Source organism: Aegilops tauschii, chromosome 4 (assembly GCF_002575655.3).
Source record: "Aegilops tauschii subsp. strangulata cultivar AL8/78 chromosome 4, Aet v6.0, whole genome shotgun sequence".
Taxonomy (NCBI): Eukaryota; Viridiplantae; Streptophyta; class Magnoliopsida; order Poales; family Poaceae; genus Aegilops; species Aegilops tauschii.
The window spans coordinates 501,381,073-501,453,161 of NC_053038.3; the positions used below are offsets into that span (position 1 = coordinate 501,381,073).

The 72,089-nt window shown below is 44.6% G+C and overlaps 3 protein-coding genes across 4 annotated transcripts; 1 reads left to right on the top strand and 2 right to left on the bottom strand.

Moving 5' to 3' along the window:
- Nucleotides 1–26,714: 26,714 nt before the first annotated feature.
- On the bottom strand, nt 26,715–32,390 carry LOC109754261 (uncharacterized). Of its 2 annotated transcripts, none has more exons than XM_045228031.1 (12): nt 32,117–32,390; nt 30,938–31,035; nt 30,698–30,820; nt 30,492–30,616; nt 30,020–30,298; nt 29,742–29,863; nt 29,083–29,159; nt 28,536–28,655; nt 28,337–28,458; nt 27,981–28,256; nt 27,681–27,811; nt 26,715–26,970 (listed from the first exon to the last, which is right to left on the bottom strand). In XM_045228031.1, exons 1-12 carry the CDS (start codon nt 32,365–32,367, stop codon nt 26,829–26,831), a joined length of 1,866 nt encoding a protein of 621 aa, XP_045083966.1. In that variant the 5' UTR covers nt 32,368–32,390; the 3' UTR covers nt 26,715–26,828. The 2 variants fall into 2 exon arrangements, with proteins under 2 accessions (XP_045083966.1, XP_020168759.1); XM_020313170.3 differs by having other exon boundaries at nt 30,698–30,835.
- Nucleotides 32,391–36,164: 3,774 nt separating this feature from the next.
- On the top strand, nt 36,165–40,378 carry LOC109754267 (uncharacterized). Its single transcript, XM_020313174.4, has 5 exons — nt 36,165–36,408; nt 36,797–37,240; nt 37,348–37,531; nt 37,627–37,695; nt 40,093–40,378. Coding segments are annotated over exons 1-5 (720 nt in total). The 5' UTR covers nt 36,165–36,406; the 3' UTR covers nt 40,114–40,378.
- An 891-nt stretch (nt 40,379–41,269) lies between these two features.
- On the bottom strand, nt 41,270–43,720 carry LOC120963142 (putative protease Do-like 13). The gene is made up of 4 exons (XM_045227267.2): nt 42,842–43,720; nt 42,535–42,745; nt 42,367–42,426; nt 41,270–41,484 (listed from the first exon to the last, which is right to left on the bottom strand). The coding sequence occupies exons 1-3, from the start codon at nt 43,213–43,215 to the stop codon at nt 42,379–42,381; spliced, it is 633 nt and encodes a 210-aa protein (XP_045083202.1). The 5' UTR covers nt 43,216–43,720; the 3' UTR covers nt 41,270–41,484; nt 42,367–42,378.
- Nucleotides 43,721–72,089: the final 28,369 nt, after the last annotated feature.

Sequence of the window (72,089 nt, forward strand, 5' to 3'; positions counted from 1 at the left end):
TTTGAACCTAGTTAAATTCATCTGGTGCTGGGGGTTGGTCATCCCCATTTCAAGTTTCAACAATTTAAACATGATGCATAGATGCTTATGCAGAGTCAGGCAAGGACCAAGGTAGGGCTGTGACAGAGAGAAGATGAAAGGACTTCTTCAAAAATAGCAAAAAAATTGGAAATTGAATTTTGAAATATTTTATTTGATTTTATTTGCAAGTTTATTTATTTTATTGCGGAGTACTTAGTACTAATTTTTTTTAGTTTAGGCATTTAGGCCCAGAAAAATATTCAGTAGGTCATTAATAAGGCCATATTATTATGTTAATTTTTCTATTATTTTTAGATATATATTTATATTAGATTTTCGTGTTTTTCTCTCTCTGAAAAAATTGTTTTTTTAAGTTCCCCGCCGAACCGGGCCGGCCCAGCACCCCGCCAGGCCGCCGCCCAGCCAGCCACCCGCCTCACGCCGCCGCCGGCGTGTCCGCCTCGAACTACTGCTCCGCCTGCCCCGTCCACCAAGCCGCCTTGCCCCAGGCCCTTTATAAGGCGAGCCCCCGACCCCCTCTCTCCTCCACATCTCCACAGCCGCCGCAACCGCCGCCGCCGGAGCCCCGCAGCAGCGGCCGTTTCGAGCAGCCGCCACCCACTTGTCGCCGATGCCGTCGTCGCCGCAAGCCGCCGACGCGACGCACCTCGCCACCGCACTCCGCCGTCGCCGCCAACCCTGAGGCCGACGCCCCCGCCCGAGCCGAAGTCGCCGCCGTCTGCACCGCCGCTGTAAGCGCCGTCGTCCCTCGTCCGTACGATCTGGATTCGACGATCCAGATCGCGGTTCGTTTTGTTCAATCGTTTTTGTTTATTTAGCAACGTTCGTCCATTAGTCTTCGGTAGCGAACGGTTTTCATTCTTTAAGCTTCTCTAGCGAACGTTCGTTCGTTAGATTTTTCTTTTTCTTTTATTTTTCTGCCAGGGACCTATTTGCTAGTTTTTATTTACAATTTAGCCCCTATGTTTCAAACTAGCACAACTTTTTGCTCGTTTGCCCAAATTCGATGAAACCAACGCCTAAATCTTCACCGTGATCTCTTCTATCCAGTAAACCAACACAAACATATTTTTGAAAGATTTAAAATTTGATTTCAAACATATTTGTATTTGAACTTCTTTTATCGTAACTTGAGTTTCGTAGCTCCGTTTTAGTTGATTCTTTTTGCAAATCGAAGCTCATCACATGTACCTTCTGTTAAGACCTAATGCACATAATTATGGTACTGTTAAAAACTGTTTTCTGTTTAGAGTAGTTATTTGCTTGTTTTTGAGTTTTCCAAATCTTTTCTTTGATTTTTGTTTGCATCTTTTGCTTGAGTGCTTATGTATGATATTCTTTGTTTACGATAGATTTTCTGGAGTGCGAAGCTTGTTACTACGAATCTCTAGAGTTTACTGATCGTCAGCAAGGCATGTTACATTTTGATCATACTCTTTTATACCCAGTTTTTTCTATGCATTAGTTTCACCCTCAAAGATTGCATGAGTAGGATTGGGAACATGTGGTTTTTCTACGTAGTTCATGAGGTAGGGACCTATTACCCTGGATCACCCCGGGAATATACTTCACTACTGGAATTAGCTAATTTGCCGTCCGCTTACAGAAAGGACGGCAAAGAGCAGGCTGATGGCAAAGAACGGTCTTTGCCATCAGCCTGCTCTTTGCCGTCAGCTAGCGGACGGCAAAGAATCTTTGCCGTCAGCTAGCAGACGGCAAAGAGGGTGGTGGTCCCCACTAACGAGCCGATTAAAAAAACTTAACGGCTCCCCTCTTTGCCGTCAGCTAGCGGACGGCAAAGAGAAAGAAAAGCTGACGGCAAAGGTTTGGCGGACGACAAAGAAATAACCTACTAACGGCGAGACCCACCCCGCCCTAGATCCATCTCTCTCTGTTTCTCTCCTCTCTCCTCCCCGAGCCACCACGCCACCGCCCCCGCCGCCCCCACCACCTGTCGTCGCCCCCGCCACCCACCGCCGCCCCCACCCCGTGCCGCCGCCCCCGCCACCCGCCGCCACCCCACCAGTCGTCCACGCCACCCGCCGCCACCCCACCTCCCACCGCCCCCCGCCACACCACCCCGCCGCCCCGGCGCCCCACCACCCCGGCGTCGCCGCCGCCCACGCCACCCGCCACCGCGGCCCCATCGCCCCCGCCTCCCTTCCGGCTCGGGGCCGCCGCTCACCGCCCCTCCCCCTGATGAGCTCCACCGCCCCGGCCGGAGCCCTGCGGCCCCCGTCGCCACCGCCACCCTTCCGTTACGAAGTCCCGGCCCCCGACGGGTCTGATGAGTTATTTTTCTTTTTTTTCTTTTTTTGCTGCTTAATTGTTAGTGTTAGGTTTAGTGCTAGATATATATGTGTTAGTGTTAGATTTAGTGCATGGGTTTTAGATAATTAGTCATATAATTAAAAGAAGTAGAAAAAAGATGAAAAAAGAAGAAGAAAAAAAGAAGAATATGTAGAAGGGGAAGAAGAAGAAGAAGAAGAAGAAGAAGAAGAAGAAGAAGAAGAAGAAGAAAGTGTAGGAGAAGAAGAGGAGGGGAGAAGAAGAAGAAGAAGAAAGTGTAGGAGAAGAAGAGGAGGGCGGAAGAAGAAGAAGAAGAAAGTGTAGGAGAAGAAGAGGAGGGGAGAAGAACAAGAAGAAGAAAGTGTAGGAGAAGAAGAGGAGGGGAGAAGAAGAAGAAGAAGAAGAAGAAGAAGAAGAAGAAGAAGAAGAAGAAGAAGAAGAAGAAGAAGAAAAGAAGAAAAGAAGAATATGTAGAAGGTGCTCTTTGGCCTTCCAGAGGCCAGCGAGGTCATATATTTGTGAATTACGAGTTAGGTCGTATATTTTTCGATTCTGTTATGCAAAACATCATACATATTTGTGTTTATCGGGTAGATTCAAATGTGCAGTTGTTTCGTCGCTGCGAGGGTGTGGTGTTTGACGACATCCCCGTGCGTTCGACGAGCTCCGTCCCTGCGTTCGTTGGTGAGCTCAAATGACATCTCCTCCTCCCCCTTCATTTGCTCTGTGCCGGTCTTTGTGCCGATGAAACTTGCTAGCTATAGGTGTCAATCATCAGTATGCGTAACCAATATGTGTCTCCCGTTCGAAAGTGTTATAGTTATAAATATGCATGCATTTGCGTATTTATAACCGTGATTCTTTCGAATTGTCCAATGCAATCCATGGACAGCCCGAATATGTGTAGATTGGGTTCGTTTTCCCATATGCTTTGCTCCGGATCCGACGCATAAATTTTGTCAATGCCTCCCCTGTTGTTCTCCGGGTACACATCCTCTCTGTTTATTGCAGAGACGTGTATCAGGAGAACAGCGGGGAGGTGCTGCCGAAATGTTGCGTCGGATCCGGAGCATAGCATGGGAAAATGAACCCAATCTATACATACTCGGGTGGGATTAGGACCTATCATTACCTATTAGAGTGTAGGTTGCATGGACGTAATAAAATTGACAAAGTAGATCAACTGATGAATATATACATGGTGAATTATATATATATATATATATATATATATATATATATATATATATATATATTTGTTGTGTGTCCAGTAGATCTGAAATTCAAGATGAGTGATCGTGCATGGATGTACACCGGTCACACTGGTCAGAACAAATGGAGCATTGAATGGTTCACAAAAACCAAGGGGTTTGTGCAAGCCGCATTTGCAAATGGCCAGAGGAAAACCTGGTGCCCCTGTTTCCGGTGCGGCAATTGGGAAAAGAGGACAGAGGCTGAAATGGGCAAACACCTGCAGAAGAGTGGTTTTACGCCCGATTATACGGTGTGGACATATCATGGTGAGTCTGCCCAATGTGACCGAGCTAAGGTGGATCATCGTTGCACCGACGAGCATGGTACCGGGATGGAAAGCATGGTGCAAGACTTCGATGATGCTCGGGATTCGGACGAGGAGATGGAGGAATCTGCAAAGGCCTTCAATGAAATGTTGGACTCTTTGTCATGGCAGGTGTTGAAAGATGGTGGGCGCTGGTCGCGAGCGCTCCAAGGCCCCTCCATGATCATGGTAAGTTTCTCTAGTGTTTTGCTTAACAAATGCATAAAGACCTAGACTTAGCCTTATTTCTTCCAATATGCTTACCACAATGACCTAGAGTTAGCTTCTTTTCCTCCAAAATGACTTAATAAGCTTACTGACCTCCAAAACCATCCATTTTACCTAAGTTAGCTCTAAAACGATCTATACATAGCTTTGTTTCCTCCAAAATGACCTAAGTTAGCTCTAATATGCTTAGTTAACTAGGTTTGCTCAATAATGACATGTACTTAGCTTACTTATGTCAAAAATGGCATAATTAGCTTAGTTAGCTCATAAACAATCCATTTTACGTAAGTTAGCTCTAAAATGACCCATTTTACCTTAGTTAGCTCATAAATGATCCATTTTACCCAAGTTAGCTCTAAAATGACCCATTTTACCTAGACTAGCTCCAAAATGATCCATTTTACCTATGTTAGCTCTAAAATGACCCATTTTACCTAGGTTAGCTCCAAAATGACCCATCTTACCTAGGTTAGCTCCAAAATGATGCATTTTACCCAAGTTAGCTCTAAAATGACCCATTTTACCTAGATTAGCTCATAAACAATCCATTTCACATAGGTTAGCTCACAAACGATCAATTTCACCTAAATTAGCTCATAAATGTCATATATTCTTCTTCTTCTTCTAATCTTCTTCTTCTAACTTTCTTATTTCCCATTTTGCAGAATTCATTCGCTTCACGGAAGCTTGCACAGATGGAGTGCTTGTTTGGATGAACTATGTTTCTTTTGTATCGATGAACTATGCATGTATGGTAGGATGACACTATTGTAATATGTATGGTTGGATGCATGTATGTGGAACTTGCTATGTATGGTTGATGGAACTATGCATGTATGATGAAATTATATGTGTTGGATATCTCATATGTTTGCTGTGAACTTGCCATGTGAAAAATATATATGTATCATCTATTTGCTGTGAAAATGGTTGGGTATAAGAAAAAATAGGGAAAAAAAGAGGCAATGCAGGCTCTTTGCCGTCTGCCACCGACGGCAACGGGCTCTTTGCCATCCGCCGCGTACGGCAAAGAAGCCACGTGGCAACCACCTGTGCTTCCTGGCAGCTGACCCATTTGGTCAGTTTGCCTACAGTGGCAGACGACAAAGGCTTGATGCTCTTTGCCGTCAGCCACGGACGACAAAGACTGCCGTTAGCCACCTAACGGACTAACAGCGATGTTATTGCCGTCGGCTTTCTTTGCCGTCTGCCGCTGATGGCAAAGGCCCCTTTGACGTCCGCTTCCAAAAGCAGACGACAAAGAAGCTCTCTGCCGATGCCTACTTTGTCGGAGCCTTTTGCCGTCCGCGGCAGACAGCAAAGGCCTTTGCCGTCCGCCATCCTTGCCTTTGCCGTCTACCGTGGCAGACGGCAGAGTAGCTGATTCCTGTAGTGCGTTATGCTCATAAATTGCTCAGCCATGCTCGTAGACGGGGATTGGTATGTGAGATTCATGAAAGTTGCGAGAGTGATAATAACTAAGGGAAAGTTAAGGTGGCGACTTTAATACACATCTGGGTGGATTGTTTGGGGCACCTGGAGAAACCAGTGCTTGCCCAAGGGAATCCCGGAGTACCCGTGTGATTACCCTAGGTCCGCCACCAAGGCTCAAATGGATCATATGATATTTCATCCCTAGAAAGTTCTGTGTGCATTTATAAGCCATTATGGGCTCTGGCATAGTTGAGTAAGTTGTGTGACCTCTTTCCGTGGTAGACTAGCATATGCAGTGGGAAAGTAGGTGTACCGGTCTACCCAGGGTTTAGAGAGAATGCTTCAGAAAGGCTATGTCTCGATCTTCCGATCATGGATGCGGTCGATGAAGGAAATATGCCCTAGAGGCAATAATAAAGTTATTATTTATTTCCTTATATCATGATAAATGTTTATTATTCATGCTAGAATTGTATTAACCGGAAACGTAATACTTGTGTGAATACATAGACAAACAGAGTGTCACTAGTATGCCTCTACTTGACTAGCTCGTTAATCAAAGATGGTTATGTTTCCTAGCCATTGACATGGGTTGTCATTTGATTAATGGGGTCACATCATTAGGAGAATGATGTGATTGACTTGACCCATTCTGTTAGCTTAGCACTCAATCGTTTAGTATGTTGCTATTGCTTTATTCATGACTTATACATGTTCCTATGACTATGAGATTATGCAACTCCCATTTACCGGAGGAACACTTTGTGTGCTACCAAACGTCACAACGTAACTGGGTGATTATAAAGGTGCTCTACAGGTGTCTCCGAAGGTACTTGTTGGGTTGGCGTATTTCGAGGTTAGGATTTGTCACTCCGATTGTCGGAGAGGTATCTCTGGGCCCACTCGGTAATGCACATCACTTAAGCCTTGCAAGCATTGCAACTAATGAGTTAGTTGCATGATGATGTATTACGGAACGAGTAAAGAGACTTGCCGGTAACGAGATTGAACTAGGTATTGAGATACCGACGATCGAATCTTGGGCAAGTAACATACCGATGACAAAGGGAACAACGTATGTTGTTATGCGGTCTGACCGATAAAGATCTTCGTAGAATATGTGGGAGCCAATATGAGCATCCAGGTTCCGCTATTGGTTATTGACCGGAGACATGTCTCGGTCATGTCTACATAGTTCTCGAACCCGTAGGGTCCGCACGCTTAACGTTTCGATGACAGTTATATTATGAGTTTATATGTCTTGATGCACTGAAGGTTGTTCGGAGTCCCGGATGTGATCACGGACATGACGAGGAGTCTCGAAATGGTCGAGACATGAAGATTGATATATTGGAAGCCTATATTTGGATATCGGAAGTGTTCCAGGTGAAATCGGGATTTTATCGGAGTACCGGAGGGATTACCGGAACCCCCCGGGGGTTAATGGGCCATAGTGGGCCTTAGTGGAGAAGAGGATAGGAGGCCAGGACAAGGGCCGCGCGCCCCTCCCCCCTAGTCCGAATAGGACAAGGAGAGGGGGGCGGCGCCCCCCTTTCCTTCTTCTCCTCCACCTCTTTCCTCCTCTTCTCCTAATCCAACAAGGAATAGGGAGGGAGTCCTACTCCCGGTGGGAGTAGGACTCCTCCTGGCGCGCCCCCTCCTGGCCGGCCGCACCTCCCCCCTTGCTCCTTTATATACGGGGGTAGGGGGCACCCTAGAGACAGCAATTGATCGTTTGATCTTTTAGCCGTGTGCGGTGCCCCCCTCCACCATAGTACACCTCAATAATACTGTAGCGGTGCCTAGGCGAAGCCCTGCGTCAGTAGAATATCATCATCGTCATCACGCCGTCGTGCTGACGAAACTCTCCCTCAACACTCGGCTGGATAGGAGTTCGAGGGACGTCATCGGGCTGAATGTGTGCTGAACTCGGAGGTGTCGTGTGTTTGGTACTTGATCGGTCGGATCGTGAAGACGTACGACTACATCAACCGCGTTGTGCTAACGCTTCCGCTTTCGGTCTACGAGGGTACGTGGACAACACTCTCCCCTCTCGTTGCTATGCATCACCATGATCCTGCGTGTGCGTAGGAATTTTTTTAAATTACTGCGTTCCCCAACAGTGGCATCTGAGCCTGGTTTTATTCGTTGATGTTATATGCACGAGTAGAACACAAGTGAGTTGTGGGCGATATAAGTCATACTGCTTACCAGCATGTCATACTTTGGTTCGGCGGTATTGTTGGATGAAGCGGCCCGGACCGACATTACGCGTACGCTTACGCGAGACTAGTTCTACCGACGTGCTTTGCACAAAGGTGGCTGGCGGGTGTCAGTTTCTCCAAATTTAGTTGAACCGAGTGTGGCTACGCCCGGTCCTTGCGAAGGTTAAAACAGCACCAACTTGACAAACTATCGTTGTGGTTTTGATGCGTAGGTAAGAACGGTTCTTGCTAAGCCCGTAGCAGCCACGTAAAATTTGCAACAACAAAGTAGAGGACGTCTAACTTGTTTTTGCAGGGCAAGTTGTGATGTGATATGGTCAAGACATGATGCTAAATTTTATTGTATGAGATGATCATGTTTTGTAACCGAGTTATCGGCAACTGGCAGGAGCCATATGGTTGTCGCTTTATTGTATGCAATGCAATCGCCCTGTAATGCTTTACTTTATCACTAAGTGGTAGCGATAGTCGTAGAAGCATAAGATTGGCGAGACGACAACGATGCTACGATGAAGATCAAGGTGTCGCGCCGGTGACGATGGTGATCATGACGGTGCTTCGGAGATGGAGATCACAAGCACAAGATGATGATGGCCATATCATATCACTTATATTGATTGTGATGTTTATCTTTTATGCATCTTATCTTGCTTCTATTGACGGTAGCATTATAAGATGATCCCTCACTAAATTATCAAAGTATAAGTGCTCTCCCTGAGTATGCACCGTTGCGAAAGTTCTTCGTGCTGAGACACCACGTAATGATCGGGTGTGATAGGCTCTACGTTCAAATACAACGGGTGCAAAACAGTTGCACACGCGGAATACTCAGGTTAAGCTTGACAAGCCTAGCATATAACAGATATGGCCTCGGAACACGGAGACCGAAAGGTTGAGCGTGAATCATATAGTAGATACGATCAACATAGTGATGTTCATCGTTGAAACTACTCCATCTCACGTGATGATCGGACATGGTTTAGTTGATATGGATCACATGATCACTTAGAGGATTAGAGGGATGTCTATCTAAGTGGGAGTTCTTAAGTAATATGATTAATTGAACTTAAATTTATCATGAACTTAGTACCTGATAGTATCTTGCTTGTCAATGTTGATTGTAGATAGATGGCCCGTGTTGTTGTTCCGTTGAATTTTAATGCGTTCCTTGAGAAAGCAAAGTTGAAAGATGATGGTAGCAATTACACGGGCTAGGTCCGTAACTTGAGGATTATCCTCATTACTGCACAGAAGAATTACGTCCTGGAAGCACCGCTGGGTGCCAGGCCTGCTGCAGATGCAACTGACAACGTTAAGAACGTCTGGCAAAGCAAAGCTGATGACTACTCGATAGTTCAGTGTGCCATGCTTTACGGCTTAGAACCGGGACTTCAACGACGTTTTGAACGTCATGGAGCATATGAGATGTTCCAGGAGTTGAAGTTAATATTTCAAGCAAATGCCCGGATTGAGAGATATGAAGTCTCCAATAAGTTCTACAGCTGCAAGATGGAGGAGAATAGTTCTGTTAGTGAGCATATACTCAGAATGTCTGGGTATAACAATCACTTGATTGAACTGGGAGTTAATCTTCCGGATGATAGTGTCATTAACAGAATTCTCCAATCACTGCCACCAAGCTACAAGAGAAGAAACCCAAGTCTGGACCTAAGCCTGAGACTGAGTGCTTCTACTGCAAGCAGACTGGTCACTGGAAGCGGAACTGCCCCAAGTATTTGGCGGATAAGAAGGATGGCAAGGTGAACAAAGGTATATGTGATATACATGTTATTGATGTGTACCTTACTAATGCTCGCAGTAGCACCTGGGTATTTGATACTGGTTCTGTTGCTAATATTTGCAACTCGAAATAGGGGCTATGGATTAAGCGAAGATTGGCTAAGGACGAGGTGACGATGTGCGTGGGAAATGGTTCCAAAGTCGATGTGATCGCGGTCGGCACGCTACCTCTATATCTACCTTCGGGATTAGTTTTAGACCTAAATAATTGTTATTTGGTGCCAGCGTTAAGCATGAACATTATATCTGGATCTTGTTTGATGCGAGACGGTTATTCATTTAAATCAGAGAATAATGGTTGTTCTATTTATATGAGTAATGTCTTTTATGGTCATGCACCCTTGAAGAGTGGTCTATTTTTGTTGAATCTCGATAGTAGTGATACACATATTCATAATATTGAAGCCAAAAGATGCAGAGTTGATAATGATAGTGCAACTTATTTGTGGCACTGCCGTTTAGGTCATATCGGTGTAAAACGCATGAAGAAACTCCATACTGATGGACTTTTGGAACCACTTGATTATGAATCACTTGGTACTTGCGAACCGTGCCTCATGGGCAAGATGACTAAAACGCCGTGCTCCGGAACTATGGAGAGAGCAACAAATTTGTTGGAAATCATACATACAGATGTATGTGGTCCGATGAATATTGAGGCTCGTGGCGGATATCATTATTTTCTGACCTTCACAGATGATTTGAGCAGATATGGGTATATCTACTTAATGAAACATAAGTCTGAAACATTTGAAAAGTTCAAAGAATTTCAGGGTGAAGTTTAAAATCATCGTAACAAGAAAATAAAGTTTCTACAATCTGATCGTGGAGGAGAATATTTGAGTTATGAGTTTGGTCTTCATTTGAAACAATGCAGAATAGTTTCGCAACTCACGCCACCTGGAACACCACAGCGTAATGGAGTGTCCGAACGCGTAATCATACTCTACTAGCTATGGTGCGATCTATGATGTCTCTTACTGATTTACCGCTATCGTTTTGGGGTTATGCTTTAGAGGCGGCCGCATTCACGTTAAATAGGGAACCATCAAAATCCGTTGAGACGACGCCTTATGAACTGTGGTTTGGCAAGAAACCAAAGTTGTTGTTTCTTAAAGTTTGGGGCTGCGATGCTTACGTGAAAAAGCTTCTACCTGATAAGCTCGAACCCAAATCGGAGAAATGTGTCTTCATAGGATACCCAAAGGAGACTGTTCGGTACACCTTCTATCACAGATCCAAAGGCAAGACTTTTGTTGCTAAATTCGGAATCTTTCTAGAGAAGTTGTTTCTCTCAAAATAAGTGAGTGGGAGGAAAGTAGAACTTGATGAGGTAACTGTACCTGCTCCCTTATTGGAAAGTAGTTCATCGCAGAAACTGGTTTCTGCGACACCTACACCAATTAGTGAGGAAGTTAATGATGATGATCATGAAACTTCAGATCAAATTATTACTGAACCTCGTAGGTCAACCAGAGTAAGATCCGCACCAGAGTGGTACGACCATGGGCCCCCTACGGGCCGTAGAAACAATGGGCCTTCTAAGGGTCGTAGAAACAATGGGCCTCCTATGGGTCGTAGAAACAATGGGCCTTCTAAGGGCCATAGAAACAATGGGCCTTCTACGGGCCGTAGCATCAATGGGCCTTCTACGTGTCGTATGATCGATAGGCCAAACATGGGCCAATAACAGACCGCATTATGGGCCATAAACAGGCTAGATTTGGAATCACCCATTCATGGGCCGACAATAACGGGCCATCGTTAATCGGCCGTATTGGACGACGCTATGAAAACGGCCCAACGGATTAATGGGCTGCAAACGGGTCGATTGTAACCGCGGGCTGAATTTGGCCCACAAGCAGGAAAGGCCAATAATGGGCCGTAAGTAATCGAATGCTGGAAATGAGCCCAAGAATAAATGGGCCCTGAGAAGGCCGAAAGATAACACGGGTTGGAAATGGCCCAATGGAATAATGGGCCATTAATGGGTATAAAGGGGTACACTGTTCATTGCGGGCCAGATTCACCACAGGCCGTTAATGGGCCAAGAGTTACAAATGGCCTCGTATGGGCCGAGAGACATCATGGGCCATACATGGGCTGGAAGTTACAACGGGCTGGAATCATATTGGACGGCCCAGATGAAGCTACTGGGCTTAATTCCGATAGGCCGTAACGGGCCGTAAATGGGCTATATAGGAACAGGCTTTCCGTGGGCCGGCTCATTACCTTTTGACCAAGTCAAACGGGCCGGCCTTTTCACCGAAATGGGCCTCTGTTGGGCCGTGCCATGTGTCGACGTATCATAGGCGCCTCCTGTCCAATGAATGGATGACATCTGTCCCAACGGTGAGCCAACACGTGTTTCCTCCGGCCAATGAGAATTTTACATGTGGAAAATCCTCATTGGTCCGGGCTGTAAGCGGGTTATCGGATCCAAAACCGGACCCGATAGCTTAACGACGACCCGTTATGATGGATGCCACATGTCGGTCACCCTTGACGAAAGCACTTCCATGATGCGCGATTTATCGTCATGGAAGTGGACACTTCCATGATGATAATTTTGGTAATGTCATGGAACACTTCTACGACAGCACAGGTATGACTATCTTGATTCTGTCATAAAATTGTCATGGATGTACATGCATGACAGAAAACGTGACCTACTGTGACAAACACGTATCATCACGGAAGTGTCTTTTTTTTGTAGTGGTTACCGGAACCCCCCGGGAAGTTAATGGGCCTTATTGGGCTTTAGTGGAGAGAGGGAAGAAGGGCCACGAGGTGGCACGCGCCTCCCCCTGCCCAAACCGAATTGGACAAGGGGTGGGGGTGTGACCCCCTTTCCTTCTCCCTCTCCCCCCTTTGCCCTTTCCCCTCTCCGTTGGAAGGAAAGGGGGGCGAATCCTACTTGGACCGGGAGTCCAAGTAGGACTCCCCCCCTTGGCGCGCCCCTCTTGGGCCGGCCTCCTCCTCCCCCCTCCTTTATATACGTGGCCAGGGGGCACCCCAAAGCACAACAGACAATCTCTTAGCCGTGTGCGGTGCCCCCCTCCACAGTTTAACACCTTGGTCATATCGTCGTAGTGCTTAGGTGAAGCCCTGCGCCGGTAACTTCATCATCACCGTCGCCACGCTGTCGTGCTAGCGGAACTCTCCCTCTTCCTCAACTAGATCAGGAGCTCGAGGGACGTCATCGTGCTGAACGTGTGCTGAACACGGAGGTGCCGTACGTTCGGTACTTGGATCGGTTGGATCGTGAAGACGTTCGACTACATCAACCGCATTACTAAACGCTTCCGCTTTTGGTCTACGAGGGTACGTGGACACACTCTCCCCGCTCATTGCTATGCTTCTCCTAGATAGATCTTGCGTGATCATAGGAATTTTTTTTGAAATACTACGTTCCCCAACAACACCCACCGCCGCCCAGCCAGTTTCATACGGTACGAGTCCTAACACCAGGACCATTGGGATACCGTGTCTAGTGTCGGCTCTCCACAATGAGCGGATGCCTAAAGATTTCAAAGGCCCTCGTAAGGTTCTCAACTACACAGCAGACCTCGAGCCGGCAACATGGATTAAAAGCTATGAGATAGCCATGGACATGCTAGATGTCAGCGATGCAGTTTGCGCCAAAATACCTAACTATAATGTTGGAGGGACCGGCTCGCACATGGTTGAAAAACCTTCATCCAAACTCAATTAACACTTGGGCAGAGTTGAAAGATCGCTTCGTCAAAAACTTCCAAGGAACCTGCAAGCACCCAATGACGATGGTTGATCTGCAACATTGCACCCAGCGTGAGCATGAATCCACCCATCATTGGTCATACCGGGTCGCAGAGATCATTCACTCTTCTGATAGCATAATGATATGTCTCCAAGTATCTATAATTTTTAATTTTTCCATGCTATTATATTATCTGTTTTGGATGTTTTATATCCATTAATATGTTATTTTATAATTAGGCACCAGAAAAAAGTCTTGATAACCCACAAGTATAGGGGATCAATTGTAGCCTTTCTCGATAACTAAGAGTGTCGAACCCAACGAGGAGCTAAAGGTAGAACAAATATTCCCTCAAGTTCTATCGACCAATGATACAACTCTATGCATGCTTAACATTCACTTTACCTAGAACAAGTATGAAACTAGAAGTACTTTGTAGGTGTAAAGGCATAGGTATGCAAGATAACAAAGAGCATGTAAATAAAAGATAGGGGCTGATTAGATAAAGAAACAACTAAGTTAGTTTTAGTAGAGAGCTTTTTGTCACGCAAGAAAGTTATTTGTCCCTAGGCAATCGATAACTAGACCAGTAATCATTATTGCAATTTTATATGAGGGAGAGGCATAAGATAACATATTTTCTCTTCTTGGATCATATGCACTTATGATTGGAACTCTAGCAAACATCCGTAACTACTAAAGATCATTAAGGTAAAACCCAACCATAGCATTAAAGTATCAAGTCCTCTTTACTCCCATACGCAAACAACCTACTTACTCGGGTTTGTGCTTCTGTCACTCACGCCACCCACCATAAGAAAATTATGAACATATTGCAAACCCTACAGCGGGGATCCCTCACACTTGCGCGACATGGAGAGCACCATAGGACAACACCAATAATAAAACATGCAACTCAAACCAATCACGATCATCAATCAACCCATAGGACGAAACAGATCTACTCAAACATCATAGGATATCCATACATCATTGGGAAATAATATATAGCGTTGAGCACCATGTTTAAGTAGAGATTACAGCGGGTAAAAGAGAGGTTACACCGCTGCATAGATGGGGGAGAGAGTTGGTGATGATGGCGGCGAAGTTGTTGGTGTAGATCGCCGTCACGATGATGGCCCCGGCGGTGTTCCGGCGCCATCGGGAGAGAGGGGGAGAGAGCCCCCTCCTTCTTATTCTTCCTTGACCTTCCCCTGGATGGGAGAAGGGTTTCCCCTCTGGTCCTTGGCCTCCATGGCGCAGCGGAGGGTCGGGAGCCCTTCCGAGATTGGATCTCTCTCTCTCTCTCTCTGTTTTCTTCTATTTTTGCGCTCCCAGATTCTAGCCTTTCACCGATTCTTAAATTCCCAGAGATCCGTAACTCCGATTGGGCTGAAATTTTAACACGATTTTTATCTAGATATTAGCTTTCTTGCAGCGAAATAAGGGCACCAACCGCCTTACCGGGTGGCCATAAGGGTCCAAGGCGCGCCCCCTGCCTTGTGGCCCCCTCGGGCATCGTCTGGCGTTGATTCTTTTTCCCAAAAATCACATATATTCCAAAAAAATCTCTGTAAGTTTTTATCCCGTATGGACTTTGTTTGATATGGATTTTTTGCGAAACAAAAAACATGCAACAAACAGGAACGGGCACTGGGCACTGGATCAATATGTTAGTCCAAGAAAATCATATAAATTGTTGCCAAAAGTATATAAAAGTTGTAAAACATTGGCATGAAACAATCCAAAATTATAGATACGACGGAGATGTATCAGCATCCCCAAGCTTAATTCCTGCTCGTCCTCGAGTAGGTAAATGATAAAAAGGATAATTTTTTATGTGGAATGCTACCTAGCATAATCTTGATCGTATAATCTAATCATGGCATGAATATTAAGACATGATTGATTCAAAGCAATAGTTTATCATTTGACATAAAGACAATAATACTTCAAGCACACTGCAATCATGTCTTTTCGAAATAACATGGCCATAGAAAGTTATCCCTACAAAATCATATAGTCTGGCTATGCTCCATGTTCACCACACAAAGTATTTCATCATGCACAACCCCGATGACAAGCCAAGCAATTATTTCATACTTTGAATGTTCTCAAGGTTTTTCAACTTTCACGCAATACATAAGCGTGAGCCATGGATATAGCACTGTAGGTGGACTAGAAGGTGGTTACGAGGAGACAAAAAAGGAGAAAGTCTGCTGAGAATACCTTGCTGAAAACCGCTTGTCATTTCCTTCTGCTTCTCGTTGGGTTCGACACTCTTACTTATCTAAAGGACTACCATAGATCCCCAATACTTGTGGGTCATCAAAGTCTTGTGTGGGAAAATAAAATATCCTACTGATTTTCTAGTTCTTGGTTCCCCACAAGATGACTTTAGTCCCATTATCTTTGGTATACCTTTCTTGAACACTATCAATGCTACTATAGATTGTCATAGACAAACTGTCAGTGTTAGCTTTAGTGGTGAGTCTCATGAATTTAATTTCTCTAAGTTTAATAGACAACCTCAAGATAAAGAACCACCTAGTAAGGATGAAATAATTGGTCTTGCTTATATTGCTATGCCTCCTATTGAACCTCTATAACAATATTTGCTCGACCATGAAAATGATATGCATTTACGAGAAAGAAATGAAATAGATAAAATATTCTTTGAACAGCAACCTCTACTTAAATACAATTTGCATATTGAAACTCTAGGAGGTCCTCCTCCACCTAAAGGTGATCCTGTGTTTGAATTAAAACAATTGCCTGACAGTTTGAAATATGCTTATCTTGATGAGAAAAAGATATATCATGTTAATATTAGTGCTAACCTTTCAGAACATGAAGAAGAAAGATTATTGAAAATTCCGAAGAAGCACCGAGCTGCTATTGGGTATACTCTTGATGATCTTAAGGGCATTAGTCCCACTCTATGTCAGCACAAGATTAATATGGAACCTGATGCTAAACCCGTTGTTGATCACCAACGACATTCGAATCCTAAGATGAAAGAAGTGGTTAGAACTGAAATATTAAAGCTTCTGGAAGCAGGTATAATCTATCCCATAGATGTTAGTAGATGGGTAAGTCCCGCTTATTGTGTCCCTAAGAAGGGAGGTATTACTGTTGTTCCTATGAAAATGCCCGCAAAGAATTGTTACTGCTATAGAATGGTAATGATTTCATAAAATTAAATAAAGAAACTAGGAAAGATCATTACCCCCTGCCTTTTATTAATCAAATGCAAGAAAGACTATCTAAGCACACACACTTTTGTTTTCTTGATGGATATTCTGGTTTTTCTCAAATACCTGTATCACAACCTGATCAAGATAAAACCACCTTTACTTGTCCTTTTGGAATTTATGCTTATAGACGTATGCCTTTTGGTTTATCTAATGCACCTCCTACCTTTTAAAGATGTATGACTGCTATATTCTCTGATTTTTCTGAAAAGATTGTTGAGGTTTTCATGGATGATTTTTCCGTTTACGGAACTTCTTTTGATGATTTCTTAAGCAACCTTGATCGAGTTTTGCAGAGATGTGAGCAAACTAATCTTGTCTTGAATTGGGAGAAGTGCCACTTTATGGTTAATGAAGGTATTGTCTTGGGACATAAAATTTCTGAATGAGGTATTGAGGTGGCTAAAGCTAAAGTTGATGCAATTGAGAAAATGCCCCTAAAGATGTTAAAGGTATTCGTAGTTTCCTCGGTCATGTTGGTTTCTATAGGAGGTTTATTAAAGACTTCTCTAAAATGTCTAGGCCTCTTAAAAATCTTTTACAAAAGGATGTTCCATTTGTTTTTTATGATGATTGTGTATAAGCCTTTGAAACACTTCAGAAAGCCTTAACATCTGCACCTATTGTTCAACCACCTGATTGAACTTGCCTTTTGAAATTATGTGTGATGCTAGTGATTATGATGTTGGTACCGTTCTAGGACAAATAGTTGATAAAAAATTAAATGTTATCCATTATGCTAGCAAAACTCTAGACGATGCCCAAAGAAATTATGCTACTACTGAAAAATAATTTTTAGCAGTTGTGTTTGCTTGTGATAAATTCAAATCTTATATTTTTGATTCCAAAGTAATTGTTCACACTGATCATGTTGTTATAAAATATCTTATGGATAAGAAAGATGCTAAACCTAGACTCATTAGGTGGGTTCTTTTTCTACAAGAATTTGATTTACATATCACTGATAGGAAAGGAGCTGAGAACCCCGTAGCTGATAACTTGTCTAGGTTAGAAAATATTCTTGATGACCCACTATACCTATTGATTATAGTTTTCCTGATGAACAATTAGCTGCAATAAATGTTTCTCATAACACTCCTTGGTGTGCTGACTATGCTAATTACATTGTTGCTAAATACATACCACCTAGTTTCACATACCAACAAAAGAAAAAATTCTTCTATCATTTAAGACATTACTTTTGGGATGACCCACATCTTTATAAAGAAGGAGTAGATGGTATTATTAGATGTTGTGTGCCTGAGCATGAACATGAACAAATCCTACTGAAATGTCGCTCTGAAGCCTATGGAGGACATCATGCGGGAGATAGAACTGCTCACAAGGTATTGCAATCTGGTTTTTATTGGCATACTCTCTTCAAGGATGCCCGTAAGTTTGTTTTATCTTGTGATGAATGTCAAAGAATTGGTAATATCGGTAAGCATCAAGAAATGCCTATGAATTATTCACTTGCTGTTGAACCATTTAATGTTTGGGTTTTTGATTATATGGGACCTTTTCCTTCCTCTAATGGGTATACTCATATTTTGGTTGTTGTTGATTATGTTACTAAGTGGGTAGAAGCTATTCCAACTAGTAGTGCAGATCATAACACTTCCATTAAAATGCTTAAAGAAGTTATTTTCCCAAGGTTTGGAGTCCCTAGATATTTAATGACTAGTGGTGGTTCACACTTTATTCATGGTGTTTTCCGTTAAATGCTTGCTAAATATGATGTTAACCATAGAATTGCATCACCCTATCATCCTCAATCTAGTGGTTAAGTGTTGAACTTAGCAATAGAGAAATAAAATTAATATTACAAAAAAAATTCAATAGGTCCCGAAAGAATTGGTCTAAGAAATTGGATGATGCACTTTGGGCCTACAGAACAGCTTATAAAAACCCTATGGGTATGTCTCCTTACAAAATGGTTTATGGAAAAGCTTGTCATTTGCCTCTTGAGTTAGAACATAAAGCTTATTGGGCAATTAAAGAACTCAACTATGATTTCAAACTTGCTGGTGAAAATAGGTTGTTTGATATTAGCTTGCTAGATGAATGGAGAACCCAAGCTTATGAAAACTCCAAATTATTTAAAGAAATAGTTAAAAGATGGCATGATAAAAGAATCCAAAAGCGAGAATTCAAAGTGGGTGAATATGTTCTTTTGTACAACTCTCATTTTAGATTCTTTGCAGGAAAACTTCTCTTCAAATGGGAAGGACCATATATTATCGAAGAGGTTTATCATTCTGGAGCTATCAAAATTAATAATGCCGAAGGTACTAACCCGAAGGTGGTCAATGGGCAAACAATTAAACACTATATCTCAGGTGCGCCTATTAATGTTGAAAGCAATATTATTCAAACCATGACACCGGAGGAACACATAAAAGAAACCTTCTGGAACACTCTAGAATCGTGAAAAAGAGGAGGTACGTGATACGGTAAGTAAACAGACTCCGAAAAATCTGCAAAAATATTTTCTGCCAGTTTTGGAATATTACAAAAATTAGGAAAATAAGAAATAATCGGGAAGGCAACCGAGGAGGGCACAAGACACCAGGGCGCGCCTGCCTTGCCTAGCGCGCCCAGGTGGGTTGTGCCCACCTCGGGCACATTCCCGACTCATTTTCCCCTTGTTTTGCTTGTTTTCCAAGATAAAAAAATCTTTATATACCCCCCAAAAGTACTGACCTTCATATCGCAGAGAAATCTTCTGTTCTTCTTTCTTACTGTTTTCTGACAGATCTAGATCGCCATGGCCGCTCCGAGCTCCTCCAAGGACACTTGTCGAAGGTGATGAAGCACCCTCAAACCATCGAGATGCGTGAGGGGTGCTCCACATCCGGGATGTTCAAGGGCCCAAGGGGAAGGGAACCGTGGAGGCTAGGCTCGAAGCCATGGAGTAGGATGTCTTCAAGTGCAAGGGGATGGTGGAGCGTGGACTCAACGCCAATCACATCATGATTACGGATTTCACCCGTGATCACAAGGTGGATGGCCGGTCCATGAAGGACATCGTCTTCACCCTCAACGAGTAAATCAACTTTCTGCAAAGCCAAATCTATGATCTCCAAAACCAAGTCTTTGAATATGTTTATGAGGCAAGGTTTAAAGGTATGAGTTTGGCTGCCAGTTGCAGGACTCGCGAGACTCGTGCTTCCTCTTATGATGGTGAGCCACTGCCATGGAAACCGGAGGATAAGCTCGTTACTACCTCATCACCACCATCATCATCATCTTCACCACCAAAGGAGACTTGAGTACATGGTATGGGCACTCCCCTTGGCTTGTGCTAAGCTTGGGGGAGGTGCACAGGTATCGTATCACCACCACCTTCTTTGCCTTTATTTATCCTAGTTCGATCTTTAGTTATCTTTTGAAGTAGTTGAATAAAAGTTAGTTCGATCTATCTTCGAGTGTTTGCTTAGTGATATATCTATCTATGTAATCGTGTGCGAGATATATAATAAAGAGTAGTTCGAGTTTTGCTTTCTCTACATTTATGTTTCAACCAAAATAAAAATAAATAATGAAAAAGATTATATGCTAATCTTATGTTAAGTAATGACATCACATAAATAAAAGTACAAGTGGTAAAATTTATTAGAGATTGACAAACATTGCATTGGTCAATGATGCAATTCATGAAAGAATTAATAAGGGAAGATAAGATTCACATGCAAATACACTATCTTTGACATATTTTATGATTGTGAGCCCCCATTAAAATATTATGCCAAAATTGTTGACGTTGGACAAGGAAGACAACGTAATGATTTATGTTTGTTCATATTCACATAGAAGTTATATTGTCATAGATACTTTAACATGTGGTGCTTGCTCAGTATCTTTGCTAGCCAAAAACTCCGCACTAAGTAGAGATACTACTTGTGCATCCAAAAACCCTTAAACCCAAAATCTTATTTTGAGAGTCCACCATATCTACCTATGGATTGAGTAGGATACTTCAAGTAAGTTGTCATCGGTGCAATAAGGCAATAAAATTTGCTTCTAAATATGTTGGATCATTTAGTGTAAGAGAAAATTGAGCGTTGTACGAACTTGTGATGGCAAAGTAATAAAGGCGACAGACAGCATAATAAAGGTTGCTATCATAAGGGGCAATATAACGTGACGTTCTTTTGCACTAAGAGATTGAGCATACAAACCAAAAAGCGCATGACAACCTGTGCTTCCCTCTGGGAAGGGCCTATCTTTTACTTTTATGTATTTACTTTTATCCAAGAGTCAAAGTATTCTTCCATGTTCCTTTTTATTTTCTCCTTTTGCAAGCATCATGTGGTGAGGAAAGATCTAGGCATATATATCTAGTTGGATATGGGTGAGCATGAGTTATTATTGTTGACATCACTCTTGAGGTGAATACGTTGGGAGGCGAAACTATAAGCCCCTATCTTTCTATGTCTCCGGTTGAAATTTTTTGCCCATGTGTATGAGGTGAGTGTTAGCAATCATAGGAGTTATATGATGGTTGAGTATGTGGACTTGCCTAAAGTCTCCGATACAAGACCCTTCCTGAAAAGATGATGAATTGTAGTTGCAAAGTTGACTGAGAACATAGTTTCTTGGTTTTCAATAGAGTTTATGCTTTTATTTCAATATTGTGATAAATTGTTACTTGTTCATGACAAGTTATATGATAAAGTTATGTGATAAAGTTCTATGATAAAGTTTGTTGCTGCTATAATAATATGCATGATGCTTCTATGTCCGTATTTTGTTTTTATCGACACCTCTCTCTCTAAGCATGTGGACATGTTTTACGATTTCGGTTTTCGCTTGAGGACAAGCGAGGTCTAAGCTTGGGGGAGTTGATACGTCCATTTTGCATCATGTTTTTCTACTGCTATTTATAATGTTTTAATGCATAATAATGCTTTATGGAGTAATTCTAATGCTTTTTCTCTCATAATATGCAGAGTTTACACAAAGAGGGAAAATGACGGCAGCTGGAATTCAGGACCTGAAATAGCTATGTCGGAGTTACCTATTTTGCACATCTCCAAATGAGGTGAAAATTTACGGAGAATTATTTTAGAATATATAAAAATACTGGAGCAAATAACTACCGGAGGGGGCCCACCTGGTGAGCACAAGACGCCAGGGCGCGCCAGGGCCCCCAGGCGCGCCCTGGTGGATTGTGCTCAGCACGGCTCACCTCTGATCCCCATCTTCTGGTATATAAGTCATTTTGACCTAGAAAAAAATTAGGAGAGGACTTTCGGGACGGAGCGCAGCCGTCTCGAGGCGGAACTTGGGCAGGAGCACTTTTGCCCTCCAGCGGAGCGATTCCACCGGGGGGACTTCCCTCCCCGAGGGGGAAATCGAAGCCATCGTCATCACCAACAACCCTATCATCTTTGGGAGGCCAGTCTCCATCAACATCTTCAACAACACCATCTCCTCTCAAACCCTAGTTCATCTCTTGTGTTCAGTCTTTGTACTGAAACCTCAAATTGGTACCTATGGGTGACTAGTAGTGTTGATTACATCTTGTAGTTGATTACATCTTGTAGTTGATTAATATATGGTTTATTTGGTGGAAGATTATATGTACAAATCCATGATGGGTTGCTAGAGCGACAGAAGCTTAAACCCTAGTTTATGCGCTACTTCATAAGGGGCCGATTTGGATCCAAAAATTCAATGCTATGGTTAGATTTTATCTTAATACATTTCTCGTAGTTGCGGATGCTTGAGAGGGGGTTAATCATAAGTAGGAGGTTTGTTCTAGTAAGAACAACACCTAAGCACTGGTCCACCCACATATCAAATTATCAAAGTAGCGAACACGAATCAAAACCAACATGATGAAAGTGACTAGATGAAATTCCCGTGTACCCTCAAGAACGCTTTGCTTATTATAAAAGACCGTTTTGGCATGTCCTTTTCCACAAAAGGATTGGGCTACCTTGCTGCACTTTATTCACCGTTACTGTTACTTGCTTGTTACAAATTACCTTGCTATCAAACTACTCGTTACCGACAATTTCAGTGCTTGCAGAGATTACCTTGCTGAAAACCACTTGTCATTTCCTTCTGCTCCTTGTTGGGTCCGACACTCTTACTTGTCAAAAGGACTACGATTGACCCCCTATACTTGTGGGTCATCACAGGGTGTTGGCAATAATGGAGGTGGACATCAGCGTTCTGGACAAGGCTCTCAGCAGCAGGGTAACCAGTCAGGTTTTTAGAGCAACCCCAAATAGTTGAATAGTGGGCAGTACCACGTGTTCACGACCAATACTTGCAAACGTGATCGCAAGCTCCACAAACGTGTTGTCAACATGGTTAAGCCGGCTATCCCTGAGTACATAAACTGGTCAGAGCAACCGGTCACCTGGAGCGGAGAGGATCATCCTCCCCGGGTTGAAACAGAAACTATCAGCAATTCCATTGGTTTATGACTATTATGATGCTAAATTCTAACAGTATTTGGATTTTGTGTGCACTACATGTCACATAGGGAAGCTAATTTTAAGGCTTGCACACCTTAAAGTCTACACTGAACCACTCAGACTCCTTGAATACATCAAGTCAAGGTAAGTGGCTCTTCCCAACCATTGACTAGACTATTCAGTCAACCATGGTTTTTGAAAGACTCATCTACACGATGGTCTCAAGTGTGCTTTATACACACGAAACCATTAGCTCATTGTCCTGAACATCGATTTCAATCAAAATCAAAATGGACAACATTGCAAAATTCTCCTTGCGTGCCTTCACTATGGCCCTAGGACTGAAATTTAGCACTTTGTCCAATATGTCTACACTCAAAATGGTTTGGTAGAATCCTTTATCCAAAGAGTTAAGCTCGTTGCATTATCTTTACTCTGGAATTGCAACTTACCAACTTTACGTTGGAGTCATGTAGTTTTACACGCTCATGACCAAACTGCATAATATTATTCCCCTCTATCTTTGATACGTGGAAATCTACCAAGTATTTCCCATCTGCTGTAATTCAGTTACATACCGACATCACCACCCGGCATACATCATTGGCCCCTCAACATATAGTTGGAATCTATGTGAGGAATAACTATATTACCATCAATACCTCAAGCCCCTCACATGGAGATTTATTCAAGGTCAGTATGTTAATTCAATGAGGAACATTTGCAGGCATTAGGGGGAGATTTCAAGTACCATAAAGAATGCCAGGAAATTAGTGGAATGTTCAACACATTTCTGCCTCAAATCCACGTACTCAAAGATCTGAACCATGTGTTCAGAAGGTTTGCACCACATTGCAAATAACCTGCCAGATTCATTTACTGACTATAAAGATGTCACACAATCCTGCAAAAAAATGTCTGAAAGAGTGAAGGTACCAATAAAATCCACTCCACTCCCCGTTCGAAGCAACAGGGGGAGATGTATGGCAAAAGTACATCAGGATTTAGCTTCTCGCAAGCAAGGACATCAGGCCTATGAATCAGTAAATGCAAGTCAATTTCACGTTGACAGACACCTAATGGGTAGTATACACCAAGTGGATGGGAAACCTCCACCAACCCAGGTCATAGTGCACACAATGAGTGGGACATCAGAATACCCGACTCAATCGCATTGGGAAATCGCGAGCAGTCACCATGGGTAACAATATTTCCATCAACTATATATATACATATATAGATTCTGGAGAATCATATAACCAGAAGTCTACAATTGTCGACATATATTTCTTAACTAGATTGCAAAATCCTTTCAAATGAATTCAGATCCAAAGACCATGGCCATGGCAAAGTGTGAACAACACTCGGACTAGACTCGAGCAAAGGTTATAATCTAGGTACAAATAAATTTGCTCAATAAAGGGAAGGTATTCACAAAAGCAATACCTACACCAGTTTTCTTCTGGAAACAGAATTGAGAAAAACGAGGTGGTGAACCATAGAGCAAGTATTGTAGCACAATGGTTCATGCAGATACCCAACTATTCTCCAGAGGCGGAATCACATTCCGATAACTTATATCATTGGCAGTACAAAATCATCTATCTCTGCAGTTGATAGATGTAGTGATTACATATCCATGTGGATCACTAGATTCAGATATATATGGTTCTCGATGGAATCTTAGTTCTAAATCGAAATGCAAACCACAACATACATTGTGTAAAACCAATAAGTCACTATAAGGCTTATTTGTTTTCAGTATATGTTGGTACAACCGACGTAGTGAGTTCCTCACACACAAGGATTACTCCTACACTAATGATTACCCATACATGTTAAGCGTGTGATCATCTAAATGACGGAATTTGAGATGAAGGATTTGGGTAAAACCTCGAGCACCTTCACTCATACATTATGGTACGCATGTTGTCTATATCTTGATTATATTGGAGAAATTGACTGTGGACAAATCTTATGCATCCATAACTCGCATGACTTCGTTCTCTAGACGTAGAGAAAGATCCATTAATACCATGAGTTGATGGGAATGCGATATTGGGATACAGAGTTCCATATCCTAGTGCCATTGGACCCACCACACATAATTGGTTGGGGCTCAAGAATATCTTTCGATATCTCCACGACATCAAACATTTTGTCCTAATCTTTTCAGTTTCAGAGAAATCTGGACACCGATATCATTGGATACATCGATCAGATCCCTACTATGTCAGATCGTAGACGAAGTTTGTGTTCCTACTAGGTGTGATAGCCATCATATGGAAGTCTTCAAAACAGACCTTAGTGGCTACATCCACCAACCATTATCTCAATGATGGTGTTGCTTGTGTTGCCCGGATGTAAACATGTTACATAGTAAGCAATATCACTATATTGCTCATCTTGCAAGTCAAATCATGCGACTAATTTGTTCACCAAGTCTCTACCAACTTCTACATTCCAGAAATATGCTCATGGAATTGGTATGTGACGGCTTCGGAATTTGCAAGAATCAGGAGGGTACCTTTCTGAATTGTTCATGTTCAAAGCACCATATTATACTCCTTTTCCCTTCATGAGTTTACTTTACAGGTTCTCATAAATGTTTTCAGTGAGGTAATATCAACATGAGATCATGTCTTACTTTCTGTTTTCCCCACCGGGGTTTTTATGAAAGTATATACGGCATATCTATTGTCCTTTGAACTCTATGGGTTTTCTCGTATTGAGTTAAAAGAGGTAATAACCATTACATGTTGCATCATTTTCTCCTTATTTTCCCACTAAGTTTGAAGGAGTTTTAGCAACATACCAAACAATATACTCCTCATTTTCCCCACAGGGTTTTGGAGGAGTCTCTAATGAAGATGATGATATTACACTAACAAGCATAGATTAGGGGAGTGTTAGGATTTAATTAATCCTATTAATCCGTGCTTAAGGAATAGATGGTGGTTGCCATATGGAAACCAACGTTGGTTCCTTGTGCCTTCTCGAATAGACCCCTTTTCACTTGGTGTCCTTTGTACCTCTATATATATATAGATGTACTCATCATCAATAAAAATCAACCATTTCACTTTTACATATGTGTAGACTCTATTGTCAAAAAGTGATCTTTGAAAAGAGTATTTCTCAATTAATGATTTCGGACGGGCCCAAGATCTGCACCTAAGAGCCAAAACGCGGGCCTTATTTGTTCCCAAAATCAGTCAGGCGAAAATAATCATTTTCCTGAAACTCAATTTATGCGACCAAGCTAGCTAGCAATTGACTCCCGGTTGAGTATTATGATCTGCGCTACGTATGTATACTTTCAACCTGATGCATGTGCGAGCTATCAGGACATAAATCGACCGACATAATGAATGAGAGAGTTTCTCAACATGAATGATGAACATACGTACAAAAGAGTCCTCAAAATGATGAATTACACAAGAAGCGACATTCTACAACAAGTGTTAGACATAGAATTAAAATAAAACAGTCAATTAGCGGTTGTGATTGCCAAACAAATAACTTAAGAATCCAAGCTTATTGGACAAAGCCATTTTAGAGATTTCAATACAGACAACATACGGAGCAAAATGAGTGAATCTATATTTTATAATAAGTCTATACATCCGTATGTAGTCCATATTGAAATCTCTAAAAAGGCTTATATTTAAAAATGGAGAGAGTATATCTGAAATACAAGGGGGTTGGTAGAAATAAACACAACTGAACAAGGATTTCGCTCATTAGTCTCGAATTCACAAGGATGCATTAGTAACAACCAGATCCATAGTTGATAAGAGTGCAGCTACACACAACCAACAAATAGTCTCACTGATGCCAAGCAAACTTTGAATATAAATCGTCTAAACTATCAACGTACACGTCGCTGTCTGGAAACAAACCAAACGGTACAGGGTACCAAGTTGGTATAAAATAACGATGTCTTGGTTCAGGCCAACCGTCATTCGCGCTACAAAATAAAAAGAAAAAAAAAATTAGTGTTAACATCATATAACTGAATCAGATTAATCAATGAGAGGGGTCTCTGTCTTAGCACCACCAAATGGTTTAAGTTTTCAACTGTAGGCCTTATTAGAACCAACTTTTTATCGTTAATAAAAATATCAGAGGAAATTTTCAAATTGTTGGAATTAGCTCTGAAATTTCAGATATTGTTCCTTCATTTCCTTTTAGCACAAAAAGCAACATTACTCTCCCTCGGTCCCTACTCTACTTTAAGGTGCATCAGTAAGGCCTTCGGGCTACTATATACTCAACTTTGTACTATTAGTACAAAGTTGAGTCATCTATTTTGGAACGGAGGGAGTAGTCTCTACTGTTGGCCTCTACTCCCTCAGTAAAGAAATATAAGAGCACTTAGATCACTAATTTAGTGATCTAAATGCTCTTATATTTCTATACAGAGGGAGTAGCTAACAAGCCATAGATTGCAGCCCAAATGAGGAAATGTGATCAGCATCATGTCAACTGTGTGGGCCCTTTTTCATGTCCAAACAAGATATGCCTAAGTAATGTTGGGATGGTAAGGAGGTGGAAAATTGTAAACACTGGACGTTGTTGGAACACAAAAACCATGTACAACTACATGTAAATCTCAGGCATCAAAAAGAGCTTACGCAAACCTGAACATTACACCATGACAAAAAATATTGGGCATACCGTTCTTCATCGAAACGTCTCACGACTTCCTGAATTTTTTCCCTCGGTAGGTACGGAGTTTCTTCATCATGGAAGAAATTCATACCAACAAAATTCCCTTGAGCATCAATAAGAGGCCCTCCAATTCCGGCCTAGGACAAAGAAAAACATAAGTGGCCAGAAAAAGGGGAGAAAAAAATGATATGTGTAATTAATTACAGATTAAGTTCAATATATTCAATGATGAGTTGATCATATTTCTAACACAAATAATTATTTTTCCTCATGCGGAACATATGTATTGGCAAAATATACATATACCTTGGTGATTTTACAAGTGGAAATCCTAAGCTCTTCACAAGCAAGTTTGCCTTTTCTGTCAATTAACACCCCTCTTGAGGCCATTAGTTTCCGATGTTCAATGAGACGCCCTACAGCTAAAACCTCGATATTAGGGGTGAAAGAAATATGCCTCCTCAATCCCACTGCGGTAGAACCGCAGGAACCCATGATCTCTACAACCGCAACATTATAGCATAGATCATAATGCCTCAATGTCCCCGTGACTTGTTCTGTATTATTAAGGTACACTTCAATCTGCAATGATAAGGTTATAAACCGGTTCATAAACAGACAAACAAAAGGCACAAACAATGATATGCACTACCAGCGCCAACCTGCAAGTTATCATCAATCTTGTTTTCATCGCCAGAAATTTTAACCAAACTTGCCGAAGTAAGAATTCTCACGGGATTACAGTCTATAATTAGGCCTGTGCAAGCAAAACACTTGGTCTTTCCTGCACACATCATAATTTATTCTTTAATAATCGGTGAAATAAGAGAAATAAAAATGAGAATATCGCAACACAATCACCATTGAATGAAGCAAGTGAGACAACACATCCAGCCATAGTGCTTGCAACATCTTCACTAAGTGTGCTCCAGATATTGTCCTCGAATTCCTCTTCAAAAGAGTTAATCTCATGCATACCATCTGTTTAAAGAAACATGACATGTCAGTTGGCACTCCTCAAATAAAGCTGTTGCTGCATTAAAGGGGTACTCAGAAAAATTAACAGCAGCAGCTGACCACCACATAACATAGCAGGTGGGGGACAATCATCACGTATTAGAGGTTCACTATAACATTGCATGAAATATGTACAGCAAGGTGAGTCAATTAGCAAATGCATCTTATCTAAGATGCAGGGTGTGCCTGGCGCAGTGGTAGAGTCTTCCCACTTGAGGCCTGGAGGTCCTGGGTTAGGACCAGCCTCCTTGCAGAATTGTTGTGCAAGGGTAAGACTTTCTAGAAATTCCATTCCCCAATACCCACCTTTTATGGGAGCTTTCAGCACTGGATACGCCTTTTTTATATCGTATCACAAGATGTTGAGTACTACAAAAAGAAAGAAACTGACCTTTGGGCGTGCCAGCATTTTGTGCCTTGGTTGTGCTTGCTTCTTTTATACCAACAAGCACTTGATTACTTCCAACCCTGCACTTTGTACAAAAACACATCATGACAAATCCACTGAAGGACGAGAAGTCAAAGATTATAGCAAATTGATTTATCAAACAGGGCCACAAAGGAGAAAGTAGGTTACAGTCTTACAGATGATTCACCACAAAACAGAATTGAGCAAACAACACATCAATCTCCAGGGATGTCATGAATGTAAGTTCTAGTATCCATACTGTAGTTTTAAACCAAAGTTTGATTGCAAATTAGCAAAATGTATTAGCACAGTCTAGTGTCTAGTCTCCAAAAGCAGGGCGACATGCCAGATGGTAATGGCACAAGTGTCCAGGTTCACAAAATGCAAAGCAACTAGAACAGCTAAAGGATGGAAATGTACCAAAGGAAAACCTACTATGCATACCTCAAATACTGTTTGTCACCCAAAACAGTACTCCCTCCGTCCCATAATATAAGACGTTATTACATCCAATATATGAGGACGGAGGGAGTAGATTCAAATCAGACAGGAATGCAGGATAGCACAACGGGAGGACAATATATGTAAAGCCAAACAGAGAGACTACAGCTTGTAAATAATGTAAGTCTAGAAATACCAACCCAAAGTACTCAAGGCATTCAAGAATTTTGTTCACTGGTGCGAACGTAGTCCTTTTGCCAATTTGGAGGTTCATTCCAACAAAGTTTCCATCGAAATCAACAAGGGGGCACCCAATCCAAGCCTAGCACAAAATTGGAAGCGGTAATGAAGAAAGTTGCATAGGAAAAATGGGATCGATAATAGCTCAACTGATAGTTCAGTGGTATGCGATAGATTTAAGCTATATACATATAATTATTTCCACCATGCAGAGAACTAAGAAAAAACAGCATCTCACCGTGTTCATTTCATATGTGGAGAGCATAAGCTCACAGAGTCCATCGCTTGCACTGCCAATTACTATCCCATTGGTGGACTTTAACATGCCTGAGTCAAAACAGCGCCCCACCGCTACTAACTTACTATTGGACTCAAATTGCATGACGTAGCTAGAACTGAGACGTGCTTCCTGAAAGCCACCTACACGCTTGATGTTCACAACAGCAAGATCATACTTGAAATCACAATGGTGTAACCAGCCAATGACAACTTGATTACTGGGAAGACGCACTTTAATCTGCATCGATGAAGCAAGAATAGCTGAACAAGGTGATAGAATATTACTCCCTCCGTTCGGAATTACTTGTCGCAGAAATGGATGTATCTAGATGTATTTTAGTTCTAGATACATCTATTTCCGAGACAAGTAATTCTGAACGGAGGGAGTAATATGCAAGAAAAAGAAATTGAGAGAAGTAGGCAGCACCAACCGTCAAGTTATCAGTGAACTCATAATCTGAAGATCCAACTATATTAGGTGAAGTCAGAATACTTGTGGCATCAGCACATAAGTTGTCAATGAATATCCCTGTGCATTCAAATAGCACCGTATCTCCTACAGATGACAATAGTTTTGATCATTAATTGCTGAAATACAGATATGGAAAAAAATGGGCATAGACAATATAATAATTACCAACAAATGAAGCAAGGGAGACAACAGTTTCTGATAGCTCTGACTCAATCTGTTCGGTGAGTTCACTCGAGGAACTTCCACAGGATTTAGCTAACTTACCAAATCCATCTTCAAATGTAATGACTGGATGGACAGGTCCTAGTTAATTAAAGAAACATGGTACAGGTAAATAATAGTGAGTGCTACAACAGTTTGGCTGTGTGAAAATACTTGCAGTGAAATAAAAGGACGAAGACTCACGTTGCATAAGTTTTGTTTGGCTTGCAATTTGCTTTTTATTAAAGCATCCTATGTCCATGGCTCTTCGCTTTTGCATGGTTTTCTGCATCTTCCCAACCCTGGAGTCGACGAAACGATGTCATTTAAACGAGTAGAGCATGGTTGTAAAAAACCTTACACTGGACACTGTAATACTCTATATTGGCATAAATTATAAGTATATAAGCTAGGCTGGTATCTAAAAATACAAATAACTTCATAGCCCAAAACTGATGAATCAGTAATGAAAGCCATGTACAGAGATAGAGAAAGAAACGTAGTGACATCAAACACCTCAACTAACCTAAACATAGTGCAAAACTAGCTGAGATGGCAGGCAAAAATACGAGATTTGCTACAGGTAAGCTCATTTAGATAATGCAAACATCAAAGGGGCTACTTGGATCCTTTGCCCAGACAGAAATTGCCCACCTAGCATTGATGGGCTAGCTTGCTGCCAAAAGCAAGGAACCCCGGTGGCAAAGCAGGCATGCACTGATTTTTCTGTTGACCTGTTGTTGTGTGTCCTGTTTTTTGTTATAATTTTTAGAACTTCTCTTGTAAGTACTGTGCATATTTTGATCAGAGACTTTTACTTTTGGAGAAAATCAATGACACTAGTCAAATCACTTGACATACTATTTGTTAAGAAAACAGATTTCGTTGTTGCGTGTCATGTTTTTTCCTTTTTGAATCCCCTCTTCTCTTGAATTAAGCACTGCACATATTTTGATCAAATACTTTTACTATTGGAAAAATTCAATGCAGCTGGTCAAAGAACTAGACGTGTTGGCTAAAAGAAAACAAACACTTGAAGCAGAATAGTAGATACATAGAAGTAAACATGTCTATCCGGAAGCTGTTATACTCAAATCAATAATTGAGCCAATCGAGGGAGGTAGGTAACCTCAACCTCATGGCAAAGTGATGAATATATCTCGTCAAGTTAAAGATCCAAACGAAGAACCACGAAAATATTGCTGTCGGGAGCAAAGGGACCAAATCAATAATATGCCTTGCCTCGAAACCCTAGCTCAGCTAGGCTAGTGTGCCCATCCTAACAAGGCAAGGCTCGGCAAGACAACCGAGCATGCCCTGAGTCACCTAAATTTCATGAAGACTTTTAGGGTTAGGAAATTTAGAGTTTGGGGTAGGGGTTACCTTTCTCCGGCTGGCTGACCACCGGTGGCGGCGGGCATCGGGCGGCACGGGTGTGCGGCGTGGGCGCCATCAGCGGCACTGGTAGAAGAACGGCGGTGGGCTGGATCCGGCCGGGGGGCCCTCATGAACGTCCCGTACAAAAGAAGAAGGGGCAGTGGAGAGGAGAGGATCGGAGTAGAAATCGAGGCGGAGGCGGAGGCGGAGGGCGGAGATCGGACGCGATTGGGGGGGAGGAGGGGGGCAGGCGGCATGGCCGCATGCCTCTTCGTTCCCTCGGTCTGATGGTTGACCGCTTGGACTTTTGTAAAAAAGCTGAATCTGAAATTTTGATTAAAAAATGTTCGTAAATTTGAAAAAAATACGAATGTGGAAAAAAGGTTATGATTTGAAAAAAGTTCATGAAATTATTTTAAAAATACGATATGCAAAAAAATTATGGATTTTAAAAAATCCTAAAAAAAGGTTGTGGATTTGAAAAACATTCATACATTTAAGAAAAAGTTCATGGATCCAAAAAAACATGGATTTGAAAGAAGTTCACGGGGTTTCGTAAAAAGTTCATGTTGGAAAAAAATTGGACTGGAAAAAATTTCACGCATTTGAGAAGAAAAGGAAAGAAAAATCCAAAAACAAAGGGACAATTGCATTTTTACCACTAGTTGGTTCCTACCCACAGGTTTTGCCCTTACTTTTCGAGCTTGCTCAGTTTTGCCCTTACTTTTTCCGTCGTGGTCCCTCGAATGCCCTTTGACCGTTTGACCAAAACTTTGAAAATTCATAAATAATTCATATGAACTCAGAAAAAAGCAAATAAGATATCAAAATGTTCAGATAAACATTACCTTTATGTGCATATCATTTGCATTCAAGACAAAAGCACTCTTTAAACTACCTGAGGTAATTAATGCTATTGACATTATTAAAAATAAAAAGGTATAAACAATATTATTTTTTTCATGAATAAAAATTACACGCAAATGTAGGTGATGTTTCCTGAACATCTAGATATCTTATTTGCATTTTTCTGAGTTCGTATCATCTTGTTAAGAATGTTCTAACGACTTTCACCATTATTTGGAAACTTCATAACACGTTGATAAGAACTCAGAAAAATGCAAATAAGATATCAGGATGTTCAGAAAACATCACCTACATTTGCATGTAATTTTTATTCATGAAAAAATTATTTTTATACATTTTTATTTTTAATAATGTTAATAACATTAATTACCTCAGGTAGTTTAAACGGTGCTTTTGTCCTGAATCCAAATGATATGCACATAAAGGTAATGTTTATCTGAACATTTTGATATCTTATTTGCATTTTTCTGAGTTCATATGAATTAGTTATGAATTTTCAAACTTTTGGTCAAATGGTCAAAGGGCATTCGAGGGACCTCGACGGAAAAAGTAAGGGCAAAACTGAGCAAGCTCGAAAAGTAAGGGCAAAATCCGTGGGTAGGAATCAACTAGGGATAAAAATGCAATTGTCCCAAAAACAAAACAATCCAGGAAAACTAAAAATACGAAGAAAGAAAGATCGAACGGGAGCTTCCCAAAACCGGGCCAAGCAGCTTCTGTGAGCTTCCCAAAAAAAGGGAGCTTCCTACTGGTGCCTTATACATGCCAGCCTATAAAAAATCTATCGCAAGGAGGGGGTGCACGTGTATGAACCAGATGATACCCCACGCGTTGCTGCGGAAATTGGTTGTAATAAATTTCAATGATTTTTTGTTTCATCCAACATGAATATTTGGATTAATAATATATGAAATAACACAAAATATATATTACATGTAATATTTGATTATTTTATAGTTAAAAAATATTGATTGAATATAAGTAGTATACTGGAGAAAAAAACTCCCATGCATGTTGAGGTGAGCCACTGGTGACGTGTCATTAGGGGTGAGATGAGGTGTGTGCATGTTATGGCGGGCCTTTGTAGAGATGGCATGTGTGCATGTGTTAAGATAATAGACATAATGAGAATAAACTATTTAGGTATATAGGATTTGCCTTCAAACGGCATCTGAAGGACCAAATAGAGGAGTTGCCCCCGTGCCAGACACGAATAGGAGTTGCCCCCCAAACCTGTTAAGTATTTTACGCGGATGAGTTCAAGCAACCAAAACGGGAATATTCTTGGAATATAGGCTATCCACATCTCTTTCTTCTTGGAATATAGGCTATCCACATAAAAGTCATATTTTAATCCCGAGCTCAAATGCACCCTGATGAATATAGTAAAGTAAAAAAAGTAAAACTATTCAAAAAAAAATCTGATTTTTTATGGTAAACTTTGACAAATGTTTTGTATGATTGCCAAATTTTAGCACGAGATGACATTTGTGGAAGTCGTGGCAAAACAAACAAAAACGATGCTTCAAATATGCTAGTTTTGAAACATTTTGGAGTGCTGAATTTATTTTGCCACGACTTCCACGAATGTTATCTCGTGCTAAAGTTTTGCAAGCATACAAAAAATTTGTCAAAGTTACCACAAAAGATTTCATAATTTTTGAATTGTATTACTATTATTTTGCTGTTCATCAGGGTGCATTTGAGCTCGAGAGCAGATACCCCACGTCCCTATCCACATCTATTTCATCCCTAAAATCAAACGTTAGGCATGCACCTAAAATGCCCATCTAAACCAAACACACCCTTGGTAAAAAGGTGGCATGTCTGCCCCATGTGAGTGGTGTGCTTTTCGGCCTAATGGACTGTTTTGGCACGCAGGCATGACTCGCCGAGGCACGTGCAGGCCAGGCCCATGATGAGCCGAGAACGCGTGCTCACGGGCCAGCCTGCGGCCCATTTTGGCTAGGTCTGGGCGCACCCTATATAGTTTTTAATCTTTCTTTATCAAAATCAAAAAGTTCTTTGTGGGCTTGTGGCCGACATGGCTTTCGTGTTCTACTCAAGTATGCAATTTTGCAAAGAAATGACTTTAATGTTTCTATGGAAAAGATACAAATTCACAACTTCAAAACCTTGAATATTAATTTTTATATAGATTATATTTTGTGATTATTCACACAGAAGACCACAAAAGTCGTTTCTTCATGAAAATTTCACATGTGAGAAATATTATATAAGACTAATTGCTGTACCCCTGGAGGTATGTACTCCCATCTTCAATATACCTCGTATATGCATTAATTATAATTCTTTATCATTCTCAATATATTTCATTAAGTATTCTAAGATATCCTAATATGAGTTTTGTTGAAAAATATCATATGCGACGTCACTGGCGGAGCTATGTAGAAAGCTGCAGGTGCCATGGCCCCCCAGCCTTGGCTAGTTTTGTGAAGAAATTTTTTTTAGAGGGCTGAGATTGAATTTTTCAGGGTATTTTATCCCTTGGAAATTGAGTGTTTTGTCCTCAGCCCCCCCAATAATCACCTTCTAGCTCCGCCACTGTGACGTACTTTTTTGTAATATACCTTTTTCACGTACAAACAAATCAGTATATACGTAAACCTTCGAAAATATGAAACACGCATGAATTTTTTTATGAAACTCATTTAGGGGAATCTAGTAATTATTAATGAAGTATATTAAAAATAATAAAAGATATAAAAGATTCATCTATGTGGTATATAAGGAGCGGGAGTACACAACCATTTCCCTGTATATATTTTTGCTACCACCAGTAGTAGTTACCACCACTTAAATTTTGTATATTGTATGTATTATCTATCAAATCAGAAAGTATATATGCATAATATGTCGTATATAAGATGTTTAGATAGTATATACTATTTTGTAGGTAGTATATATATCGTTTGCTGCTGGAGGTCCCGTGTTCGATCCTCGGGAATGCTCAATTTGTTTTTTTTGCGAATTTATAGTCGCTACAGTAGTAGTCGATCGCAGGCACGTACGCTCGCTCGCTAGTGGGCCGGCCCAGTTGTCGCCGTCTGTGCGTTTGTCCGGCAGTCTGCCGCAATAAGCGGCAGATAGGAACTCCCTGCCTGAACGAGCTCAATCCCGTGCGCGAATCTCATCCCGGAACGAGCTCTCCCCAACAGCCGACACGAGTCGCGCGGCGGACTAGGTTTGCCGCCGCCGGTCGTCCTCAGGTGCGTCCTACTCCGGCGCGTGCCCTGCTCCTTCGCCCCTAGTCCAGGTCAACGCCTTGCTCTACAGCCCGTCGTCCCCCGCCCCTGCGCACTGGTTGATCTCCTCGCTGTGCTCCCCAGCCTGCGCTCCTCCGTCATTGCCAAGTCGTCTACGGAGACTCCTTGCTCCTTCACCCCGCCCTCTGGTGCTTCGAACCCGATGTATGGTCCTTCGTGCTTCCCGTTCTCTACTAATCTTTTCTGTTCATGATTAGATCTGAGATTGTATAGGAATGCATGTGTGCATGATCTTGTGTACATGTGATGATTTGTTGTATGCAATTTGTTACCGATAGATGATGTTATTCTCTTAGCTGGTTGCATTTGCACAGAAATTTACTACCAATGATGATGCTGTTCTTTCATAAAATTACATTTCTATTCCTGTCAACTAATGATGATAAATTTGGAACACATTAGATGGACAAAGCAAATTGGGATGCATATCACACTAAGGTGTTCATGCTAAGAAGAAATGGAAAACCACAATAGGCCATTAGTTGTGACGTTTGCTGTTAAATCTGAGTTTCTGCCTTGTAACTACTTGTAGGGCCGAGATGTCTGGTGAACGTAAACAATTGGATCTTCGTGCAAAGGTTACTAAAATGGTGGTCGAAATACATGGTGCTTACCCGGATCCAACTCTGGAAGATAGTGATAAAAAAAAATACAACTCCATGGTGGGTACAATTGTTCTGGCGACACCACACTTCTGCTTCGGGGTACTGAGACGTTCTCTAATACAAGAAGATGGCATCTACACAATTAAGTGTGATGGGCAAAGTATTGAGATTAAAGCCGAGGATTTTGTTTCATCACATCATGGTTTTTTTGCTGGGTTCTATATTTATCACAACAAGTTACCATATGATATCAAGAATGTGGCTGCAGTTGAATTTGGTGAAGAGGTTAAATTGTTTGATGTGGTTAACCTTTGTGACATTACAGTTGGACGCTATAAGATGTTCATTGACATCACAGATGGTCATGTCATGTAAGTTTCTGTACTTAAAAATGTTTTGCTGTTTCGTGTTGTTTTCTCTTAAAAAAAATTGTGGGTCCTATTGTGCCTCCAATTTATAAATGAATCTCTTGTCCCAGGGATGTAAGAGTAGGAGACTTTGTCCATAATTGTGCTCATAGCTTGCACACTGCCAATGGTTCACCCGTTTTTTCTAAAGACGGTGAACTTGTTGGCGTATGTATTTTGAACCGACAAGGCCCATCCGTGGCTCTAGACGCGGCGAGAATAAAAGCCGAGCTGATGATGATACATGAATCCAAGGTATGTAATATCAACAACACATTTTACATTTGCGTTTTTTTATTTATAGTAAAAAATATTTTTCAATTTTACATTGTGGTCCTCTTTGTTTGCAGACACTCAAGGAGTTTTTTGGAGTAGTACGGGAATCAGCAGGAATTGCCGAGGCATCAGCTGCAGCCACGGTATGACTCCTCTTTCTCCCTCCCATTTCTTCTTTTTGATTTTGACGTCTCATCTCCTTCAGTCGATCGGCGCTTCCTTTCTGATGCTTTGAGCTAATGTTTAGGCTGACAGTTCAATCATGTAGGATATGGGGCCATATCCCGATCTCCTCTGTGTATTGAGTTTTGTTGGGCACTGCCACTGATTTCCATTTCTCTTTATTTGGTTGCTGGGATTTTCGTGCTACATTATCGATTGACTGGATAGATGGTTGCCTGGTTGGCTTTGATCAGATGGCTATGATGTTTTTGTTGATTGTATTGCGCTGGAAGGTTGGGTTTGGTCTTTTTTTAGAGATTGAGCATAAATAAAAAACACTTCTAACAAATCATTACATGGAGGAGATGGCTCGATGCTTGTCTCCAAATAGGCTACCAAGAGTTTATAGGGGACAAATGATTGCATGGATTAATAGGGTACTGAAGATATCTGTACTTGTGTCACAGAGAGACTATCATCAGCTACCGTGTTCTGTGTTGATGGAAATGCTAAATATGTTGTGTAGCTGCGTATGGAAATATATGCTATATTTATGGAGGAACCTGCAGTTAATTATCTGTTTGCATCTTGATTCTTCGACTAGTCAGGAACCATGCTTCTCCACCTTTGTTCCTTTGGTTATGTGGTGTGGATTTTTGCATGTGTGCATTGATTCTAGTACTCTCTGAAGCTAGCTAGAGTGCATCTATTCTAGTACTCATAGCACAAAGAATCTCTGAAATTAGCTAATCGAACAAGACAATCACAAGTAGATCAAAAAATTCATGTAGAGCTAGCTAGATACAGCCCTTATAATTTGCCAAGAATCAAAGAACTAGCTAGTTGATGCTCTAGCTAGTTATAGAAGAACACAATCAGTAGTAGAAAATTTCCACTGAAATTGGAAAGACTAAAGGAGCATTTGGTTCCAACCTTGTGAAGTCCTGCTTCAATGGCTAAGCCAGGAGGTGCAGAAGGAGTGACATATAGAAGGGAAAGTACGGTGTAGGTACTACTTGCTCGCTAGCTAGCTAGGTCTCCACCAGCGGACAGCTACACTGTCATCATATATATCATGCGTCCCCCAAGTAAACATGCCGTAGCCAAGTGAGAGTCTATTTCATAGTTACCGGATTCGCTGGGAGAGGCCTCGAATTCCGATCTAGATCGGGGTTCTAATTCGCTCGGTTCGATCTGAAATCACTGCCTGTTTCGCCGAACTATAATCTCCTGATTCGTGGGTCACACTGAAGAGTAAATTGCAAAAAACCACTACAATTGTGCAAATATCATCAAACACCCACCAAAATGCATGTTTTCTGGTGGTTTTTTTGTGAAGCATTGAAAACTTCGACCCAATTGTGGTGGTTTTTTGAAATTTACTCCTCAACACTGAACCTAAAAAATGGAATCGATGCAGCACCTATTACGAGCTAGATGCTGCTGCAGCTCCCCTGTCCAGGTGACGACAGCGGTGGGGACATGGCTGCCGGGCCTATCGCAGCTCCTCATGTGCAGCCGCCATACATGCCTGGAGGCTCCTCTCCTCCATCCACCAGAGCACGAGCGCCACGGAGAGAAAGCAGGCAGGGAGGGGGCGTGTATAACGTTGGAGACGGCTAGCATTAGAACAGAGGAAAGATGCGTGCCTGATGCGAGGTGGAAGACGATGTGTGCGTGTGTGGCAGCTGGGATCACAAGGCCTAGGACGTATGGAGGTTTTTTTTTTGAGACAGCTGGGACGTATGGAGGTGAACCCACAGGTTAGGTTTCCATTCTCTAGTGGGCCTAATGGGCTGCTATTTTTGTCACGTACCAATGAGATGTATAATTATATCCATGGCCCACCTAGTGAGTACATCTCCATAAAGAGAAAAATACATCGTATACTAGAGGTTACGAATCATAATTGCTGGGTTCGCGGACCCCTTCTCCGATTCACGAATCGGAGATGTGTACCCCCATCGAATCCGATTCGGCAGATGTAGCGAATCGCGAATTCGAATCGTGAACCGAGCGAATTGCGAATCGGGTAACTATGGTCTATTCAATTCATGAGATATCACATATATACAATTCCTAGGATTGTTGAACTGAACTATTTTTTATTGGAGGCTGCAGAAAATCAGAAGTTATTAACCCCTTCAGTTTTTTTTTCTCGTTGTTGTTGTGCTATGAGGGCAGTTTTGACTTTATTTTTTGTTGTCATGATAGGAAGGACCCTTACTACAGTACACTTCATATGCACTTGGGCTTGCTATTTCTTGCTTAGTTTCTGCCGCCATATCGAACACTATCTTCTTAGCTCCACAAAGGCTTGATCAGATGAAAGGAATAGCGAGATGAAGTCATGCTTTTTTTTTTTCTGGAAATTATAGGTACAGCCTGGAGCGCAATAAGCAGTTCTACATGAGAGAAGGAAGAGCAAGGGTGACACAGCTTAGATCAATTTGCATGTGCCTATTCTTCATTGGACTTTGCTCATGTCATGTTTGCAGGGATAGTAAACACTATCTTAAAATGACCGACTTGCAGCTCGGAACAACTAGAAGTCTTGGGCTCTTGCATGCTTTTGTTGTCTACTGTATTTGAGATATTTAAATTACTGCATCCTATCGACAACCATTTATTTCTTTATATTTTGTTGTTGTTTTTACCTGAGTATCAGTTCTTGCAATCATGCTCATGGTGCTGTAGGAAGAAAAAGTCTGGACTGGGTGGGATTGGGAAAAAAAAGTGCTGGAACGACATGGGTGGTACTGTTTTAACTGAAAGGTGCGCATTGGCGACACCGGTCTTCCCAAAGAACGTACTAGTTGGTTTATGAATTAACTCCACGGGTAGCTAACACAGTGAAATCAGCAAATCTTTGTGATAATCATTGTTCATTGTAGAGAATGTGTGAACACATAATATCATTCTTTATTTGTAGGAATATTTTGTGAAGGCTACATAGACTTTCAGTTTGCTTCCTCGCCATCGAGCCTTTTCTTAAAAACTATAGAAAACAAGTATTGAAATGACCAAATTTGAATGGTGTCTCTCACATGCAAGTTTCACTGCACTGGCAAAATCAAGTTACAAAGTTAGTTGTTTTCATATTGTTGTATACTCCTGGCAAGCTCTAAACTTTACATCTTCTACCAATATCGAAAATTCTGTTCTGAGCCCAGGCTGGCTTAGAGTCAGATGTTCCTGGAATCATGACCTTTTACAATGCATTGTCTATTTAGTTGTATGTATAGGCTTCAAAATCATGGGTGGTTGGACCGATCCTGGAAGTAAAATGTGCTAGATGCAGACACCCCTTCGTACAACGGGAGGATGGGCGTTGCTAAGCAGCGATTTTTGTGCGATTAGATGAGAACTATACGGACAGCTGAGTCAATCCCATTGTACATCTGGATCCATGTACACAATTTTAGGTCTTGAAGAAACACGTGTTAAGCATACCGCTAGCTCCAGGTGCTCGCTGTATCGGCCGGATCTAGCATCAACACAGCAGTCCAGCAATCATGTTCCCTCAACAGTCAACATGCATGCAGAGGAAAGATGGAACATTAAAACTATACATAACATACGCTCATGGGTTACATCATGACAAAGACGCACATATTACAAATGATAATACTAAATATCCAGAAATCAAACTAAACATACTAGTGGTAGAGTGCACTAGAACTACAACCCCTGGGTCATGCGTTATTAGTGAGCAACCGTGCTCATGGAACCTTCTCATGTTGCCTCCGACGATGCAGTTTTCACCAGTCCTGTTGGAACCACAGCCAAAACAAGGCACCAGAAATTTGTCAAATTTTACGTCAAAAGTATAGAAGTAGGATCCCAGCCCACAATAAAATCAGTAGTTTACTTAACTGATATAAAGAGCTTTTAAGTATCTTGTGAAAGACTAGCACAACATAGTTAAGGATGGTGATTTGCAATCCGTTGGCATATACTCTGCAATTTGTTTTCCATTGGTTATATCTATCTTTCTATTTTTGACGGAAGGGATCACTCCCCGGTTTCATTAGGGAATCCATAAAGACCCATTACACGATCACAAGGGAAAAGGCACGAAAAGAGAGTGGCTCTATCTATCACATGTCCTCGATCAAGTTCTTATAGTAAACAATCTGAGGAATGACAAAAGGCTTCCTACCACAAGCTCGTGTCCAGTACAACAAGAAACAATACTTCTAGGGTCTTGGAATAATGTCTTTTTTTTGCGGGGTTAGAATAAGTATGCTGCTTTTGGGGAGTTACATAATCAGTTTGTTTCTATGAGATAGAAGCCTCACACCTTGATAAGAGGTTGGTTCATGAGAAAGGAAGAATAATGTGCACCGTGTTTTAAAGGAGGTACTATACTTTTAATTTCAAGCTTATACCGTACAAGGCTTTGACCAAAATTACACCACTGGTGCCTCATTTATGTCGTATAAAATTATAACCATAAGTGAACATTTTTATTACTAACATTTTGTGTGTTAAAATTACGTATTGATGGAATAGTCGTTGATAAAAAAAATGTGTCCTACCAAAATGAGATAAGTCTTATAATTTCACACGGAGGAAATGCTACATAGTACTAAGAAAATGAGTATGTAGCTTAGCGATACTGGGAAGAGGGAGGGATGAATGTTATATACCTGCTAGATTCTTCATTCCCGAGCAAGCATTGCTAGCATGTCATCGATTCCAACACCGCTCTAACAACAAACAGAGATTTACTTATCATAACCTGGACTAGTTGAGATAAAACGCTAAACGTGCACGCACGACAAGGTAGTGCAAGAAATTCCTTTTTTAGCACTTACATTTTCCATGTTAAGCCACCTCCGCAGTGTGTTGCATACACCTATGACAGAGATGGAAAACTTGTGTCCTCCAAAAGAATCAGAGTTTACCCCAACAACCCTATTCCCCTTGAGAATAGGGCCTCCTGACGTGCCAGGCTCGGACGCGTAATTACAATTAAGAAACTGGATGCTCCTCAATTTCATTTCAGGATCGTCTGTCTGGTCGGCCCTGCGTGAAGTCGACAAATAAATAACAAAGTGGTTAGCTCGAGTGACTGTAAAATATGCGTTGTATTTTCTGTTGACAAGAGATAGACTTGCTTACTCTTGGACCGTGAGGTTGCCGTCGAACACTCCTGGGCTCAGAAGGCGGCCTTGTGGAACCTGATGGTATCCTATCATCCGAACTGCCCCACAATTTAGTGGAGCATTTAGGTCCGCAAACCTCAGTGGGACACGACGTTGAAGGCAATCGCCGTCGGGGAGAAAGGAAATTAAAGCAAGGTCTATTGTTGGGTCGTGCCTCAGGACTCTAGCTTTGTATGCTTTAGTTTCGCCGGGGAAAAAGATTTGGAGTTCCCTATACCCACGAACGACGTGCTCGCATGTCATGGCTAGAAACGCTTCTGGGCTGGCGTAAACAATAAAACCGCTACCGCGAGGACTACTGGCATACACCAAGCTGACCACAGACATCATACTTCAACTTCAAGGGTATATATAGTCCAGCTCGATCTGCCTGCACAAGGCATAGAAAAGTGTTGACGATGGAAGGAGAAGTACAAAACAGATAGCCATGCTTTTTCAAATAAAATAAAATAAAATCCAGATTAGCACGATTTGATTTGTTGGAGACGAAATACATATCGATCGACCTACGAATTTCCGAACCAATGGGAACAGCTAATAAAGAACGTAGGACGTAAAAGCGAGTTCAACTGTTCAAGCACACTTGCACATCTAACAATGTAATGCTAGTGTATACAAGCACAGGCGCGATCCAACCAAAACACCAACCCCTCTCTCAGAAAAAATGAAGAGAAAACCAAAATACCAACCCCGGAACTAACATTAACATGCAGAGACGAAGAGAAGACGGGTATCAGTGTGTGATTTGTGTACCAGGCAGCGACGACCTCGACGGCTCGACTCCTGGAGGTGGTTTCGTTCGGAGCGTGCTTGAGCTCCAGTCCAGTCTCCAGTGTGCTTGCCTTCCCGGTGGGGGAAACAAAGCCCTCGCCACATGCTTTTATACACCCATGTCATGACTCGTCTCTTGCATTTTATTCTTTTTTTTTTTTTGCGTTGTGCAAAAGGCTCTACAGTCGACACTCTACAAGAGTGACTGACTGACCGGTCATCGATAAAAAAAAAAGCACAGCGACGCACGCCACGCCACGCCAAACCCGCTTTTACCACTGTACTAGAGCTAGCTAGTAGCAAGTACGTACTGCGCAGGCGATGCATGATACTCCTGTGCATAGTGTGCATTGAAAGGCGTACGATGCTCCTGTGTCGAATGGACTCCAAATTCAAGTGATGCACATGTACTTATTAAAATGACAATGGATATCAAGTACTACTAACAAAATAGGCCAAAATATGATCGGTGAGTTCAATAATCCTTATCTTCAAGGTTATGTGATGGTTTTCCCTGCAAAGAAAAAAGGTTATGTGATGGTTTTCCCTGCAAAGAAAAAAGCTTATGTGATGGTTCGGACAAGACATGCATGGTCTCTAATAAGCCTTTGGCTTCCCTTAATGTGACCAATTCAATTTACTCAAATTATAAAAGCCTGGGGAACTTTAGCCACTTCGAGCATCTGCAATCCGAGTCCCCATACCTGCCCCAAACTCTCGGACATGCTGCCCGGTTGTGCCCGGACGAAATTTTGCCACCCAACCGGGCTACTCGTAGCCGGCCCAAACGCCCGGACTGACCGGCACTTCCCATATCTGCCCCAAATCTAGGATGGATATGGGGACGTCCGGACTCACCCGGGCACGCCCGCCGCGTAAGCTCTGACTGCTAGGGCCCGCATTGGGATACAGAGAGGTTGCTAGTCTGACGGGCGCCTCCTCGTGACGCCGCTACGGCGTGCCGCTCGAGGAAGGAGGTCGGCTATATAAGCCGGACGGCAGCAGCCAAACCCTATCCGCCCCATTTCTCCCATCTCATCTCCGATCCGCCGCTGCCACTGCAAATCTACCCGACACTACCATGCCGAGGCGCTAGATCACCACCTACGCCATGGTCACTCCAGAGTGAAGGCTGCACCTGCGGGAGCAGATCTAGGCGAGGCAGGCTGCTCGTTTCGCTGTCGCCCTTCCTTCGGATTCGTCGAAGCCGTCAGAGGATGAGGAGGAAGAGAAACAGCAATAGGAGGAGGAAGTGGGGGAGGAGCAGGCTAGGTAGCTGCCGCCGGAAGCGAAGCCCGAGGAGGAGGAGGAGGAGGAGGAGCAGGAGGTGGAGGTGTTCCTGGCTGCTGGCTCCGCTATGGCAGACACGAAGGCGAAGTACGAGGCCGCCCAAGCGATGGAGATGGCGGAGCAGTCCGCCATCCTCGAGTCCATCCAGGACGAGGCCTACGTCGAGGCCAATCGGCAGTTCATCCGGAAATAACAGGCGGCGACGGAAGCATTGTTCGCCGAACTGGACGCGGAGGCGGCGTGGGAGGAGGAGCTGGAGCCTCCGCGGGCGTAGGAGCTGCCACACTTGCCCGTGTACCCGACGTTGGGCACGGAGGTCGTTGAAATCTCCGACGACGAGTAGTTTTAGTAATCTACATAGTACGTAGGTTTTAATTTGCATGGCTAGTATGGATTTGAGGTGCGGAGTTGAGTTTCATGGTTGAAGGGGAGCAATTTTGTGTGCTGCCCGGGTCACTGTCCGCGGACGTTTGGGGGCTTGCTTTTGGTGACTCCAGTTGTAGACGCTGTTAGGCTATGTTTGGCAGTTTTTTTGAGTATAGGAGAATATTTTTGGTTCTGTAAAAACCGTGGTTTAAATATTTTGATGGGTTTAGCATCAACAAGTACATCAGTTTCATAAATCATACTATATCCAATACCGTAGTTCTTTTGTTTATAGTATTTGCGAAAAAAGACCCCGACTCTCTTTTCTAAACCAAACTTAGAAAAACCAAGACTTGGAAACATAAGTATTTATTGTCCAAGCATTGGAATACCAAGATTTTGAGTAAGGATTGAAAAAACAGTGCTGCAAACTAGGCCTAAGGGCACTCGCAATGTTTGTCTCTTAGCATGGTTTCATGGCTAAAATGCCGAGGTGTCCTAATAATTAAGGAAGCAAAAGGCGGAAATGTATATTAGTGGAGATATGACTCACCTCTTTTTCATATATAGTGTAACTGATGCTCTCGTCTGGTGTGGCTTATGGCCCTAGTTCATTCTCCTTCAATTCTTTCCATTGTTAGGCCACAATGTTAAGATGTAAACATGATCCTCAAACCAATAAAATTGACTATAACGTAAATACAACACCTAAGGGCATCTCCAACGCCGAACCTCAAACCGCCCGCATACGTCCCGCCCGCGCGGTCCAGACCGCGGAAGCCATCCAACACGGGCATGTATCGGTCCGAGGTGCAGTCCAGACCATGATGTCCCCGCAAACTGAAACCAAACATGGGGGGGGGGGGGGGGGTTTCCGGGAGTCCGGACACGCTAAACGTCGCACTTTGACCCCCTGGCCAACCCAAAAGGAAAGGGGAGCCCGCGGTTTTGTAGCAACCCTCATTGTTTCCGCACCAAAATCCCCCACTCTCTTCTTCCATCCCCCGCCGCTCTCCACCCAATTCCCACCCTTTTCTCCAACCTCTCCTTCCTTCTGCCGCCGACACATGGAACCAGAGGAGAACATGTCAGAGATGGAGGTGACGGAGGATCCGAGCATCGCACTCGCCCGGAAGATCAGCTCGGCTACGCGGCAAACTCGTCGTGTGAAGGTGAAGGCCGCAAACGAGGAGAACCACAAGAAGCGGGTGGCCGCCGGTGGGCGTGGTGGTGGCGTCGGTTGTGGTGGTCATGGGGAACATGGCAGATGTTGCGGTGCCCAGACGGGCGCGCCCACAGTACACAATGCGCCATGGCCGGAGCATTACAAGGCTCTGTACTTCGCCGCAAAGCAGCTCGGAACCCCCGCTAGGAAGGTGCCTTACATCATCGACGTAAACGTGACACCGCTCTTCTCGGAGTATTATTCACCGCAGCTCGCCCGGATGCGGACGGCGGGCGTGGAGCATATGGGTGCCCGCAGGCTGTTTGCGGCAATGCCTAGAGTGGGGGATCCAACGTACGACGACCCGGAGAGGGAGATGCTCGATATCATCCACGGCGGAGACGAAGGAGGAGGATGTGCCTATGAGGATGGGCAGGTGGAAGACTCGAATCCCACCCAGTCCGGAAACTACCAGCATCAACAGTCCTACACCAGATGGGCACACAACAGTCCTACACCCAGACTGGCGTGGGCACACAACAAGGGCAACATTAGGCTGCTAGACAACAGCAACAGGAGGAAGAGGAGGAGGAGGACAACAAAGACGATGATCCGGATGATATAGCCGGTGATCCGAAGAAAAAGGGTAGAGGAGAAAGCTTCAACATGCGGGAGAACAAGCTATTGTGCGATGCATGGTTGGCCACTAGGCTCGATTTGATCTAGGGTACGGATCAAAAGGGCACAACATTTTCGAACAACATTCGCATTTGGTTCCATGAACACAAGCATCTCGCCCCCTACTCCGACGCGGTCATCCGCAACTGTTAATCAAAGTCCCTCAACCATCGATGGTACACCATCCAAGAGGCCGTGTCCAAGTATTGCGGGCACATGAAGCATCTCATTGCATGGTAGCCAACGGTGCACAAATCACCGAGCAAGTAAGTTGATCACTAGCTGGATGTGCTTAGTTTTGTTGCTCACTAGCCAGATATGCATTGTTGACAATGTTTCACCTTGTACCCTTCTCGTGCTTGTTTGGTGTACAAGAAGTTGGAGAAGAACTTTATCGTCATGCATTGTTTGTTGAAGTTGAATGGGAAACCGAAGTGGAACCTTTTCATAGCCAAGATTGCTTCCCAAGCCAGAGGAAGAAATCGGTGACCCTACTGACCCAACCCAAGAACCGCCGAATAAGGTTAGAAGATTTTTACAGGGGAAGAACTGGGAGGAGGAGAGGGCGAAGCGAGAAAGTGCGGCGGCCAAGTTGACGAAGAGGCTCGAGGACATCTTGGCGTAGAAGGAGGAGGCATGCGTGAAGCCCTCGGACCTCAAGGAGGAGAAAAGGCAGAGAGTTTCAAATTGTTGATGGAGGCGACGGACAAAAAGCTCAAGCTCGAAGAGAGGAGGACCATGATCGAAGAGAGGAAGGCCGTGCTCAAGGAAAGGAAGTTAAATTCGAATAATTAATACAAAAACAAAAATTTCAAATCACACACAAATACATATAAAATTTATTAATTTAAAATGGGAGTCTATCTCCCATAGAGTTGCCACTGATGCTCAACAATATCATCACGGAGCTGGTAGTGCGAAGCATTGTGCTTAATCTTTCGGTAGGTGCCAAGAAATGCATTGATTTCATTTGCGTCTCGGACAGGCTTCACACGACTACCAACATTATCATAAAAAAACTCTAAGTTCAAATCCCTCTCATCCTCGATGATCATGTTGTCTAAAATTACACATGCAGTCATCATGTTTCGGAGGGATTTGTTATCCCAGAAGCGAGTAGGACCTCGAACAATGGCAAACCGATCTTGCAACACACCAAATGCCCTCCAATATCCTTTTAGCATGCTTCTTGTGCTTCGGCCAAAAAAATTGTACTTCATGGTTTTGGGTTCACTAATTGTTTTCACAAATGTTGACCATGGGAATAAGTACCGTCGGCAATATAGTACCCCATGGTATAGTTGTAACGCCCGGATAATTAGGCTACAGTAAAACTCTCCTAATGATGCCGTGTCATCTCTAATTACTGTTGCTAATCTCTCGTTAGTTCAAAACCCGTTCAAAAGTCAAATTCAAAATATGTCAAACAACAAAAGTTTTCAAAAGTTGAAACAAAAATATTCGGATAGTGCCAAATATGGCATAGGTAATTATGGTGTAGAAGACACAATTTTATAAAATAATTAAATGCCCTAAATTAAATAAAACAAAAAAGGAAAAGAAATAAAAGAAAAGAAAATACAAAAGCAGAAGACAAAAGAAAAAAAAAGAGAAAAGGACCCCCCTGGACCAGGCGGCCCAGCTCGCAACCAGGCCGGCCCACATGGCCCATCCGGCCGACCCGGCCCGTTCCCCCGGTCGCTCTCTCCCCTTCCCTGTTCCCCCGACCAGGGTCGGAACAGGGGCGCGTCCCCGCCCGACCGCCTCACCGGCATCGACGCCGGGAGGAGATAAGGCAGCCACGCCCTCGCCTCCTCGATCCCATCTCCCACTCGCCCCCCGCTCTCCCCCTCGGTCCCTGCGCCTCTCCCTCTCCCCTCAGATCCATCCCACCGTATCCGAGCGCCACCGCCGCCATGGCTCCGGCCTAGCCACAGCCACCGTGCCCACCTCGCCGCCCCACTGTGTCTCCAAGGGCCGTCGTCGTCCGCTGCTTCGACCGGTGCACCCCGTTGGAGTTCGGAGCCACCGCAACGCCCACGACGCCGCCGTCTTCCTCCTCTTCTACGACGAGCTTCGCCGTCGAATCCGCCGCACCGAGCCCTCCCCGAGCCCACTTAAGCACACCTGCAGGAGCAACGTGATCATGCACTACTTTCCCCTCTCTTTCCCGAGAATTTCCGCTGCCGTAGCTCCTCCTCCATGCCATGCCCGAACGCGGCTTCGCCCGAGCTCGTCGCCGGCGTGGCTCTGGCGACCAAGTGGTCACGAGTCCGTGCGCATCGTGTTCCCCGCATCGCGTAGAACCTCCCACGCACTTTTAGTTCGCGCATTTGTACCCTACTGCCGTCGTTCGCCGCTCACCCGTAACGCTCCGCCGCGGATCTCTTCGCCAGCGTGCCTCCAGTGACCAAATGGTCACGGGCCAGCGGCCGTTGCATTCGCCGCCTCACGTACGTCTCGCCTAGCCTCTCAGTTCGCTCGCTAGCGTGCTGCGTCGCCATTTCCTCTCGTGGCCGAACTCCGGCATCTGCCCCTCTGCTCGCTAACGCCGCTCCGGTGCGTCTCCGGCGTCGCCACCACCCCCACGTGATGCGGCCCGGCTCCAGCTTTCGAACGCGACCTAAAACACGGCGAACGGACCACCACAGCGGATTTCTGGCCACCTCCCGAGCCGCGCCGCTGCGTTTTGACTCGCCGGCGTCGCTCCGGCGCTGTCCGCCAACGTGGCTAGGCGGGCCCCACCTCTGAGACGCTGGCCAGTGGGCCCTGGTGGCCCAGTTGAATGAGTTGACCCAGTTAACTGCTGACTGGGCGGCCCAGTGGCACTGACATGCGGGGCCCATGCCATAAACGCATAAAAATAAATAGATAAATTGCTAATTAATTAAATTAGTTAATTAAAACCCTAATCTCTCACTGACTACTGGGCCCCACCTGCTAATTAACCCATTTAGTTAGTTTTAAAACTCTGTTAATGCCCTGACAATGACATGTGGGTCCCACTGGACCCACCTGTCTGGTTTGACTGGTCAACCGACCAGTTGACCTGCTGACATCACTCTGATGTCATGCTTGCGTCATCATTCACTGTTCTGGATAATGTTGGATTTAAATAAATAATTAAAATCAGAAAATGATTAAATCTTTAGAAAATCATATAAAATAATCCGTAACTCGGATGAAAATACTTTCTACATGAAAGTTGCTCAGAAGGACGAGACGAATCCGGATACGCAGCCTGTTCGTCCGCCACACATCTCTAGCATAGCAAACTCGCAACTTTCCCCCTCCGGTTCATCTGTCCGAAAACGTGAAACACCGGGAATACCTTCCCAGATGTTTCCCCCCTTCGTCGGTATCACCTACTACCGCGTTAGGGCACACCTAGCAACGCTCATTGTCATGTCATGCATCGTCATGCATTTGTTTGCATTGTATTTATTTTTGCTTCCCCCTCTTCTCTCGCTAGACACCGAGACCGACGCCGCTGCTACCCAGTACGACTACGGTGTTGACGACCCCTCCTTCTCGGCTGAGCTTCCAGGCAAGCCCCCCCCCCTTGATCACCATATATCGCCTATTCTACTCTCTACTGCTTGCATTAGAGTAGTGTAGCATGTTACTGCTTTCCGTTAATCCTATCCTGATGCATAGCCTGTCCTTGCTACTACTATTGTTACCTTTACCTGCAATCCTACATGCTTAGTATAGGATGCTAGTATTCCATCTGTGGCCCTACATTCTTGTCCGTCTGCCATTCTATACTATCGGGCCATGATCACTCGGGAGGTGATCACGTGTATATACTTATATACATAATATATGATACCTGTGGTGACTAAAGTCGGGTCGGCTCGTAGGAGTACCCGCGAGTGGATCTTTGTGGCGGAGCGACAGGGCAGGTTGAGACCACCTAGGCGAGAGGTGGGCCTGGCCCTGGTCGGCGTTCGCGGTTACTTCAAAATAACACGCTTAACGAGATCTTGGTATTTGATCTGAGTCTGGCCACTGGCCTATACGCACTACCCAACTACGCGGGAACAGTTATGGGCACTCGACGTCGTGGTATCAGCCGAAGCCTTCGTGACGTCAGCGACTGAGCGGTGCACGCCGGATTGGACTAGAATGCCTGCTAGGCTAGGTCTGCTTCCGGCCGCATATGCAACGTGCAGGTGTGCAATGGGCGATGGGCCCAGACCCCTGCGCGCATAGGATTTAGACCGGCGTGCTGACCTCTCTGTTGTGCCTAGGTGGGGCTGCGACGTGTTAATCTTCCGCGGCCGGGCATGACCCAGAAAAGTGTGTCCGGCCAAATGGGATCGAGCGTGTTGGGTTATGTGGTGCACCCCTGCAGGGAAGTTTATCTATTCGAATAGCCGTGTCCCTCGGTAAAAGGACGACCTGGAGTTGTACCTTGACCTTATGACAACTAGAACTGGATACTTAATAAACACACCCTTCCAAGTGCCAGATATAACCCGGTGATCACTCTCTAACAGGGCGACGAGGAGGGGATAGCTGGGTAGGTTTATGCTATGCGATGCTACTTGGTGAACTTACCATCTACTCTCTTCTACATGCTGCAAGATGGAGGTGGCCTGAAGCGTAGTCTTCGACAGGATTAGCTATCCCCCACTTATTCTGGCATTCTGCAGTTCAGTCCACCGATATGGCCCTTTACACATATACCCATGCATATGTAGTGTAGCTCCTTGCTTGCGATTACTTTGGATGAGTACTCACGGTTGCTTTGCTCCCTCTTTTCCTCCTTTCCCTTCTACCTGGTTGTCGCAACCAGATGCCGGAGCCCAGGAGCCAGACGCCACCATCGACGACGACTCCTACTACACCGGAGGTGCCTACTACTACGTGCAGCCCGCTGACGACGACCAGGAGTAGTTAGGAGGATCCCAGGCAGGAGGCCTGCGCCTCTTTCGATCTGTATCCCAGTTTGTGCTAGCCATCTTATGGCAACTTGTTTAACTTATGTTTGTACTCAGATATTGTTGCTTCCGCTGACTCGTCTATGATCGAGCACTTGTATTCGAGCCCTCTGGCTTGTATTATGATGCTTGTATGACTTATTTATGTTTTAGAGTTGTGTTGTGATATCTTCCCGTGAGTCCCTGATCTTGATCGTACACGTTTGCGTGCATGATTAGTGTACGATTGAATCGGGGGCGTCACAAGTTGGTATCAGAGCTGACTACCTGTAGGAATCCCCCTTCCACACTCCTTGGCCGAAGTCGAGTCTAGACATTGCAAAAACTTTTACTAACATGGATGTGTGTCTTACGGTCCCATGTCGCCGTTGGGTGGTACTAGGATCTTTTACTCCTCGACCTTTACTCTGGGACTCTGAACTCTCTTCTACTCGGGTTAGACGAATTTACTAACTCAAACACTAGGTTTCCGTGACCACATTCACCCCAAAGTTGGATAAGCCATAGTTATTTCTTAGAATAGTATTTTGAACAATTCCCACACTGTCATTTGACTCCTTTGAAACATCTTTGCTTTCAGATGGAACCCACGAGGCAGGTCGTGCGCCACACGATGGCCATTGGTGCCTCGGGATCACCTGCTGTGCTAGCTGAGATGATGACCTATCTGGGTTATCGCTGGCACCTTGAGTACACCGTCTATGAGGAGTACCAGGACTTTAACCAGGAGCAGTATCGTGCCATCGTCCACCTCTACTCTCGGGAGTATGACTCCACTACTGTGCTGCACACCGCTCATGGTGTTGGAGTGACCATCGATATGGCTGTCCACGATGCTGCTTATGCTGCTCTGACACGTCTTCGTGGAGAGTATCGGGAGTTGGACACCTGCCCTTTCAGGCACATTGCTATCGCATCTCATGTTGGTGCGGAGGGATACTACACTGCTACCTACTCCACTGTCACCCGAGAGCCCTTCTACCATCAGAACCTGGTTCTGCATGCTGATGGGCTGGATCGAGCTAACCGAGCTCTTCGCCACGAGTTGTACACCACCCGTCAGCACCTTTACCGTGCTCTGACGCTGTTGCACCCCTTTGTCCGATCTAGAGAGCTGCCCCGTTCTGCGATCTACCCAGCCAGGACTGTGATGCCCCAGGGTGTCGGCTGGCCAGGTGTGGGAGGCTACTCTCCCGCACTTGGTCCTCTTCTGCCACTTGAGCGTCAGGTTCTGCACCAGAGTATCCGCGGACCCCAGGTTGCTGACGTGGAGTTCCCGATGCGACACTACCAGCTTTCAGGCTACACCTACCTCCACAGTACCTCTTGGGACTGATGTAGGCTTACTTGTTAGTGTTAGATGCATTCGCCGCGAGCCTGTGTGCCGCCTATGGTGTTTTTAGTATATGTACTGAACTCTGTGTACTGAACTCTATGCATGACCTCTTTTGTAAGTTATGCCGACTACTATGTAGTAGCTATCGTGCTCCTTTCATTATGCATGTTTCATCATGAATGATTCTTGTCTTTGCAAATTTCTCAATGCTGAACTACCCCTGTTATATATTAGCAGGATGGTTAGACCAGGTGGTCGTGGTAGTGGTGGCAATGCCCCACCACCGCCTGAGTACATGGCTGGTATGATCCAACAGTTTGAACCAGCAGCCAACCCTAGTAACTCTGCAGGATTTCATGCGCCTCAACCCAACTGTGTACCGCAGCTCAACTCGGCCTCTGGATGCTGATGACTGGCTCCGTGACATCACCTATGAAATGGAGTCTGCTGATGTAGCCCCTGCCAGCTATGTCACCTTTGCTTCCTTCTTCCTGAAGGGACCCGCAGCTCAATGGGGGGACAGCCACAGGCATACTCTGCCAGCTGGAACAATCATCACCTGGCCAGACTTCCAAGCTGCTTTCCGTGCCCGCTTCATTCCTCAGGGAGCCATGGACCGGAAGAAGCGTGAGTTCCGCAGCCTCACCCAGGGCAACAAAACTGTGGAAGCTTATCAGCGGGAGTTGTCGTGGTTCTATGTCTGACAGTAGAATGGGGGGGGGGTAGGGATGTAAGGCAAGATCTTAGCTATGGAGAAGTTGTACGCAAGAGTTTTACGAGTTCAGGCCCTTGTCGGAGGAAGTAACAACCCTACGTCTCGGAGCCCGGAGGCGGTCGACTGGATTATATGCGTGTGTGTGTTACAGGGGGTGCGAACCCTTGTCTCAGGGTGTGCCAGGACCCCAGCTCCCCTCCGTTACACAGGATTCAATGTACATAAAGTGAGAGCGTTACAGGTAACACCAATAATAAAGTGCTATAAATGATCATTAAGTCTATGTGTAAATGTCCGACCGTTGCTACGCAGAGTGGCTTTAGGTCTTTTGCATGTCGAGTGGTTGAGTGGTCGAGTGACCTAAATAAGGAGAGATCTCTGAGTGAATGGTATGTCGAGTGGATTGCACTCGACACCTTTGTTGAGCCCTCTCTATTTTCTCTAGAACTTCTTTGCTTCTAGGACAAGGACCTTAGGTAGGACGTATAGGTCAGGCCTATCGCCCTACCCTAGGTCTATGTCCTCATCATTAGCCCCCGAATGGATTGAGGTCCGAGTGAAAAGAAGGTTGAAGTTGATCTTGCTTTGACTCTTGCCTTTCTCAGGAACTCATCTCTGAACGGAGGCTAGTGTTGGTACTTCGGCTTCGTTTCAGTCGCCTTGATCGATTCAGGAATTGCTGATTGGTTTTTATAATGTCACCCATCGAGTGTTGTCTTTGACGCGAAATCTTTGGCGTGATCGGTTGCAGAGGATCCCGGATTTCGCGGGATTCGAAATTTCGGTGAAAGCGCGCGAGGCGGAGCGTGCCGTGGTAAGCGGAGTGGATAAACGGGACGTTTCGATTTTTGCGCCACCTTTTTCGCCACGTATCCCGTGTATGACTGTTGCGGGATTTGACAGGATCGTCCGGACCCATGCGTCAGCCACTCGGAAGTGGGCCTTTAAAAGCGGCGAGGCCGAGGCGTCCGCACTGTGCGTGCCCATTCTCCTTCTTCTTCCTCTCGCTCTTTCACCCCATCCGACTTCTCCACTCTTGACGCCTCTGCTCCGCCGCCATGGGGAAGGAGAAAACGGCGGCGCTGGAGCGCGCAAAGAAGGCGACGGGGGCGGCGAAAGGCAAGAAGACGAATCGGGGATCTTCATCGCGCTCGGGGCTGCCGCGGGGTTGGATCCAGGGAGATTGGATCCGTTCCTCGCTTCAGCAGGAGGACTTGGATGATATGGCCGAGTCAGGGCTGATCGTCCATGGGTCCGCGCGGCTACTGGAGGGGGAAATGGAGCCACAGCCGCAACCGGGTGAGTGTGTTCTGCTTGCCACCCATGTCGACCGCGGTTTCTCTGTTCCTCCACACCCCTTCTTTTGAGGTTTCTTAAATTTCTTCGGGGCTCAGCTCCATCATTTCACTCCCAACACCATCACATACCTTTCCGCATTCGTGTCCATGTGCGAGAATTTTCTAGGGTGTCGACCGCACTGGGGTCTTTTCAAGCACATTTTCACCATCCGCTCCCAAACAGTGAAGAAAGCGAACTCGAACGACAAGAAAACCCATGTTATCCAGATGTGTGGGGGTCTGGGTATTCAGAAGAGGAAGAGGAGTTCCTTCCCTTCGATGACTCTTCCTGAGTCGGTCAGGGGCTGGCAGTCGACCTGGTTCTATTGCCATGATATTGCGACTCCAGGCCAGTCGACTGGACTTCCCCCTTTCTCTCTTGATCGTGTTCAAACTCCATCTTCGTTGAAAGTGACCGCTGCGGAGAAGCCGGAGACGGGCATGTTGGTCGAGAGAGTAGTTCAACTGATCAACCAAGGTGTCACCGGCATGGATCTGCTGGAGGTGTTCCTCAGTCGACGCATTCAACCACTCCAAGCTCGTGACACTACAAAAAAAATACACTTCCGTGATGATACGTGTTTGTCACAGTAGGTCGCGTTTTTTGTCATGCATGTACATCCATGACAAATTTATGACAGAATCAAGATAGTCATACCTATGCTGTCGTAGAAGTGTTCCATGACATTACCAAAATTATCATCACGGAAGTGTCCACTTCCATGACGATAAATCGTGCGTCACAGAAGTGCTTTCGTCAAGGGTGACCGACACGTGGCATCCACCGTAACGGAACGCCGTTAAGCTATCGGGTCGGGTTTTGGATCCGATAACCCGTTAACAGCCCCGACCAATGGGGATTTTCCACGTGTAAAATCATCATTGGCTGGAGGAAACACGTGTCGGCTCACCGTTGGGACAGATGTCATCCGCTCATTGGACCGAAGGCGCCTATGATACGGCGACACATGGCACGGCCCAACAGAGGCCCATTCCTGTGAAAAGGCCGGCCCATTTGACTTGGTCAAAAGGTGGCGGGCTGGCCCACGGAAAGCCTGTTAACGGCCTGTTCGCATATAGCCCATTTACAGCCTGCTAACCCAGGGCCCGTTACGCCCTATCCAAATTAGGCCCAGTAGCGTCATCTGGGCCGTCCAATATGATTCAGCCCGTTTTAACTTCCGGCCCATGTGTGGCCCATGACTTCTTTCGGCCCATATGAGGACCTTTGTAACTCTTGGCCCATTAACGGCCCGTGGTGAAACTGGCCCGTAATGAACAGTCTATTACTTTATACCCATTAATGGCCCGTTATTCCATTGGGCCATTTCCAGCCCAAGTTATCTTTCGGCCTTCTCAGGGCCCATTGATTCTTGGGCCCATTTGTAGCATTCGGTTACATACGGCCCGTTACAGTCATTTTCTGCTTGTGGGCCAAATTCAGCCCGTCGTTACAGTCGGCCCGTTTGCGGACGTTAATACGTTGGGCCGTTTTCATGTCAAGAAAAACCCGTTGGGCTGTTTTCATAGAGTTATCAAATACGGCCTATTAACGGCCCGTTATGGTCCACGAATAGTACGACCCATGATTGGCGAAATGATGATACGCCTCGTAGAAGGCCCATGGATCCTACGGCCCGTATGAGGCCCATGGATAGTACGGCCCGTAGAAGGCCCATGGATCATACGGCCCATAGAAGGCCCATGGACCCTACGGCCCGTAGAAGGCCCATGGACCCTAAGGCCCGTATAGAAGGCCGATGGATCCTACGGCCGGACGAAGGTGTTGGAAATATGCCCTAGAGGCAATAATAAATGGTTATTATTATATTTCTTTGTTCATGATAATTGTCTATTGTTCATGCTATAATTGTGTTATCCGGAAATCGTAATACATGTGTGAATACATAGACCACAACGTGTCCCTAGTAAGCCTCTAGTTGACTAGCTCGTTGATCAACAGATAGTCATGGTTTCCTGACTATGGACATTGGATGTCATTGATAACGGGATCACATCATTAGGAGAATGATGTGATGGACAAGACCCAATCCTAAGCATAGCTCAAAGATCGTGTAGTTCGTTTGCTAGAGCTTTTCCAATGTCAAGTATCTTTTCCTTAGACCATGAGATCGTGCAACTCCCGGATACCGTAGGAGTGCTTTGGGTGTGCCAAACGTCACAACGTAACTGGGTGACTATAAAGGTACACTACGGGTATCTCCAAAAGTGTCTGTTGAGTTGGCACGGATCGAGACTGGGATTTGTCACTCCGTATGACGGAGAGCTATCTCTGGGCCCACTCGGTAGTGCATCATCATAATGAGCTCAATGTGACTAAGGAGTTAGCCACGGGATCATGCATTACGGTACGAGTAAAGAGACTTGCCGGTAACGAGATTGAACAAGGTATTGGGATACCGACGATCGAATCTCGGGCAAGTAACATACCGATTGACAAAGGGAATTGCATACGGGATTGATTGAATCCTCGACATCGTGGTTCATCCGATGAGATCATCGTGGAACATGTGGGAGCCAACATGGGTATCCAGATCCCGCTGTTGGTTATTGACCGGAGAGGCGTCTCGGTCATGTCTGCATGTCTCCCGAACCCGTAGGGTCTACACACTTAAGGTTCGGTGACGCTAGGGTTGTAGAGATATGAGTATGCGGAAACCCGAAAGTTGTTCGGAGTCCCGGATGAGATCCCGGAGGTCACGAGGAGTTCCGGAATGGTCCGGAGGTGAAGAATTGTATATAGGAAGTCAAGTTTCGGCCAACCGGAAAGTTTCGGGGGTTATCGGTATTGTACCGGGACCACCGGAAGGGTCCCGGGGGTCCACCGGGTGGGGCCACCTATCTCGGAGGGCCCCATGGGCTTAAGTGGGAAGGGAACCAGCCCTTAGTGGGCTGGGGCACCCCCCATGGGCCTTCCCCCTGCGCCTAGGGTTGGAAACCCTAGGGTGGGGGCGCCCCACTTGACTTGGGGGGGAAGTTTCCCCCCCTTGGCCGCCGCCCCCCATAGATGGGTTCTTGGCCGGCGCGCCCCTCGCAGGGGGCCTATATAAAGGGGGGGGGAGGGAGGGCAGCAACAACACAGCCTTTGGCGCCTCCCTCCTCCCCTGCAAGATCTCTCCCTCTCGTAGAAGCTTGGCGAAGCCCTGCCGAGACCCCGCTACTTCCACCATCACGCCGTCGTGCTGCTGGATCTCCATAAACCTCTCCTTCCCCCTTGCTGGATCAAGAAGGAGGAGACGTCGCTGCTCCGTACGTGTGTTGAACGCGGAGGTGCCGTCCGTTCGGCACTCGGTCATCGGTGATTTGGATCACGGCGAGTACGACTCCATCAACCCCGTTCATTGGAACGCTTCCGCTCGCGATCTATAAGGGTATGTAGATGTACTCCTTTCCCCTCGTTGCTAGTATACTCCATAGATGGATCTTGGTGATGCGTAGGAAATTTTAAAATTCTGCTACGATCCCCAACAGAAGGCCCATGGATCATACGGCCTGCAGGAGGCCCATGGTTACAACAGTCCGTGTGTTGCCATGATTATTTTGGCCTAGTTACCAAAAATAGGCTATTGTGGCCACTAGAAAAAAACAGAAAAAGAACTGCAGTGACTACAAGCAAACAACTAAACAAGACAATAAGGAAATAAATAAGCAAGCAATTAACGCTAGCCTATTACCGCTATTACACATATTACATCCACTAGGCATCAAAGTTCGCCACCAGTGCAAATATAGGGAACAAAGCAGCACATTACATACACTGGCCATCAAAATTGGCCACCAGTGCAAATAAACGCGGCAGCAAAACAAGAGCATAACTGAAACAACTTCAGAAGAGCTCAAGAAACTTTATCCTGGGTATCCACCATGCTGGCAATAAGCTTAGCAAGCTGATTAGCTTTGTCCTTTTTGGCGCTAAAATCCTCCAACGCTTGCTGTTGCACAGGAAAGTATGCATCTGAATGCTCCAGGGACTTCCGCAGTCCTTCCGCTTCTTGTCGCAGCACAGTTGATCGGTGTCTTTCAGCTTGTAGTTGAGACTCAAGAAACCGAACTGATTCAGACAGTGAGTTTGAATAGCTTGTGCAAGCGGTAGTGGCCAGTAACTCGAACACTAAACCAAGACAGGACTTTGGGGTTGTCTCGCTGTCTTCAAGATAGTCTTCCTTAGCTGTTTTATCAGCTTTGTTGGAGACCAACAAGGATGTGTCACTATCCTGAACCTTATCTGCATTACTTCCTTTACCATTGCTTAATAAGGCACTCTTCCCCAATATTCTGTCAGCATTCTAAAAGAAGAAACAAGCAGACACATAACAAGTTTAGCATGTACTAGTATATGAAACTCATTTCGGTGAACCAGTTCATTAGTAAGGTGGACAGGATTAAACTACCAAGTCTTCTATTGCCAAGTACTAGTACATAATAAAAGAATCAAACAAACATATATCTATGTCCTATGGTCACTGCATTGTCTTGCCAAATAAAAATAGAGACACGGTTCAAATCATATTAGTTCAAGACAAAGCAGCAGTGAAAGAATACAAAGCGTGGAAAACTACACGGCACAACAAGATTTCAGATGGGTATCATGGGTCTACATGTACAACAACACTATTGGCTCTGTTGTGATGCTAGTAATGTGCATGATATGAAAGTCAACTGTATACACAATTGAAATTGAAATCAACAGAGCTATTGATAAGAGCAAACCTGTTAAAGAAACATGCGTGAACATACCTGCTGTGCCGTTGTAGTTTCGATTGGATCCTTCAATTTAAAAATAAGTTTGTATGAGTAAATACAATGATACAAGAGCAAAGCAATCATAGTTAAAAAAGGCGCGCCTAAGCGAGCGCTTAAGCGCGCCTAGGCTCTAGGCGTTGGCAAAACGCATTGCGCATAACTATGCATAATCTGTGCATAACTGCGCATAAGCATGCGCTTTGGTCAGTAAAGCACAAGGCGGTGGCAAAACACACAATTAATGCCTAGCGCTTTTTTGAACTATGATAGCAATGGAATCTTAAATTAGAACAATTGTTCTTCAGGTTTAGGCACTTGTTCAACATGAGCAGAGTACAGTAAGACGCAAGAATATAATACTTAAAAATAGAAAATGAGCTCATAGACCTTACCACATTCTTGGTTCGGGACCAGTACAGAACAAGGCGTTCCCAGTCATCGTCCAGTAAATGTGTCTCAGGAGAACGTAAGGGAATTGGATGAGTTTCTTTGCCGGTGAAGTACGTTTTCTTCAGGTAATTCCGATACTGCCACCAAGCATTCTTGAAGATAGCAGAGGTATTAACACAGGTTACCTTATTCTGAGTTTCCAAATCGGTCCTTCTCTATAGAGAAAAATGGGAAAATTTGCTGTATTATAACCATCATGGAGGTAGGATGTATGGGACGAAGCAAAGTAATTGCCATGAATAACATTACTTACACATAACTCCTGGACAAACACCTGCAACTGGCATTTTCCTTCATCTTCAGTATAATATTTCCAAGATGGGAAGATACGCACATACGATTTAACAACATCAAATGCGATAGATGCTAAACTACGACTAGCTGGTTGTGCTTCCTCCACAGGAATAGGCGTACTAACTGGTGGAGTTGGGGTTCGCCGTGATAGTACTGGCCCTTTGGGCACTGGAGCTGCCTTACTAACTGCTCTTGTTTGGGAGCTCTGTGGTGGAGATGGTGGTGTGTCAACAGGAACTGGGTTACTATAGGCTGGGGTTGGGGTTAGATTGGGTGAAGCTGGTTCTCTGTCCATCGCAGTAGGGGTACAATCTGCGAGAGTTTGGGTTATGTGTAGTAGGGTTGGTTCTTGTGCATGTACAACCAGGGTGCTATCTCCACCAAGAGGTAGCACTGTTTTATTTGAAGACCGTGTTTTTAGTCCGCTAGATACTGGCATCACCCGCTCCAATTCAAATGGCTGATAAACAGGAAACATAGTTGAATGTACAGACATTGTATGAGAGACAGATGCAATAGATAGTGTGGAAAAAAGAGGGCATGAAATAGTTGACATGTATATTGTTTAACTAAAATGGATAACATGACATAATTTCACATATATGATGTCTATCTAAACTGGATAGCATAGCATAACATTATTCAAAGATATGATGAATAACTAAACAGGATCGCATGACATAATTCACCTACATGTTATCTAAGTAATCAGGATCGCATCATTTAATTCACATATGTGATTTATATGCTAAACAGAGGGCATTCGATATGATGTCTGAACTAAGAACATGGTGTTGAATATTGTGTATATGATGTCTAAACTATGCAATGCAAGACACCGTATGCATGATATGAGCAGTATAACCGTGCCAAGTTAGAGCATACTCCTCAGTGGGGGAATAGGACTGGTCATCTGTCTCTGAATCCATCTCTGAGGAGCTATCAGGACCCAACAAGAGATCTGCTTCGACAGGTAGCACTGTCTGCTCTGAAGGCCTTGTTTTCACTCCAGATTTTTCCATCTCCCACCCAAATGGCTGATTCACAGGAAGACTAGTTTAATGTACAAACATTGTCGACAAATGGAAATGTAATGAAGAAAAGGATGGGCAAGATATCATTCAAATATATGATGCCTGGTTAAACAGGATGGCATTGCACATTTCACATATATTATGGCTGGCTAAAAGACATGAGACTGCATAATTCCCATATATGATATAGAAACTAAATAGGTGGCATTACAAAACATGTCTAAACTAAGCAGATGACATATATGATGTCGAAAGTAGGCACTGCAAGGCAACATATGCATGATATGACTAACATCATCATGCCAAGGTAGAGCAAACACCTTGGGGGGGGGGGGGTAAATAGGAGTGGTCAGCAGTGTCTGAATCCGCCCAGAACAGATATCTTCCTCTGGATTACAATTTGGAGAGGGGTGGGGAGGGTTTGCCATTGAACCCACCATCGAGCGATGTCTGCATGACATTGTATTGCCGCGCAAAACTCTTCTCTTTTTCTGTACATGTTCAGCATGACTGTGTACAATATCTGACATGCATACGAAAAAAATATGGTGAGATTATGTAAGGAGAGAATGCAGAAATTTAGAGTGATGGTAAAAACCAGTGGATCGACATTTTTCCGTTGAACCAAAATAGCCCTAATGGATCGAGGTGAATGTATAGTAATAAGTGATGCAACAAGTGTACAACCTCTTTGCCGTAGCCGTGTCGACCTCAGCATCATTGGGTTGGTCGCTGAAGCAGTTGAGGCAGAGGTGGCTGTCGGAGGTGTGGAGGAAGATCTGAGGAATCTGTAGACGGCGTCCAGGGCACTGCTCTGTTGTGGTGGATCGTTCTGTCGTTGGAGCAGCTCCGGTGAGCCGTAAGACGTCAAGGCTAAGCAGCACAAGACATACATCATCAATCTCAAGTGGGATTCTAATAGCATCTCCAATAGATGATGTAAAATGGATGTAAAATTAACATCACCAAAAACCACCTGACTACAACAGATGAGGTAAAAACTGTTGACTCTGAACTTAAACTGTCGAAACTAAAATTTATTGTGGAATCTGAATGCTACTGTCGGAACTGAACGCAATGGTAGCAAAGAGGCACTTGACATGTAGTTTAGGGAGGGCCTGCAGTTCATCTTCAACCTGCACCCCCTGAGCCGCCAGCCACCACCGGCCGAACCGCCGGCCCTAGCGCCGCCTCGCCGCCCCGAAACAACTCGCCACCGCCGCCTCGGCCAGCCCTCTAGGCCCCCCGCCCCCACCCTGAACCCTAAGATAGATAGTGGGGTACCTCTCGGGCGAGCCCTCGTCCCCGCTGCGGGTGGTTCTTCCTTAACTCCGGCGAGCCCCCCAACCCCTAAAAATCGACTGACCCAAAAGTCGATTCAGTCGACTGAAGTGTGGCTTAATCGGAGCAGAGCAGCAGCACGAGCGAGGGGGAGAGCAGCAGCAGCAGCTGGGCGAGCGAGCGATCGAGCGAGAGCCGGAGCAGCAGCAGTAGCGCGGGCGAGCGAGAGCTGGAGCAGCCGCAGCAGATCCGGCTGGTATGGACGCCGCTGCCGAAGGGGCCTTGCAGTTGGGTAGAGCCGCCATGGAGATGTCGCCCGCGGCACCGACTTCAAGGTAGCCGCTCCATGGGGGTGCGGGATGGAGCACCGTCGGCGCCGGGAGGTCGAGTTAAGGAGAAGGTGCAATGCGATGAGTGTACAACCTCTTTGGTGGCGCCGAGTAGGCCTCGGCTTCGTCCTAGGAGTCGGTGAGGATGCTGCGGTTCCGGTAGAGCAGGTTAAGGCGGCGCTGTGGGGATGGAGCAGCCGCGATAGACGAGGCGATCGTCGGAGCAGCTCCTTGGAGGTGGAGGACGAGGCGGCTGAACCGGCGGGACGACAAGATGGACGACGGATCCTCATCCGGGGAGGTCGACGAGGGACGTCAAGCTGTTGCGGTGGACGACGTCGTCGGGGAAGAGGCTCTGGCTGGGCAGCGGTGACGTGGTGGACGGAGGAGGGTGGGGTTTCGCGGCTGGAGCAGAGAGGTTATGGCGGCCTGGGATTTCGAATGGCGAAAAGGGGGCGATGGGAGGGGGTGAAGCATGACTTAGGGACGCGTTTGTCCAAAATGTTGGGTGTGTTACAAAAGTACCCCCCACCGATTTGAACTAGCGGCCCTTTCGGCTCAGGGTTAGAAGGGGGATTTCGCGTGTCGGGATTTGGCAGCTGGAGGGAGTTTTCGCGCGCGTTGTAATTTCGGGATAGCAAGGCGCGGGTTGTGAAGGCGCCAGTTTTGGGAGCACGATATCTGAATTTCCGGGATATAACAAGACGCGGGTTGAATTTTAGGGACAAGCCTAACGTGTAGTAATATTGTACTTGTACGTACCAAATCAATTCACACTTCCCTCAACCAAAAAGAAAACGAAAAAAATGAAACTATTCATACCACACAAAGAGAGAGTCTTGCCCCGTTTTACTATACAAATGCTATTCAAAGCTACTCCCTCCTTCCATTTATATAGGGACTAATGCGTTTTTCGATGCTAACTTTGACCAAATATTAGAGCAATGATATATGACATGCAACTTACACAAAGCACACCGTTAAATTCGTCTGTGAAAGGTTCTTTCAATGATATAATTTTCACATTGTGCATGTCATGTACTATTAATCTTGTCAATAGTCAAAGGCGGTCTTAAAAATCTCATTACGCCCTATATAGATGGAAGGAGGGAGTATGAATCCATGTTATGTCTGATTAAATTTTTTCGCTTGCTGTATAATGCATGTAACCTACTCATACCAACATTTTAGTGCATTCCAAATGTCTATACTACCGCTGCAATTCGAACTAAATTTGAATTCGTTTCTCTATTTCAAAAAGAATCTACAATCACGATTGTTGCCAACTTCAACCATCATAGTTTCCTTGCTATCCGCCAGATATAAATCGGACGGCCTATAATGCAGGATGCAGGCACACCATCATCAACAACTCCGTTTTTATAAGAGTAGAGATAAAATATATTAAATGTAGTATAACATGTTCATAACCACACCATGTGTATCACCGTTATATATATTCACACATGCGTCGGTTTGAAACACTATGATAAATTCTTCAAATATCCGAATTCGCTTTTTATAATGAAGTATATATGATCTCTATTCGTCTTTTACACCCACACAACCCTCTTATCTTTGTAGCTAGCGCTAACTTTCTCTTGTGCATGCACATGCCCGCATCCCTCCCTCCCTCAGCATTCTCTAGCTCCATCGTGCAAATTCGTCTTTTCACTTTAGGTTGTTCACCCACAGTGTGTGTAGGCCCCCCAGCTCCTTCTTTACGGCACACATCGATCGATATGCCTCTCTAGCCAGGTGTGCCTAGCACAAACACAAGCTTCCCCTCTTCTCTTGTCACCGTCCATGCCTCACTCCCACCACTCTTTTCATCGTTCTCGTACTCGCACACTCCTCCCCCTCGATATAGTATGCCTCTCGTACCACCTCCTACATGCATCCCTCTCTCTCTATCCTTCTCCTCGTGCCTCATTTGCTTCTAACACACACATGCATGTATATCGATCGATCTCCCAACATATACCTAGATCGACTTTAACTACCCCCCCATCGATCGACGTACCTCACAAGTTATGTCTCTCCTTTCTCTAACAAAGGGCGATTGATCTTCCTATGTAGTTACGTCTTCTTACCAAAGCCACATCGTCCCCCTCATCATTCGTGCATGCCTCCTGACCCGTCTCTCACACGCACGTGCACAGACAACAAGCAGCCATCTCCTCTCTTATTGATATTGCGGGCGTGCCCTCCGTTTGTCTAGCAAGCCTATCCCACCATTTGATAGAAGCAACTCCACTACCACCCCCTCCAACACTCTAGCTCTGTCTCTCTCCCAACCTTATTCCTCTCCTGCACATATGCATGGATGCCGATCAATCTCCCTTAATACATGAGGCAGATTGATCTCCTTAATACATGAGGTAGGCCTCTCTCCTCCTCCACACATATACCAGCCATTGTACCTCTATAGTTAATTGGGCCTCCCTCTTCCCCCACCACACACCGATAGTCGAGCGCTGCAGGTAGGTATCCATGCCACAGAGACAAACTGCACATGTCCCATCTCACGTTCCAGTAGGCCAGCCACTCTATATCTTTGACGTGGGCACATACAAATTCGATGGCACTCTTTATCGATCGCGCGCGCGCACACACACACACACACACACATCATCCCTCTCTTTGATTCTATGGACACCTCAAGACGATGATACCTCGACTCTCTTCTCGTGGATCGCCCCCTCTATATATATGTTATATCCAAGACTCTATTTCACACACATTGCATATGTTACATTTTTTGATTGACCCCCCCCCCCCCAAAAAAAACTCTCAAGAACCCACACACTATATCTCTCTAGGTTTGTATCTCTCTCACACAACCCCACGTAGGTGGTGTACATATACAAGAAGAGAATAGGTGCACCGTGCACGTACTCACGCTTCGTGCCCAGCCACACCCGCGCGGGTACACGGTGGAGCTCATTTCTTTACGAAATGGCAGCCCACGTGCTAATTTGAATGCCTATAGCGGTTGTTTACCTAGGGAGGTCGTGTACCACGCGTGCACGAAACAAAGTTCGACTTGACGCGTTGCCGCGTTATTTTTAAATAAAGTTATAGTGCTCAATGGCACGTACACAGAATATAAAACGATTTTTATGGAGAAAAAGGTAGTCCGCTCACTATATACAATGGAGCCTGCCTGCCTGGTTTGTCGCTCTTCAGAGTATCTCACACAAGGCTGCGGTGGCCTCTCTCTCTCTCACCGTTGGTCACTGATCCGGCCGCATCGCGTCCGCCGGGGGAAAGGGAGTGCGGTGGCCTCTCTCTCTCTCAACGTTGGTCACTGATCCGGCCGCATCCCGTCCGTCGGGAGAAAGGGAGGAAGTGCATCGTTTCTCCATTTGACGGCACCGAGGCAGCATGTCCCGATCTGCGGTACACGCCGTTCTCTCTGACCAAGCTCCGGCGCGGCAGGGCCTACGCCACCTGCTTGCGGATTCCGCCCGCCGCCGCTCACCTAGTTACATCCCGACGACCTCCAGGTATCCCCTCCGGCCTTGCTCCACTGCCCGTCTTCCCACGTCGCTGCATGTGGATCTTCCATAGTTCTTTGCCCAAAACGTAGCTCGTCCGGCGTACTTTCCATATTGCATTCTCGTCCTCACACCGTTTTAGACAAACACAACCGTGTTGTTATCTTCCCTTAGGACAAGGAATATGCTTCTTTTTTGTCGTCACATGTGTCATCAACTGTTATTGGCCAGTAATTGTTTCCTTTCTACTCGTTGCTATTGCGACCTTTTGGTGAACCGCACAAATCACTTTTTTCTTAAGAGTGTTTTGTGCAGTTGTACTAAAATGTCACACGGGCAACGTCTCTACATTTCAGTGCGACTGCACAAAGGGAGATTGCTTTTGCTCTATCCTCCTCATCCAACTCCGAGCCTAATCTTCTCCAACTAGTTAGTCTTATGAGAGACTGCAAAGGTGATCGGCTTCTATTTGTGTGTTTATTGTTTCATCAGCAGTCCTCTATTATCGTAATAACACTTAATATCTTTGGAACAGGGACGCTCACCTCTATTTTAGTGGAACTGCACAAAATGATCGGAATGTTGCATGCTCCAGACAGCTACTTTTTTTCCCAACATGCCTTGTTGATTTAGACAGAGCTGGGGGGATGTTGCTGCCAATGAAAGCATGGATCAATTTTAATTTACACCTTCCCACAACTCTGTCTTCAGTTGTGATGTAATTATTACCTCTGATCTGCTAATAATTGACATGCATTAGCAAGGAAGTTAGTTTTTTATTGTTTCCGAAAGAGCATCGATGGCAAGACACGCGAAACAAAAGCTGAAAGCTCACACCATTGTACAATTTCATGTCGCTGGAAAATTATTTGTATAGTACGTCAATTATGTAAACAAATGATGGAAGCTTGATAGTATTGCCAGAAGCCTCTTCATCATCCGGGTCCATGTGCCATGTACAAAATTATACTCCTTCGTTCCTAAATATTTGTCTTTTTACAAATTTGAAATGGGCATATTTTAGAGTGTAGATTCACTCATTTTGCTTCGTATGTGTACTCCCTCCGTTCCTAAATATTCTATTCGTCTTTCTAGAGATTTCAACAAGGGACTACATACGGAGCAAAATGAGTGAATCAACACACTAAAATATGTCTATATACATCCGTATGTGCCAGTCCACTTGAAATCTCTAAAAAGACAAATATTTGAGTAGTCACTCGTTGAAATCTCTAGAAAGACAAATACTCTGGAGTATATTTAAGAACCGAGGGGGTAGTGCACAACCGCATGGGAGACTCAGCCCGGTCGTTACGCCGCATTAATAGTGAGTAATGAGCAGTCAAATCATAAGCCCCACCTTTCCCACTGTAAGTTGCTCTGAAGAAGCAACCATCAATACACTCTTCTTTGAATCCGCTCATACTAGTCCATCCGTCACTGTTTATACAGCGCGCTTTAGAAAAAAGAAAAAAAAATCTATGGGACCAAGGCGACTAGCGATCGGCCTAAAAAATAGCATTGGTAGTTATAACACGACGTCTATTACTAGAGGGAATAATGCGTACACACATGCATGCAGTGTTTCCACCCCGGGTACACACATGCATGCACTTACTCCACTCCGTAGTAGTACAGTACATGGAGAGAAAATTGTGGACTTGATTGCGGTTACCACGCCCTAATTAATTGAGCACTAAACCAAACGCGTCTAAAGTCTCTCTGGTGGTGGAAATGTATTGAGAGAAATGCATCATAATGAATCATGCCCTATAAACTGTGACGGAGGGAGGAGTAGTATGAAGGTGCAAAACCAAGTACGCGTATGGCCAGTCGGTCAACGCACCTCCTCTTGGCATATCACTAACATGTGGGACAGGAGTGTGAGCAAACCGATCTCAATTGACGGCAAAGAGCCAACCCGCCGTTCCTTGAGAGAGACGAGGAGCGAGAACACATAGAGGGGCTCGCACGGAGGCCAAGATATATTCGAGCATGGTTGGTTGATTGATATCATTCATTACATGTTGGGCTGCCGTTTTCCGCCCTTCTCCGGAATAAACGTGTACTTTATCAGAGATAAAAAAATAAGAGTACAGACGCTCCACCATGCGGTTCTAGTAGTAGTACTACTCGTACTACTGCGCTTGGCTCTTCGCCTCTTCGTGAAGTCGAACAATGATGGTACTCCGCATGTTGGGTACTACAGTGTATGCCTTTGACAATCTGACACCGAATGGACTGATGAATGTCCACCGAGGGTAGGTTGCATTAGTGAAAAGGCGTAAGCGAGCTTCACCTTGTCCTGCAAGCTTCTCCTCATTCTGCGAGTTGACGGGACACACCAAAAAGTAGTGCTAGTCCATACTCCCTCCTTTCCGGTTAATATGACTTAATCTTTTTTGCGGGTAAATGAGAGAGCTTTATTCATATATAAGCATTCTTAGGACGATCAGCCAAGACACTGGTCACTAGGAAGCGAGGTACCCCGCAAAAAAAGAAGTAGGAAGCGAGGTGTTTCATCAAGCCAGCTCTCGGCCACATTCAAAGTGCAGCAAGCACAGTTCGCACGAAGATGTGCCGCAAGGTTTGCTGACCTGTTTACATGCTGAATAACAAAAAAAGAGGAAATATTACCGAGCGCTACTATTTGTAACAGGATATGAGCCAGAATTAAGCGAGAATTGTGGCGAGTGTTCCATGCAATCAACTTCCATTATCACATGCGAGAACCCTCAAAGAGAACCAAATGTGTTGAAGATTGCTTTATCACATTTTTAAATTATAATAAGAGTGCAGACGCTCCTCCATCCAGTTCCTAGTACTAGTATAGTACGTACCTTTATAGAGTATAGTAGGAGTACTAGTAAACTTTGCGTTTGGCTGTTCGCCTATTCGGGAAGTCGAACAATAATAGCACTAGTAGTATAGTGTATGCTTCTGGCAATCTGACACCAAATTAACTGTTGCACGTCCACCGCCTGAGCGAGGGAGAGCTTGCATTAGTCAAAAGTTTCTCCTTGTCCTGCGAGCCACCACGCGCAAGCTTCTCCCGTCCTGCAACCTTCTCCTCGTTCGGCAAGTTGACGGGACACAGCAAAGTAATGCTAGTCCATACTGCCTCCTCTTCGGTTAATATGGCTTAATTTCAAACGAGATAAATACACTGTCTGTCATTGTATATTTGTAAAAATACGGTCAGTGGACTTCATAATACGCTCATTGCGCTCAATATATATATTTTCCGGTGTTTATACATCACTAGCTCACCCTTACTGAGTATTTGTGTGCATGCACGTGTAGGTTGAGCACTTGAGCGTGACCGTGTGTGTTCCGTCGTGTGCTCGGACATGCATGCATTAGGGCGTCGCGCGCGTTTTTGCGTCCATGTGTACGTGTGACTGTTGCATACACGTAGGGGGAGTACGTGTAGGGGCCACTAAGGAGCAGTCAAATCACACAGTAAGTTAGTCGGAAGAAGCAACCATCATTTCACTCTTGAATGACACGTACGCAATATAAAATGGTTGATATGGAGAGAAAAAGAAAACCACTATATATACACTAGCAGGAGCCTAAGCTACAAGCCTGCTTGCTTAGGTTGCTCTCTTCACAAGCATAGAACGACGGGCCTGATCCCGCAGCTGGGGGAAGGGAACAATGTTCGGCGTAGACGCGGTCGACATCGGCGAGGGAGAAAACCCACAGTCGGTGCGTCCCAATCGGGGATCACCGCGGTATGGGCCGATGCCGCGTCCCAACCGCCCTTCTAGCTACAGCCCGACGTCCCAGGTAGTCCATCTTCCTTTTGGAGCCGGCTTGCTCCACTGCCGTAGCTCCATCTCCATGTCAATCTTTCTCTACTTCTACCGGCTTCTACTTGTGATGAGTTTATGTCTCATGAACTAGTGCCAGTACTATTATTCTAATCACACTTCTTCAATATCTTTGCCATCAGGGATGCTCAGGTCGATTTTAGTGGAACTGCACAAAAGCATCGTATGATCCGAGGGTGCCAGCCGTCTTTCCTTCGACAGGTCTACCTGGCCAGGAAATTAAATCATGTTTAGGGTTTAGGGTTTAAGTCGTAGTGACCCCATCAGTAGTTTTTCTTTCGTACACGCTCTCACAACTTTTTTCTTTAGTTGTGAAGTAAATATTGGCTATGATCTGTGAATCATTGAGATGCATCAGCATGCGTGTTAGTTTTCCTTTGTATTTGATGGAATGTTGTAACGGGGCAACCTTGGAATAGGAATGAAAATGGAGTGGAAAGTTTCCGTTTTTCCGGAGAAAAAATGGAAACGGAGAGAAACCAACGTTTCGTTTCGTTGGCTCGCGCCATCGAGCAAAACCAACGTTTAAATCACGTCTGTCGTGTTCGTGTCTCACCCTCCTCCACGGCTCGACCCCACACGATCGCTCGACATGCCACTCACCGCAAACTGAGTATACAATAACTTTCCTGCCTGCTTGTCGATGGATCGCGCCATGGAGTACTAGCACTACTGGAAGAGATTGACGAGTTGGGGGAGGACAGCTAGCTATAGCACGGACTCCCAAGAACTTTTTACATGCATGTTGTAGCCGGCTATTGCGACCTTTGAATGCGGAGCAGCCGCGTGCACCCGGAAGCGGCGCGGGCGACGCTCTCTCGGCCGGCGCGTCGCTTCAATGCCAGCGCCAGTGAGAGGTCGCGTCTGCTCTGGCCGGGCATGAATGCGGCACTGACCGTTTCGGGCGGGAAGCATGCGCGGGTGATGAAGAGGGTTCGGGTTGGTCAGGACCGGCCATGGCAGCGGTACGGACGTGCGCAAACAAGAGATGTTGTACGTTAATATTGCTGCGTATATAATTAACAACGTAAATAATGTGCCAGCTAGACAAATATGATTGGAGATGGAGATGGAAATGGAATTTTACGTAAACACGGATATGCATGTCTATG

What these genes read in the sequence shown, in the direction of transcription:
- LOC109754261 (XM_020313170.3), bottom strand. Translation starts at nt 32,367, where the DNA reads ATGCCGCCTGCCCCCCTCCTCCCCCCCAATCGCGTCCGATCTCCGCCC. An exon ending in GGTCAGCCAGCCGGAGAAAG is followed by an intron (nt 31,036 to 32,116) that starts GTAACCCCTACC and finishes CGTCGACTCCAG; the next exon opens with GGTTGGGAAGATGCAGAAAA. An exon ending in CTCCCTTGCTTCATTTGTTG is followed by an intron (nt 30,617 to 30,697) that starts GTAATTATTATA and finishes TGTCATCTGTAG; the next exon opens with GAGATACGGTGCTATTTGAA.
- LOC120963142 (XM_045227267.2), bottom strand. Translation starts at nt 43,215, where the DNA reads ATGATGTCTGTGGTCAGCTTGGTGTATGCCAGTAGTCCTCGCGGTAGC. An exon ending in GGCAACCTCACGGTCCAAGA is followed by an intron (nt 42,746 to 42,841) that starts GTAAGCAAGTCT and finishes GACTTCACGCAG; the next exon opens with GGCCGACCAGACAGACGATC. An exon ending in GGTGGCTTAACATGGAAAAT is followed by an intron (nt 42,427 to 42,534) that starts GTAAGTGCTAAA and finishes GTTTGTTGTTAG; the next exon opens with AGCGGTGTTGGAATCGATGA.
- LOC109754267 (XM_020313174.4), top strand. An exon ending in TGATGATACATGAATCCAAG is followed by an intron (nt 37,532 to 37,626) that starts GTATGTAATATC and finishes CTTTGTTTGCAG; the next exon opens with ACACTCAAGGAGTTTTTTGG. An exon ending in AGGCATCAGCTGCAGCCACG is followed by an intron (nt 37,696 to 40,092) that starts GTATGACTCCTC and finishes TGGAAATTATAG; the next exon opens with GTACAGCCTGGAGCGCAATA.